This window comes from Schistocerca gregaria, chromosome X (genome assembly GCF_023897955.1).
Source record: "Schistocerca gregaria isolate iqSchGreg1 chromosome X, iqSchGreg1.2, whole genome shotgun sequence".
Classification (NCBI taxonomy): domain Eukaryota; kingdom Metazoa; phylum Arthropoda; class Insecta; order Orthoptera; family Acrididae; genus Schistocerca; species Schistocerca gregaria.
The window spans coordinates 420,666,853-420,738,941 of NC_064931.1; positions in this window are offsets into that span (position 1 = coordinate 420,666,853).

Consider the following 72,089-nt stretch of genomic DNA (forward strand, 5'->3'; position numbering starts at 1 on the left):
ACTGGACCCCAGTAAAAAGTAAAGAAATACACACACACACACACACACACACACACACACACACACACAAGCAAACATATATACACTCCTGGAAATGGAAAAAAGAACACATTGACACTGGTGTGTCAGACCCACCATACTTGCTCCGGACACTGCGAGAGGGCTGTACAAGCAATGATCACACGCACGGCACAGCGGACACACCAGAAACCGTGTTGTTGGCCGTCGAATGGCGCTAGCTGCGCAGCATTTGTGCACCGCCGCCGTCAGTGTCAGCCAGTTTGCCGTGGCATACGGAGCTCCATCGCAGTCTTTAACACTGGTAGCATGCCGCGACAGCGTGGACGTGAACCGTATGTGCAGTTGACGGACTTTGGGCGAGGGCGTATAGTGGGCATGCAGGAGGCCGGGTGGACGTACCGCCGAATTGCTCAACACGTGGGGCGTGAGGTCTCCACACTACAGCGATGTTGTCGCCAGTGGTCGGCGGAAGGTGCACGTGCCCGTCGACCTGGGACCGGACCGCAGCGACGCACGGATGCACGCCAAGGCCGTAGGATCCTAGCAGTGCCGTAGGGGACCGCACCGCCACTTCCCAGTAAATTAGGGACACTGTTGCTCCTGGGGTATCGGCGAGGACCATTCGCAACCGTCTCCATGAAGCTGGGCTACGGTCCCGCACACCGTTAGGCCGTCTTCCGCTCACGCCTCAACATCGTGCAGCCCGCCTCCAGTGGTGTCGCGACAGGCGTGAATGGAAGGACGAATGGAGACTTGTCGTCTTCAGCGATGAGAGTCGCTTCTGCATTGGTGCCAATGATGGTCGTATGCGTGTTTGGCGCCGTGCAGGTGAGCGCCACAATCAGGACTGCATACGACCGAGGCACACAGGGCCAACACCCGGCATCATGGTGTGGAGAGCGATCTGCTACACTGGCCGTACACCTCTGGTGATCGTCGAGGGGACACTGAATAGTGCACGGTACATCCAAACCGTCATCGAACCCATCGTTCTGCCATTCCTAGACCGGCAAGGGAACTTGCTGTCCCAACAGGACAATGCACGTCCGCATGTATCCCGTGCCACCCAACGTGCTCTAGAAGGTGTAAGTCAACTACCCTGGCCAGCAAGATCTCCGGATCTGTCCCACATTGAGCATGTTTGGGACTGGATGAAGCGTCGTCTCACGCGGTCTGTACGTCCAGCACGAACGCTGGTCCAACTGAGGCGCCAGGTGGAAATGGCATGGCAAGCCGTTCCACAGGACTACATCCAGCATCTCTACGATCGTCTCCATGGGAGAATAGCAGCCTGCACTGCTGCGAAAGGTGGATATACACTGTACTAGTGCCGACATTGTGCATGCTCTGTTGCCTGTGTCTATGTGCCTGTGGTTCTGCAAGTGTGATCATGTGATGTATCTGACCCCAGGAATGTGTCAATAAAGTTTCCCCTTCCTGGGACAATGAATTCAAGGTGTTCTTATTTCAATTTCCAGGAGTATATATATATATATATATATATATATATATATATATATATATATATATATATATATATGTGTGTGTGTGTGTGTGTGTGTGTGTAGCATAAGTAAGAATAATGTGGTAATGTGATCAATATTGTTAACTCTAATCATCTATACATATCCTGTAAACTGATTGTTTCCACATCATTTCGATAAAAGAATTGTTCAAGTGATCTATGAAGCATGTGACTAACTATCTGGCTAACTAACTAACTTAGTGACCAACAAAAATTGCTGGCATACTTCGTACGACATCGGAAGGATTCCTACTTCGTCGGTAACATATGCACAATAGTTTGTCTCACATTGTAATTAGTTTGCTGCGTAGCGTAATAATAATAAAGAAACTTTAATATCCCTTAGACTAACCCTTACAGTGTTTATGTTAAAAGTGGATTATAGTAATTAATATTTGATACAGAAAAAGTAATTGGTTTATGTCTAAATGTCGCGTGAAACCCGGAATCTACAATTCCTACGATAGGTACACTCTCACGCTTCGCACGATTCCTCAAGCTGTCCGCTTGCCTATCACCCCACCAGCGTACAGTTTATAAGCGATAACGATAGTAACTTTTTCACCTTACACTCAAGAGTTCCAATATACTTCGAAAAACACCAGAGAAATGCCATCTAAAACAAATGCAACCTTACAGTGCAGCCCACGCGTCTGTACAGATCCGAGTACAAAGATCTTTGGGTGAATCAGCAGACGATATCAAAGCTGTAACGGCGAAGATATATTCACAAAGACAATTACAGCCACCTACATCTACATCTCCATAGATACTCCGCAAGTCACCGTACGGTGCGTAGTGGAAAGTACCCCGTACCCCTGTTTGTCATTTCCTTTCCTCTTCCACTCGCAAATAGAGCGAGGGAAAAACGACTCTCTGTGTGCCTCCGTGTGAGCCCTAATTTATCGTATCTTATCTTTAAGGACATTACGGGCAAAGTATGTTGGCGGCATTAGAATTGTTCGGCAGTCAGCTTCAAATGCCCGTTCTCATCTCTCGTACTACCCGACTTTGTGTTGACAAGCTTGTACTGTCCTACCATAAACCATGCCGTTCCTACCACCACCACTGCACTTCACTAATTTCCACTAACTCTAACTCTACCCATCCATATCTCATTTTAGATTCTCTGACGTACTCACCTGGACGTTCCACACACTTACCCATAAATCAGGCGATAATGTTTCTTCTGATGACAGTATCCTCCTGAGTAGTCTCTGCTCCGAGATCCGGATGAGGGACAGTTTTACCTCTAGAATTCTTTATCGGACAGAATGACATCATCATTCGGCTATACATTAGAACTGCATGTCCCTGTGAAATATAACGGCTATAGTTTCTTCTTGTTTTCAGTCGTTCGCAGTACCAGCATGGCAGAGCCGTGCTGCTTAATGTAACAAGGCCTTATGAATCACTTAACAGATTGTTGCCCCTCCAGCTTCTGAAAAGCTGCTGCCTCTTTTGAGGTACCATATGTATCACTGGCGTCTATAGAGAGACCCATCCGATGTGGTTGCCTCTACGTTACAGCAGTAGAAGCACGCAACCCACCCCACCTCGAGAAGGTACTTGGTTTACAGTCGTAAACTGTGTACACAGGTACGAAAAAAGGAAGAAACGAGGCAACCTCTGACGTTTCTGGAGAACGAAAATCTCCCCTATAAAATTCAAAATGGATTAAGCAAACAGAGACCTTGCGACACTCAGCTCGCTCTGTTCCTCCATGAGACACACAGTGCTGCAGACGTTGACGCTCTGGTTGATGTCGTGTTCCTACACTTCAGGAAGGCAATTGACACTGTCCTGCACTGCCGTCCAGTGAAAAAAGTACACCCTTACCGAGTATTCGATCAGATTTGCTACTGGTCTCCAGACTTCCTTGCAGACAGAACTCAAGACATCTCTGTTAAGGGAATAAAATAGACAGATGTAAGGGTAATTTCTCCAAGGAAGTCTGATGGTATCGTTACCGTTTACAAAGTATGTAAATGATCAAGTATACTGCGTCGGAAGATCTTTAAGTCTGTTCGTAGGTGACGCGGCTGTCTATGAGAAGGAAGCAATGCGTAGGACAACAGTGATTTGCAGGAAGACTTGCAGAGGATTGATGAATATTGCAGGGACCGGCAGCTGTCCGTAAGCTTAAATAAATGTAAAATATTGCACATAAATTGCAAAAGGAACCCATTACTGCATCGATACACTACTGAAGACAAACTGCTGGACGCAGTGAATATCGAGGAGTACCATTCTGAAGCGACCTTAAGTGGAACGAACTAAGCTACACCATTAGCGTGTACAACGTGACTGGAAGCGTCCTCTTCTCTTTTTCACTAATGAAGACGTGGGGGGAAAAACGATGAATGCCACTTTATATCAAAATTTTGTTTACGATTCTGTTCCACACGCTGAAGTCTATATTGGCTGCTGGTATATTTGTTTTCTCGAAAAGTAGTGAATATCACCAGTTATAAACAAATTTAGAACCAAAGGACGAAGGAAAAATGATGACAATGATGAATGTTTTGTATGTGTTTAAATATCATTTAAATCAGTTTCATGTTCGTTCAAAATGGTTCAAATGGCTCTAAGCGCTATGCGACTTATGAGGTCATCAGTCGCCTAGAACTTAGAACTAATTAAACCTAACTAACATAAGGACATCAAACACATCCATGCCCGAGGCAGGATTCGAACCTGCGACCGTAGGGATCACTCGGCTCCAGACTGTAGCGCCCACAACCGCACGGTCACTCCGGCCGGCCGTTCATGCTCGTATTTAAAGGTTAGTAGTGCTGTATATCAGTGTAAAGTATTTCCATTGTTGTTTAGATGAACTATTAATTTAACCGTTTAAAATGGCAGTAGGTTCAAGACCCACACGGATTAAGTTTAGTATTCTTGAAAGGCTCACATTGACAAGACGTGCTATTTTGTTAATGGGAAGGTGTTATTATTTCGATTTCTACAATCCAAAGAAAAAGGCTGAAGTGTAGACGAGTAAAGGATGTTACTAAGAAGATGAGAAACCAACGCATGAAACGGAAAAATGTGAGTGTAGTAGATTAAAATGTTTCGAGAAAATTAATGAAAGTGAAAGTTAGACCATTATAAAGCATTTTAATGGGTTACCCGATAGGAATGCTCAGAATTTACATTTATCTTGGCTAATAAAAGCCCATTTCATCAAACAAAGACGGAGTCATAAGAATCAAGTCTAGTCTGATCTTCGTAATCATTCGTACACATACAAAGAACTTGTCAGCTATAAAGCCTTCACAGCACTTCATGGCATAATCCCACGACGTCCGCAAACTATTCAACAATTGACAATGTATGGCGTAGTACGTCCTGATGGAAGAGAGAAACACGATAAGAGGCCCCACTCTACAAGTAATGGAACACAATTAAAGGTCGATAAACATATTCAATCCCCCAAAGGTCGCCACTGTCATTACTCCTTGAAAAAAACATCCAAAATACATTTACCAGAAGAATACAGTTCAAGGAGACTACACTAAATGTATATGGACATTAATCCAAACGACCCCATTTCGTATGACAGCTAGTTACGCAAATTTAACAATGAGTATAACATTTCATTTGGTTATTCTAGGTCAGGCACTTGTAGTGAATGTTATTCAATAAAGACACAAGAGAAACAACTGCATGAAGAGCTGTCACTCGTAACGATCCCAGTTTAGTCAGCCAGAAAACAAACCTTTTAAAAAACCTATCCATAAGAAAGGAGCTCCACTTAAGAAAAGCACAAACTTTCTACGACAAAAAAAGAAAATGCCGAGATGTTCAATAAGTGACACTGAAGAACATATTGCTATGGACTTCCCAAAGAACTTTTCTGTTCCAAAAATATCAAGCAATATCGTGATCTACAAACGCCAGTTGACAATACATCTGTTTAATATCCATGTTCTGTCACGTGGTGATTCACTGTTTTACTGTTACGGTCAAGTCACTGCAAAGAAAGCATCGGATGAAGTAATATCCATGCTTCACCACTATATCATTAATATTCTTCCACCAAAAATGAAACAGCTACACATTTTCTGTGACTCTTGTCGTGAACAGAATAAAAATTAGACCGTTTTCCCTTAAATTCATTACTTTGTAACAACATGTCGCCGTTTAGAGATAATCACAGTGACATTCCCTGAAAGGATGCACACTTACTTGGAATGCTACAGACATACGGCCCTCATTCCACAGAAATGAATTACTGAAGTCCCTCAACACTGGAATAGCGTTATTAGAGATTGCAGAGTGAAACTTAACCCATTCAAAATAATTGAGTGTGACCAAACTCTTTTCAAAGAATGGGAAAAATTATTTTCTCTTAGAAATTTGTACAAGCCAAAATTATCTATACCTTATAGACTATTGAAAGAAGTTAAAACTGAAGTTGAGATGACGTGCCTTCTGTCTCTGATGTCAGGAAGCTACAATGGGTCTTAGGAATCTACAGTAATTACCATGAAGAGGAAGACAAATGAAGATAAAGTAGCTGATGGAGAATTCATGTTACCTGGCCCAGGCTAATCGGACTTCATACCAGTTCCACTGTTGAAATGGAAAGATCTTCAGGTAACTATTCAACTGTCCTCAAATATGTACTGGCATATTTCTATAAACTTAGTTCTTGTATTCTAAACATAATTTATACATATTTTTGAGAAAATTTCAAGACTTCTCTCCAGTGAGACATCGAAAAACTATTATAGGAATGTACCTCACTGAAGAAAAAGTGTTAAAAGTGTGAACTGGTTTAATTTCTTTTTGCAGTCTTGGGAAGTTAAATTTGAATATTGTATTACATCCTTAAGATATAAACCTCATTTATGTAAAATAATCAGCGCTATGAATATGAAACGTGTCAACAAAAATGAACATTCGACGTTTTTTCCGCTTCTAAATTTTCATCTATTTTAGAAAATTATTCATTGTTGTTATTATTACAGAGTACTTATTACAAACGAGTTAGTATTATGCCTAATGTGCATACTTCATGTTAACCACAACTGAATGTGAATTAATAAATAAATGTTAACAAAAATGGGCTTTCGAAACTTGAAAATTGTTTTTCTCTGTAATGGTAAAAAGCCGGCCGCTGTGGCTGAGCGGTTCCAGACGCTTCAGTCCGAAACCGCGCTGCTGTTACGGTGGCAGGTTCGAATCCTGCCTTGGGCATGAATGTGTGTGTCATGTCCGTATGTTAGGTAAGTTTTTAGTAGTTCTAAGTCTAGGGGACTGATTACCTCAGATGTTAAGTCCCATAGTGCTCAGAGCCATTTGAACCATTTCTTTTCTTGTAATGGTAAAAACTGACCCCTTCCCCTCCCCATGTCATCCCTTGTGGTAATGAAATTCTTGAGATAGCTCCTTGAGCTTTCTCCTATTCCAGCAAGTTTGATTCATCACTACCTGAAAGTCTCCAGCTGCGCAAATAATTCTGAGAAATAATTAAACCGACATTTTGGAGAATATGAAGTTAAAACACTGAAATGCTAGTGAAATATCGGCATTGAAAGTGCAACAGGTTTTCCTTTTCATTTATTCTGTTTTAAAATTTAATTTGTGTTATAAATTCACACACACACACACACACACACACACACACACACACACGCACAGAAACATACAACAGGAAACCGACGTCGAGAGGAGGAGGGAGCGCCAATTCGCCTGACTCAGTCAAACTCTCGCCGCATAGTTTTTTTGGAAAACACTTCGATGAGCAGAGAATGCACCAGTTCTAAGACTGGAAAAGGCGCGGATGAACTCCTCATTTCAGGAAGACTCAAACTCTGTGGTGGCTTAAGCAAGACACTTCAACGGAAATTTGAGAAACGGAGAACTTGCACAATGACGTTTATTAAGGAAGTGCTAAAAATCAAGGACAGTTTTGACTCCTTTAGCAAACAAGTAATGAACTGCGTGTCCATAAATTCCCTTCACAGAGTTCGTCTTCTGTTCTGGGAAGTAACCCGAGTCCAGAAAGTGGAGTAGGTGAGGAAGTATCTGATGAGGTGTCATACGGGAAACTAGGACCAGCGTCTGTAGCACGAAAAAACAGGTACACTATGTGATAAAAAGTATCCACACACCTCCAAAAACATAGTCAGTAGACGTCGTGAGGGAGCAGAATGGGCTGCTCCGCGGAGCTCACAGACTTCGAACGTGGTCAAGTGATTGGGTGTCACTTGTGTCACACGTCTGTACGCGAGGTTTCCACACTCCTAAACATCACTAGGTGTACTGTTTCTGATGTGACAGTGAAGTGGAAACATTAAGGGACACGTACAGCACAAAAGCGCACAGACCGACCTCGTCTGTTGACTGACACCGACCGCCAATAGCTGAAAAGGGTCGTAATGTGTAATAGGCAGACATCTATCCAGACCATAACACAGGAATTCCAAAGTGCATCAGTATCCACTGCAAGTACTATGACAGCTAGGTGGTAGGTGAGGAAACTTGGATTTCACGGTCGAGCGAGTGCTCATAAGCCACACATTACGCCGGTAAACACCAAACGGCGCACCGTTTGGTGTAAGGAGCGTAAACTTTGGAAGACTGAACAGTGGAAAAACATTGCGTGGAGTGACGAATCACTGTACACCATGTGGCGATCCGTTGCCAGGGTGTGGTTATGGCGAATGCCCGGTGAACGGGATCTGCCGGAGTGTGTAGTGCCGACAGTAAAATTCAGAGCCAGTGGTGTTATGGTGTGGTCGTGCTTTTCATGGAGGAAGCTTGCAACTAATGTTGTTTTGCGTGACACTATCACAGCAGAGGCCTACATTGATGTTTTAAGTAACTTCTCTCTTCCTACTGTTGAAGAGCGCTTTGGGGATGACAACGGCGTCTTTCAACACCATCGATACCCTGTTCATAATGCACGGCCTGTGGCGGAGTGGTTGCACGACAGTAGCATCCCTGTAATGGAATGGCGTGCACGGCGTCCTGACCTGAATCCTATAGAGCACTTTTGAGATGTTTTGTAACACCGACTTCGTGCCAGGCCGCACCGATCGACATCGATACTTCTCCTCAGTGCAGTACTCCGTGAAGAATGGGTTACCATTCCCCAAGAAACCTGATTGAAGCACCTGATTGCAGCACCTGGTTGAAAGTATGCCTAAGATAGTGGAAGCTGTCATCAAGACTAAGGGTGGCCAAAACCATGTTGAATTCATGCATTACCGATGGAGGGCGCCACGAACTTGTAAGTCATTTTCAGCCAGGTGTGCAGATACTTTTGATCACATAGTGTACATATCGCCATGTTCGTCCGTGTCCAGAACATTACAGGTGACACACAACGCTATGCCTGCTAGGTGAATCCCTTGAATATGTGACCACCATACTTGCTTCCAATTATCCGTAAGGTACCACGCAGACTGGACGTCAGTGGTAAGATATGGAACACACCGATCGCCAGAGGACACGCCAGTCGACGTGAGATGTATCCCTTGACAACATACGGTGAACTAAGCTGCTGAATAAAGCCAAAGACCGCTTTCGTGGGCGTCAAGCGCGTTAGAAGCATCGCAGTACGGACGTTCTAGAAAAAATGGCGGAAGTAAAAGAAGGGCGGCAGGATGTCGGAAATTTGTATAGGAACTAGAGAGAGAGAGAGAGAGAGATGCAAGGGTCTTCAGCAACAGTCTGGTAAGGCACGTAGGTGACCGTCGCCACAGTACCATTTGAGAGTTGACTAAATCGGCTATCTCTCTGTAAGGAACATCACCTGTGCGCTGAGGAAGGGTGAGGGTCTCGAACCCTATCTTGAGCAACAAGCCGTGGCAAACATATGTTCCCAATGCCACTAGCAAGTGTCTATGCCGCATGGGGATACGTGACGATAAATGTACATCTACACACCGTGACCGTCGCAGAAGATCGAGTGCTCGTAAACGGTGATCTAGGAGCATAGACGTAGTTGGAACAGTAGACACCCGCAGTTGAGGGCAATCGCGCTGAGCAGATCACTTGCGAAATCGAATCCTGAGCATCGGATAGTAGCAGCTACTCACAATGGAGCAGCGTTCTCTGCAGGAAGCACTGCACATATCCATCGCGCTCGACTTGAGGACACTAACGCAGCTAGCAGAATCTTCGCGTACATGGTAACCTATGCCAGTGACTCCGTAATCTCAGCACCGTTACGAAAAACGATAACGAGATTGTCTGCATATGCAGTTCAGCTGAATCCAACGTCACCGAGAGACGCGTTGACAGAGGGTGCTGAGCAACAGGTCCCCGACGAAAGCATACAACAGTGCAGAGAGGTGGCAGCCTTGACGCACCAAACGATGGATCAAGATGGAAGGAGTGAAATGTCCATTGCAAAGTACACAAAACGTAGCACCACGATGGAGACGCATCACGACGTCTACGGTAGTATGAGGGTAGTCCATATTGCGGAAAACGCCTGTCATGTAGTCTTGATCCAACAGCTCGAGGGCCTGGCTGAAGTCAAGAGCTGCGAAAAGTCCAGGCACACGAAGAAGCGAGAGCAAGTCCCGATAGCGACAGAGGGCAGCGTGGAGGAGGTGCTCCCACATCAGTGATGTTCCACGAGGCTTGTGGATGGGAAAGAGGAGACTGTCAAGGAATCCATCTGGGATCTGCACGAGGGGTGGCGTAAGGTACTGATATATTTCCGTCCGCACCAGCACCATTAGGGGACGAAATGTCCGCTAGAAGTCTCGAATGAGGTCGTCAGGGTCAGGCGACTTGTTTGTAGAAACCGGCTGGGTAGCATCATGGACTTCGTACTCTGTGACATCGGCAGGCAAATCCATCGTTGCATCAACTGGAAACGAGCCAAATGAGAGTTGGGAGATTGCTGTAAATATGGCAGGGTGGTGATATGGTGCAGAGCACAGCAGTACATAACGTTCATGGAGGGCATTCCGTATATCGCGTTAGGTATCTAATCGCCGCCCACCATCAGCCATAAGAACATTAATAAAAGTCCTCTGACATGGTACACTGAAGCGCCAAACAAACTTGTGTAAGCATGAGTATTCAAATGCAGAGATATCTAAACACGCAAAATACGGCGCTGCGTTCTGCACTGTCTATATAAAACAACAAGTGTGTGGCCCGTTATGGCTGCTGCAATGGCAAGTTATCAAGATTTAAGTGACTTTGAACGTGGTGCTATAGTCGACGCACGAGCGATGGGACACAGCATCTCTGAGGTAACGATGAAGTGGTGATTTTCCCCAACGACCATTTCACGAGTGTACCGTGAATATCAGGAATCCGGCAATACATCAAATCTCCGACATCGCTGCGGACGAAAAAAGATCCTGCAAGAACGGGACCAACGACGACTGAAGACAGTGGTTCAACGTGACAGAAGTACAACTCTTCCTCAGACTGCTGCAGATTTCAGTGCTGGACCACCAACAAGTATCAGCGTGCGAAACATTCCACGAAACATAATCGATATGGGCTTTCGGAGCCGAAGGCCCTCTTACCTGCCATGTCACGTTTGTCAGGAGAATACTGTTGTGTAACTTGAGTCGTTTCTGAAATGTCAGTTTGCATCACCACACCTTACGAATTTGAAAAGTATGCCTGGAACGCTGTTCTCCAGCATGAAAAACAACGTCCAAACCATTTTTTACTCCATTGTAGTTATGTCTAAATAAAAATAGTAATTATTGTGAGCTGCCTAAATGGATTAATTTTGCTTTTATCATGGGTGCCAGGTGTAAAGAAAATATTTGATTGCATCATCTAATAGACACTTCGCATTTTTGTGATGACTGCAGGGAATAAACATTGTTGGCAAAATATTATCATGAGAGCTGTGCTACAATTATTGTTATAAAATATGTAGTGCCAACAAATTAAAGTCCCCATTGATGGAAGTCGTCTGTGACGTAACATAACGCACTGCTTTGATGGTTTTTCCTCTGCTAATCACTTGTGTAACACACCTCCAACAATTTCGTTGTCGATATGAGCTGTACGTGATTCAAAAAAATTATGATTTGAGACATTTTGGTATGGTTTAAGTGCTTTAAATTCGCGTGCGTGCACTTTGGACATCGCGCTACATGGGGCTACTTCCTCTCGTCGCGGCTACGTCTGCTTATTCGTCAAATCACGCACTAGACAGGAAGGGCTCTGCAGTCCGCTCTTATAAGTGGTGCTAAGTGCGACAAAAATGAGTAGCTTTAACATTTTTAAATACTTGCAGCGCGCCTTGTCAGCTAAAATTTTGACAGGACATTCTTTCGGCGTAGTCTTCCTGTGTGTAAAATTTTAGGATAGGTTTCGTCATGTCGGATAGGACCATTCCCTTGTAAGCTTCTACGAAGCCCTGACATTCACATCAGCCTGTGAATTGCCTCTAAGATCTCATCCTGCAAACCCTCTAAATAAGTGACCTATTAGGCTACAGATAAATTTTTTATTGTATGCTTGAAAACATCTTACATGTACAGCAGTCCGAAGTTCTTTTGTCAGCTTAGTTTTCCAGTAATATGCCACTGACACCATGTCCAGTTGCTGTTAAGTCCTTATCAAGCAATGTACTTCTCGCTGAGCCAGATACTCTACTTTTCATAAACTGCAGGAGGACATTGCGCTCTGATTGAGTGACTGATTAGAATTCTGTATAAGAATCTCCTTTTACATGATTTACCCGCAATTCAGACTTAGCTGTTTGGCAAAGGATACATAGAACCACTTTGAGACTATTTCTCGATCGTTCAACTCCCGAATTGCTTGTGGAAAAAATGAACGCAGGAACCTTTCCGTGTGATCTCTGATTTATTTTATCTTCTCATGATAGTCATTTTCCTCTAGGTAGGTGAGAAACAGCCAAATATTTTGGCATTTAGATGAAAAAAATGTTAATTGAAATTTCGTGAAAAGATTTCTCTACAACGAAAACGACTTTGTATCTATGTTTGCCACCCCAAGTCGCTTATCATATCCGTGACACTCTTTCCTCTATGTCATGACAGCACAAAACGAGCTGCCTTTCTTTGAACTTTTTCGATGTCCTCCATCAATCCTATCCAGTAAAAACCCAATGCGTGGAGCAATACTCCAGAGGAGAACGGACAAGCGTAGCGTAGACAGCCACTCTAGTAGATTTTTTGACCTAAGTGTTCTGTCAATAAAAGGCAGTCTTCAGTCCATCATCCCCACATCATTTTCTGTGTCATGATACCGGTCACATCTAGAGGAACTCAAACTTTCTGTTGTTTAGGGTCAACTGCCATTTTTCGCACGATGAAAATCTCTTCTCTAAATCATTTGTGACTCGTTTGATTTTCTGATAATTTTACTAGTGGGTAAGCGTGATCACCAATCGCCAGTAATAAAAGAAGACTGCTAAGGCTGTTTTCTAAATAATTTATAAAAATTTAAAACAGTGGAGGGCTGTCACGTTTTATTGAGGAGCCCTAGATTGTCCCGCGAGTTACTACGAACTGTGTGATCGTTCTGACAAGAAACCACGAATGCAATCGCACAGCTGACACTCTACTCCATAGAGAAGGAGTATTATTAGAAGTCGATTGCGTGAAACGGAATCTTAAGTCTTCTAGAAATGTAGAAATATGAAATCAACTTAAGATCCCCTATCGATAGTATTCATTACTTGTGTGAGAAAAAAGCCAGTTGTGTTTCACAAGAACGGTATTTTCTAAATCCGAGCACCATATATATATGAACAGAACGTTTTCATAGAGATATTGTATGATATTGGACACACCGAATAAGCAAAAAAATGTTACTAAAAATTGATGCCAATGACATGAGCCGAAAATTCAATGGTCTACTTCTGTTTCCCTCCTTGTACATTTTTGTGACCTTTGCCACTTTCCAATACTTTGGTACGGATCTTTGCCGTCTCTGACAGAAACACAATATCGCTGACAACCGCACTGTTTTTATTTTTGACCCCAAATTTTTTTACGGCTTTATCCACCGTTTGCTCTTTGTACAGACTGAATACCGAGGACAGGTTACAACCTGGTCTAACTGCCTTCTCAACTACTGCTACCCTTTCATGTCTGTCGACGCTTATAGCAGCAGTCAGCAGTAAGAGAGTAAGAAAATGTAATAAAATGTGGCTCTATGAGAGATGACTGCTGTACTTACACAAAGCCAGAGATCATTATCAACACTTTCTACGATCGCATGAGTGAGTATTTTGGAAGATGAAGCCTTCCACATATACAAAGATATACATTTCACTCGGAATTTAATGTTTTCAGCTAAAAATACAGATAGCACTGGAGTATGCCAAACACTTACATATATTTGGCGAAATTTATTAATTAGAATTTTATCAATCACAATACATGTACATCATCAGAAGCTGCTCGAAAGTCGTCAGTTAACAAAAAAAAACTTAATGTCATTTCGGTGCAGTTTGAAATTCAGTACAGTTATGAAATTTATTTGTTCACTGTATACGGAATATTGATATACATGAATTTCTAATGCCGTTTACATAGAAGGTTATGTAAACAAAATGTATTTTCTAGATGAAAATGTTAACAATGGTTTTAAAGACAACAGACTTTATATGTGATAATAAGAAAATTCAAAGACACAGTCATTGTACAGAGTCATGTCTGTGGCGACAGCAACACCATGTTGAACGGAAGACATTCAGCTGCGGTGACCCTCTGACGTCATCACGTGGAAGGCATGAGGATAAGTGGGTGATCTCACACTTTCGTATACAATGTAAGACCACCCACGTATCTAATGCCCCCATGTGCGCTGCTCTCTTGAAGTGCACCCGTTGTTCATTGTTGTCGGTGAAAAGGAAGTCAGAAACTGTACACTACTTAGGAATTACACAAATTGATATCAGTTTTAAATATACTTGCTTATCTTTACCTGACAATATTGTCTACTTATATGTGCCTTTTGTGTATTTCAAACATTCTATTCTATTACACTCTTAGCACCGCATCAAGACTGCATTATACACATCTGTCGAAACAGAACAAAAATTGTAAATAGATGACCCACACAACATGCTAGAATTGTGTTATTATATTCACATTAAATAAATTAATAGTTTCTCTCATATTTGTATTGAGAACTCGTATTTCAACTCTTGTGTTTAATTTTTAATCGGGCTTTGAATTAAGAATAGATCAGGAAACTATGTTACTTAACAAATTACAGTGGAACTCTCTTCTTAAAAACTTATTCCTTCGAATTACGTCATCTGAAAGCATTTTCTATTCTAAACCTCTCCTAAATATTTTCACAAACTCAGCACTAGCAATGGAAAAATGAACAAGTTATCGAAACATCCGAGAGTGTAAGCTTGTACGAATTTTCACAATTCACTCTTTATGATGCAGTACACACTTCTTACTTCGTATCTTGTTTCAGTGATTTCAGTTTCTCTCTTCCTGGAGCACTCAACATAAAGTAATATATCTTATTGTTTACTGCTGGAATATATATATATATATATATATATATATATATATATATATATATATATATATATATATATATATATCCTTATTCCCTTTTTCAGTTTTTTTCGATAATTTTTGTGCCATAACATATTGTGCTGATTTATTTAACATGTTTTTTCACGTTTCTTGATTGCAAAAAAACAGAGGAATTGTATACCTACAGATTCTTTGATTCTTTATGACATTGTAACACCCCACCCGTCACTTACCTGGTTTTGGAGTGTGTTCACCCCATCTAATTAACTAACAGATGAACAGAGAGGGCAAAACTGCTTCAATATCGGATAACGCAAAGAAAGTAATAAGGCCCTGTGACTCCTGATTGAACTGCAGTGGTAGTGTTGACATTAATTGATTAAGAATTGATCACTTTTAATTAAAATGGGGTGCACATTGATGTTATATTCAGATATTGAACACAAAATGCAAATGTTGAACATAAAATTAATTAAGAAAGTGACTTGGGATTCAACTACTTGTTTGAAAAGAGATTCTGTCGATTAGCATAAATTGATTTTAACTCCCAACCTTTAATCATCACATTACATGACTCTCCTAACAGGCAGTGGTAATAAATTGCGTTTACATGGAGTAAAGCGCCATAAATCAAAATTAATTCCCATCAACTGACCCAGGTATAATGCGAAGTGCGAGAAGAATTCCACAAAAGATGGGCCATGAAACCCTCATGGAAACTTTGCCGACATGATCCAACAAATTAATCAGTAGCCTAACTCAAGCCGGAGCAGGTGCAATATCATTGAAGTCAGCGTGACGGGGCGTCGTCGTTCTGTGGACGTCGGGCGGTCTCGCGGTGCTGCTCAGTACATAGCTGAACCAAAACTTTCTATCTCCAAGCTGCTAAGTCCTAAACTGCAGAGATGCTCACTCTCTCTCAGGCAAGCTGAATAAAGAACGCCACATCCGCACTCTAGGCAAGCTCGGAATGGAAGGCCTTTACGGAGACTTCTGCCAGTCTGCTGTTCGCCTCGGTTTCCCATCCGGCAAAATCACTTATCCAAATTGCAGCGCCAGTCGCGCTAATTGTGCGTCACTTACCAGCGCTGACCAATGCCTGCTCTGGGAAGTGAACAAATTCCCACAAAATTTCACTTCCTCTCCACTTCTGCCATTTAGCTCCTCCCAGGCAACTCATCAAGGTTAGCATCTGCACAAAACACCAATTTTTCCGGAATTCTGCTTGAGGAGAGTACTTCAAATTCCTTGGCTCTACGTTCCCATTGGAGGCCGGCGTATTTCATTCTGTCGCTCTCCACCTGATTTACTTCAGATTCTTCAGCATGACGTTGCTATAGTCATGAAAACGCATTTTTTGGCCTCTGCTGACTGCTTCACCATAGCTTTTCGCGGCTTTCTCACATTTTTCACTGGAAACGGGACGACTGACATTTATCAACAGGCGTAAATGTTCTCTGTCTGCTTCCCGGTACACTTGGATGGGGTCAACCACCCCCTCACTGGCACTCATGTTAAGGCAGCTGCAGACCGCGCCCCGTTACCGCTTTCTCAGTGTTTCAGCCCCCCTAAGCTGCCTATTGTCGCTTCCTTTCGCCGCTCCCCAGCCACACGGGCCCCTGTCTGCGGTCAACTCTGAATACTTTCCTGGGATAAATTAGCCTCCACTAAATCGACGCGTTTCTACAAGGTTTTCATGTCTCGTGAATTACTTTAAAACTATCACCCACCATTAATTATTCCAATACCTCCATACAATACCCTCTACAAGATGCATTGTGCCTTGTCAGTCAGTTTTGTTCAGCCCTACTGTTCGCTCAACGTGAATTCACGTACGATGCATAGCTTTTGCCATCTTACAACATTAGTTACACGCTTCCAATGTGCGTTCACCGCGATGGCGCCAAACACGCATGCGACCATCATGATGCCGTAAACAGAACCTGGATTCATCGGAAAAAATGACGTTTTGCCATTTGCGCACCCAGGTTCGTCGTTGAGTACACCATCGCAGGCGCTCCTGTCTGTGATGCAGCGTCAAATGTAACCGCAGCGATGGTCTCCGAACTGATAGTCCATGCTGCTGAAAACGTCGTCGAACTGTTCGTGCAGATCGTTGTTGTCTTGCAAACGTTCCCATCTGTTGACTCAGGGATCGAGACGTGGCTGCACGATCCGTTACGGCCTGCGGATAAGATGCCTCGCATCTCGACTGCTAGTGATATGAGGCCGTTGGGATCCTGCACGGCGATCTGTGTTACACTCCTGAACCCACCGATTCCATATTATGCTAACAGACATTGGATCTCGACCAACGCGGACAGCAATGTCGCGATACGATTAACCACAATCGCGATAAGCTACAATCCGACCTTTATCAAAATCGGAAACGTGTTGCATGCATTTCTCCTCCTTACACGAGGCATCACACAACGTTTCACAAGGCAACGCCGGCAACTGATGTTTGTGTATGAGATGTATGAGAGGATGGAAATACACAGTGATCTGGCTGCAATTAATATCCCTACGGGTCTCTACAGGAAGTTACTTTCCATCGTTATAGCATATTGAATAATGATGTCATAATAAATCAGCGCCAATAATACAGGTTGCAGATTCTGAAGTCCAACTAAGGCTGCGCCAGAATTCCAGACCTCGGTTGTTGCCGTCATAGAGCTGCGCAGTTATGGTCTGGTCGCCATCGTAGATGGCCATCATGTATTCCAAGTCAGCCATATTGGATTATAACGTTTAGAGATTAAATTAGAACTTGTTCCGTAGATCATTAATACGACACTTCTTCATTATGTGGAACGTGTCATATGGTATTCAAATTATTGGCTTTTGACATCACAGAGCCAGGGGCAGTATTCCAGAAAAACCAACATGAGACTGCGACATTTCTGATATCCTACCAATTTACTCAAGACAACAACACTACTCCCACAGGAGTGGGGAAACACACTAGCCCAGTTGGGCCATGTTTTCATTTCCCATTATTTTTTAATTTTGCTACAAAATAAGTATTTTTCGCCATTCATAGGAACCGTAATTGGTGCTGTATCTATACGTTTTTGGAATTAAACTTCTTCTCTAAAATTCCAGCACGTTATTAAAATCTTATCTCTTGCCTAAAACTGTTTACGTTTTCCAGTAGTTTCTCTGAGTCGCGGACACAAAATCATTACCAGAATCTACTGTGACAAGCAACTTAGTGAAGTTAGTTTGTAAGGTAAGAATAGTCTTATTATTACATTGGTATCTTTAGACAGTTCTACGTGGAACCCCTCAACCATACTTATTCTATTGTCAACTTATATATTATTAATTTCCGTACTTCCCTAACGCCTCTTAACACTTCAGTACCTCTGCTAGTATTTTATAGACATTTTCGATTTTGTTGTCTATTTTACTGTCAGCATTCATAGCAGATGCTTCTATTTTATTGTTCCGATCCTTGATATGCTCCAATTTACTATTAAACTCCAATTTTTGCTGTCCCCTTAATCCAGAAAAACTTACTACATTTCCCTCTTAGTAATGTTTACGTTTTCATCACCATTACTTAACTACCTGAGTACATGCCTCAGCAAGATTTTCTATTGAAACATCACTTACCTGGGTCATTTCATGCTCTTCATTTTCGTCAATATCACCTGCTCTATCTTTCCTAATTCTCTTAGACTTTCTCAGTACAAACATACCCATCAATATCTAATTACTAATATTCACGCACCCTTTATAACTAATGAGAGTCACGACTCACTGTTGGTAAGTTTCTCCAGCAGGCGTATCTGGTAGAAGAATGTGAGACGCCGCGACCGCCCACTGAATTCCAGACGTCCGCACGCTCCTGCTGTGATTTGGACTGCCTTCTTGGCGCTCCCTGTGCGCTGCGAATCGTCCTCTGTATATGAGTATGCGGCTGGACTCGCCACGCCTGTTGTCGCCGTCTTCCGTCAAATGGCTCAAATCGTTCAGAGCACTGTGGGACTTAACGCCTGAGGTCATCAGTCCCCTAGACGTAGAATTACTTAAACCGAAAAAACCTAAGGACATCACACAGAGCCATGCCCAAGGCAGGATTCGAAGCTGCGGCCGTAGTAGCAGCGCGGTTCCGGTCTGAAGCGCCTGGAAGCGTTCGGCCACAGCCGTCTTCCGTCATCATTTTAGTATTTCATCGTGATGATTGTTCTTAACATTCCACTGACGAAATATTCGAAATCCTTGGACACAGACTTAATTTTCTGCAAAGCGACTTATTATTCCATCCAATGGTCATTTTTTTAAACCCCGCGACTCATACTATCACAACCTTCCATTGCTACCTGCAAGTCACATATTTTAACCGTTTCTAACTCTGAGATCATTTCCTGCTCTAAACCTAGTTCTCCAACAAACTGTGGAATTGTATTTCTTATTCTCAGCACAGGCATTCCAAATCATCTCTGTCATGTCATATTGCATGTTTCCATTGTGCGCTAAATCTTCATATTCCGTTCTCAGAATAACCGCGGCTATGTAGGCGATGTTCAATAAAACTGTTCTTTACTTGTCATCCTATACTGCAAGTAGACTTGCTTTTCTTTAATGGATTACGATTGTGAATCATCGTGTACGACTTCCTCCTACATATTTTGAGCAGTGCTTCAATGGTGTCGTGCGTCACAGCAGATGTAATAGCATTTGTGGATACAGGGCTGTGTGTGATGTCCTTAGGTTAGTTAGGTTTACGTAGTTGTAAGTTGTAGGAGACTGATGATCTCAGATATTAAATCCCATAGTACACAGAGAAATTTGAACCATTTAGTGGGTAGCAAATCTGCTTCAAATAATAGTCCGGGATGCCATTATGGTGCGTTCACTGATAGAAACCGTGAAGTAATTTACAGTTACTGAGTTTTACATACTTAATTTTATAGAAGAATGAAAACCATTAGCATGGTTGACAGACGTGCATCCTAACGCCGGATGACTTTCCTGTAAGGGGCGCCACAAGCACACAAGACAAAATAAATGTGATTACAGGAATCAAGGGGCAAATTTCTTAGGTTTGAGTCAGGTTATAGACAGAGAAGAAATTAAAGCACTGCAAAACCTATAATACGTGTAATAGTTTTCAGAAAAGTAAAACTGATTAAAACTGAAGAAAATGCAAGAAGGTGGGAATTTAAGGATATGGGAGCTGGATAAAATGAAAGAACCAGAGGTTGTACAGAGTTTCAGGGAGAGCATAAGGGAACAATTGAAAGGAATGGGTAGAGAAATACAGTAGAAGAAGAATGGGTAGCTTTGAGGGCTGAAATAGTGAAGGCAGCAGAGGATTAAGTACGTAAAAAGACGAGGGTAACAGAGGAGATACTGAATTTAATTGATGAAAGGAGGAAATACGAAAATGCAGCAAATGAAGCAGGCAAAAACGTATACAAACGTCCCAAAAATGAGATTGATAGGAAATGCAAAATGGCTAGGCAGGGATGGCTAGAGGACAAATGTAAGCATGTAGTGGCTTATCTAACGAGGGGCAAGATAGATACTGCCTACAGGAAAATTAAAGAGACCTTTGGAGAAAAGAGAACCACTTGCATGAATATCAAGAGCTCAGATGGAAACCCAGTTTTAAGCAAAGAAAGGAAAGTAGAAAGTTGGAAGGAGTATATAGAGAGACTATACAGGGGCGATGTTCTTAACGACAATATTGTGGAATTGGAAGAAGATGAATATGAAATGGGAGAATGATACTGCGTGACGAGTTTGACAGAGCACTGAAAAACCTGAGTGGAAACAAGGCCCAGGGAGTAGACAACATTCCATTAGAACTACTGACAGCCTTGGGAGAGCCAGTCCTGACAAAACTCTACCATCTGGTGAGCAAGATGTGTGAGACAGGCGAAATTCCCTCAGAATTCAAGAAGAATATAATAATTACAATCCCAAAGAAAGCTGGTGTTGACAGATTACCGAACTATCAGTTTATGAAATCACAGCTGCAAAACACTAACGCGAATTATTTACAGACGAATGGAAAAACAGGTAGAAACCGACCTCGGGGAAGATCAGTTTGGATTCCGTAGAAATGTTGGAACACGTGAGGCAATACTGACCCTACTACGTATCTTAGAAGAAAGATTAAGGAAAGGCAAACTTACGTTTCGAGAATTTGTAGACTTAGAGAAAGCTTTTGACAATGTTGACTGGAATACTCTCTTTCAAATTCTGAAGGTGGCAGGGGTAAAATACCTGGAGCGAAAGGCTATTTTCAATTTTTACAGAAAGCAGATGGAACATATAAGAGTCAAGGGACATGAAAGGGGAGCAGTGGTTCGGAATGGGGTGAAACAAGGTTGTAGCCTCTCCCCGATGCTATTCAATCTGTATATTGAACAAGCAGTAGAGGAAACAAAAGACATGTTCGGAATAGGTATTAAATTCCATGGAGAACGTTCGCCGATGACATAGTAATTCTGTCAGAGACAGCAAAGGACTTGGAAGAGCAATTGAACAGAATGGTCAGTGTCTTGAAAGGAGGGTATAAGATGAACATCAACAAAAGCAAAACGAGGGTAATGGAATGTAGTCAAATTAAGTCGGGTGATGCTGAGGGAATTAGATTAGAAAATGAGACGCTTAATGTAGTAAAGGAGTTTTGCTATTTGGAGAGAAAAATAACTGATGATGGTCGAAGTGGACAGGATATAAAATGTAGACTGGCAATGTCAAGGAAAGCGTTTCTGAAGAGGAGAAAATTGTTAACATCGAGTATTGATTTAAGTGTCAGGAATTTGTTTCTGAAAGTATTTGTATGGAGTGTAGCCATGTATGGAAGTGAAACATGGACGATAAATAGTTTAAACAAGAAGAGAGTAGAACCTTTCGAAATGTGGTGCTACAGAAGAATGCTGAAGATTGGATGGGTAGATCACATAACTACTTTTTGAGGAACGAAAATCTCCTCCATAAAATTCAAAATAGATTAAGCAAACAGAGATCTTGCGACACTCAGCTCGCTCTGTTCCTCCATGAGACCCACAGTGCTATAGACGTTGACGCTCTGGTTGATGTCGTGTTCCTAGACTTCAAGAAGGCAATTGACACTGTCCTGCACTGCCGTCCACTGAAAAAAATACACCCTTACCGAGTATTCTATCAGGTTTGCTACTGGTCTCCAGACTTCCTTGCAGATAGAACACAACACATCGCTGTTAATGGAACAAAATAGACAGATGTAAGGGCAATTTCCCAAGGAAGTCTGATGGTATCGGTACTGTTTACAAAGTATGTAAGTGATCAAGTAGACTGCGTCGGAAACTCTTTAAGACTGTTCACAGATGACGCGGATGTCAATGAGAAGGAAGCAATATCCAGGACAATAGCGATTAGCAGGAAGACCTGCAGAGAAATAATGAATATTGCAGGGATTGGCAGCTGACCCTGAGCTTAAATAAATGTAAAATATTGCACATAAATAGGAAAAGGAACCCACTACTGTATCGATACACTACTGATGACAAATTGCTGGAAGCAGTAAATATCAAGGAGTACCATTCTGAAGCGACCTTAAATGGAACGACCTAATGAAAGAAAAGCAAGTGCGACCCTGAGATTCGTAGAAATAATCTTAAGGGAATGTAATTCATCCACTAAAGAAGTGGCTTACAAGACACTTGCTCGTCCGATTCTTGACTATTGTTCATTAATCTGTACCCATTAGCGTGTAGAACGTGACTGGAAGCGTCCTCTTCTCTTTTTCACTAATGAAGACATAGGGGGAAAAACGAAGAATGCCACGTTTTATCAAAATTTTATTTACGCTTCTGTTACACACGCTGACGTCCATATTGGCTGCTGGTATATTTGTTTTCTCGAAAAGTAATGAATACCAGAAGTTATAAACAAATTTAGGGCTACAGGACGTGGGAAAAATGATGATTGTCACTGTGTTTTGCAAAGTAATAATGAATGTTTTGCATCTGTATGAATATTGTTAAAATCAGGTTCATGCTCGTATTTAAATGTTAGTCGTGCTTTGTATCAGTTTAAAGTATTTCCACTGTTGTTTAGATGAACTATTAATTTAACTGTTCAAAATTGCAGTAGGTTCAAGACCCACACGGACTAAGTTTAGTATTCTTGAAAGACTCATATTGACAAGACGTGCTATTATGTTAGTGCAAAGATGTTATTATTTCGATTTCTACAATGGATCCAAATGAAAATGTATCTCCAGAATGGAAAGTGAATCCAAAGAAAAGACAGAAATGTAGACTAGTATCGTATGCTGCTAAGAAAATTAGAAACCCACGCACGGAACGGGAAAACTATGAGTGTCATAGATCAAAATAATTCGACAAAATTAATGAAAGTGAAAAGTAGACCATTATAAGGCATTTTAATGGGTTACCCGATAGGAATGCTCAGAATTTACAATTATGTTGGCTAATAAAAGCCCATTTCATCAAAAAAAGACGGAGTCATAAGATTCGAGACAAGTCTGATCTTATCTTCTGGTAAACCTTCCGGGATGTAAGGTCGTGGTCCATGAAACTCTTCAGCTCCTAACGTTTCGTCCAGAGCTGCGCTGGACATCTTCAGAGGAGTGTTTCTCCTCCGGTGAGTCTTGCCGACTGACGGGTCGGACGTTCTTTTTTTCCTCTTTTGTTATTTTAATACCTAAACAATCAAGTAGGCTGTCAGCGGCATGCTACGCCGCTCTTCAGCCATATTGTTGACAATAACAGAACACAGATTGGAAAAACAGAATGAACATAGTGATGGGCAAAAAATAGTGGTCACAGATACACAAAAAACATGGAGTCGTTCATACTCGACGATAACGACACTGAAACACGTTGACATGGCGCACAGAACACTGATGAATCCGACGGCCCAAGTGAACGTAGAAGCGTGAAGGAGGACACTAAAAGCACAAAACGACGTCACACACTCGAGATACAGATGGCGATGATCTTCGGCGCGCGAAAGTCCACATAGCGTGTGTGAGTCCGGGGACCGGCCAAGAGGGCAAGAATGGTGAGTGGGGGAGAGGGGGGGAGGGGAGAACAGAGATGCCATTGGCTGAGGAAATGGGAGGAGGGGTAGAGGGACAGGGGAGGGGAAGCCCAGGGGAGGAGTGGGGAGAAAGGGAGGAGGGAGGGAGGGTGCCCAAAGGAACAGACAGAGGAAGAGGGAGGGAGGATCAAAGTTGGTAGGAGGGGTATATGGATGGGAGGAGGGCATCATCAGGGAGGGGGAGCTGGCGGAAGCCACCTTGGGAGAGGGTAAGGAGGGTGGAGAGATGGAGACCGGGTGGGACATGGGAATACAGGTGCGGCAGCAGGCGGGGGTTGGAGAGGATGGGCGAAACAAGTGGGTGAGGAGGATCGAGTTTGCGGGAGGTGTACAGGATCCATAACCTCTCAAGGAAAAGGAGGAGGTGGGGGAATGGTATTAGATCATACAGGATCCGCGTGGTGGAGGGGAGATGGATGCGATAGGCGACGCGGAGAGCATGGCGTTCAAGGATTTGGAGGGATTTATAAAAGGTAGGGGGGGTGGAGGTCGAGGCCGGATGGGCGTAACAAAGGATAGGGCGGATGAGGGATTTATAGGTGTGGAGTATGGTGGAGGGGTCCAGACCCCACGTACGGCCGGAAAGGAGCTTCAGGAGATGGAGTCGGGAGTGTGCCTTGGCTTGGATTTTCCGGAGATTGGGGGTTCAGGAGAGTCGACGGTCGAGGTTGACCCTGAGGTACTTAAGGGTGGGGGTGAGGACGATAGGACGGCCATAGATGGTGAGATAGAAATCAAGGAGGCGGAAGGAAGGGGTGGTTTTGCCTACAATGATCGCCTTGGTTTTGGAGGGATTAACCTTGAGCTACCACTGGTTGCACCAAGCAGTGAACCGGTCAAGATGGGATTGGAGAAGGTGTTGGGAGCGCTGCAGAGTGGGGGCAAGGGCAAGGAAGGCGGTGTCATCGGCAAACTGGAGAAGGTGGATGGGGGTGATGGCGGCGGCATGTCCGCCGTATATAAAAGGTACAGAAGGGGAGAGAGGACGGAGCCTTGGGGCACACCGGAGGAGGGAAAAAAGATGTAGGAATCCGTGTTATGGATGGTGACGTAGGAAGGACGGTGGGAGAGAAAGGAGTCGATCAAACGGACGTAATTAATGGGAGGGGCGAAGGTTTGGAGCTTGAACAGGAGACCAGAATGCCATAGGCGGTCATAAGCACGTTCAAGGACCAGGGAGAGGAAGATTGCAGAGCGACGGGAATTAAGCTGTTCGGAAAGGAGATGAGTAAGGTGAAGGAGAAGGTCGTCAGAAGAGAAGGATGGCCGAAAGCCACACTGGGTAATGGGAAGGAGGCCGTGCTGGCGGAGTTGCTACTGGATGCGGCGGGTGAGGACAGATTCCAGGACGTTGCTGAAGACCGAGGTAAGGTTGATGGGACGGTAGAAGGAGACGGTGGACAGCAGTTTACCAGGTTTAAGGAAAATTAGGATATGGGAGGTTTTCCACTGGTCGGGGTAGTAACCGGTGGACAGGATTACGTTGTAGAGCTTCATGAAGGTGATGGTAGGTGACACGATCATGACCAGGAGCGGTGTTGCGTTTCGTGCGGAGTGTAGCAATGAGATCCTGTGTAGTGATAGGGGCATTGAGTTCCGCGTGTGCAATGTTGTCCAAGTACTGGAAACCAGGTGCAAGTGGAGGGACAGAGGTATCAGTTCGATCACGGACATCCGGGAAGACAGAGTAATCGAATTGGGTATCCTCAGGGATGGAAAAGACATCGGAGAGGTAAGAGGCAAAGTGATTGGCCTTACTAAGGGTGTCAGGGAACGGGTGATAATCATGGAGAAGAGGGTAGTAGGGGGAGGCTTTAGTTCCGGTAAGGCGACGGAAGGCTGACCAGAACTTGGATGAGTTTATAGGCAGGGTTGCATTTAAACAGATGCATGTCTGTCGTCAGTCCCGGCATTTCTTAGCTATGAGCAAATTTTGAATGTGTCGCTGGAGTTGCCAGTGGTGTCGGAGTGTGTCCGGGTCACGTGTGTGGAGGAAGGCATGGTAGAGATGGCGGGATTCACGGAGGAGGAGGACAGCCTGTGGGGGTGAGGTAGGACGGTGGGGGTGGATGACGACAGGAGGGATGTGGGCCTCTACGGCCTCAGACAAGGTCTGCTGGAGAAAGGAGGCGGCATGGGTTACATCATCAGGGTGGTAGTAGATGAAGGGGTAGGTATCAACCTGGGTAGAAAGGGTATCCCGGTAGGAATTCCAATAGGCACGGGAATAGTCATGGACATACTTTGGGGGTGGGTCATTACAAGGGTCGGGGCAGGGCCGACAACCGTCTGAAACGGTGAGGAGGACAGGGAGATGGTCGCTACCAATAGGCTCCAGGACATTCACCGTTATGCGGCCAAGGAGATTAGGGGAGGAAAGGATAACATCGGGAGTGGAGTTAGATTCAGGATGGGTATGCTGGGGGATGGTAAAGAGGTCGCCTTGAAGGGAGGAGAGGAACTGATAACACCGCCGTAACTGGGCGGCGGAAAGACTATGGATGTTGAGGTCGGCGGCGATCACGTAGGAGGAGAAGGTACGGTCAATGTGGGAGAAGAAGTCGAAGGGAATAGGGACGTTAAGGCGGACGTAGATGGTGGCGCAGGTGACGGTAAGGCCAGGCAAGAAGAGACTAAGGATCATGTGTTCGGTGGGGTCAGGAAGGAGAGGTTGGAGCCGAACTGGCATCTGGTGGTGGTGACCAATGGCAACTCCGCCACGCGCTATCGGGAGGGGATTACCGGAGCAGTGAAGGAAGTAGGGCAACGTGTGGACGGTGTGGTGGGGTTGGAGGAAACTTTCATTGAGGAGGAAGGTATCCACGCAGTGGGTGGCAAGGGTGTGCAGGAAGAGGTTCTTGTTGGCAGGAAGGGAGCAGATGTTGAAAAGGATACGATGCTGTTGCGCCATGACAGGGATTTAGACAAGGGTGTCAAGATCGGAAAAGGTGAAATGGGCCTGGTTGTTGGAGTAGGTGGCATACATTTTCAAGTGTAAAATAGAAAGGGCAGCGAGGGAGAACTGTTGGAGGGTGTGAGGGCGCTGGAAAGGGTGGACGTTTTGTAAGACAATGGTAAGGAACCTGATGATGTCCTCAGCAGTGGGTGGGGGGGACGAAGGGAATTGCCAGGAGGGGTGGGGGCGTCCAGAGGATGGACAGGTACAGTGAGTTCAGGAGTGGTTGGAGGGGGTCGGGCTTTAAACTTTTGGGAGTAGGTGGGATGGAGGAGATTGCAGGTATTGCAGGAGGGAGGGGATTGGAGGTTAGGGCTCTGCTGGAGGAAGAGCGCTTGTCTACAGTGCGGGCAGGTGGGGGCCTCGCGGCACTCGGCTGTTGGGTGTGCATTATAGTGCAGACACCTCTGGCAGCGCAGGGATTGAGGAGGGGAACGGGAGGGGTCTACCTTATAGCGCTGGTTGAAGAAGAGGGCACCCTCCTTCAGGAGACGGTCAATGGAGGGGGCGTCCTCGGAGAAAACCCGCATAAGGCGGGTGGGGCCGGCTACATCTACATGTACATCTACAAGACTACTCTGCAATTCACATTTAAGTGCTTGGCAGAGGGTTCATCGAACCACAATCATACTATCTCTCTACTATTCCACTCCCGAACAGCGAGCGGGAAAAACGAACACCTAAACCTTTCTGTACGAGCTCTGATTTCTCTTATTTTATTTTGATGATCATTCCTACCTATGTAGGTTGGGCTCAACAAAATATTTTCGCATTCGGAAGAGAAAGTTGGTGACTGAAATTTCGTAAAAAGGTCTCGCCGCGACGAAAAACGTCTATGCTGTAATGACTTCCATCCCAACTCGTGTATCATATCTGCCACACTCTCCCCCCTATAACGCGGTAATACAAAACGAGCTGCCCTTTTTTGCACCCTTTCGATGTCCTCCGTCAATTCCACCTGGTAAGGATCGCACACCGCGCAGCAGTATTCTAACAGAGGACGAACGAGTGTAGTGTAAGCTGTCTCTTTAGTGGACTTGTTGCATCTTCTAAGTGTCCTGCCAATGAAACGCAACCTTTGGCTCGCCTTCCCGACAATATTATCTATGTGGTCCTTCCAACTGAAGTTGTTCGTAATTTTAACACCCAGGTACTTAGTTGAATTGACAGCCTTGGAGAATTGTACTATTTATCGAGTAATCGAATTCCAACGGATTTCTTTTGGAACTCATTTGGATCATCTCACACTTTTCGTTATTTAGCGTCAACTGCCACCTGACACACCATGAGTTGAAAATGCGGCGGACCGCCTCACCTCCAGCATGGGATGCGCCTTCTGCTCTGCCAACACCTCCTCCTCCGTGATCAACGGACTGAGCCGAGTGGTCACGGCAGTGAGGGTCGGCGGGCAACGTGGGGTTTGATGTTGGCGGGTTGGAGATGGAGAACGAGCAGGGGTGAGGGAAGCATTGGGGCCAAAACGGGTGATGGGGAGGCAGGACAGGATGTCAGTATGGAGGATAGCGCTGGGGGAGGAAATGAGAACGGAATCCCGTCTGGGAGTGAGTAGAGAGATGGGAGCACCAGGGAAGTGTTTGCGGAGGAGGAGGGAGAGATTGCGGGCCTCAAGAAGGGAAGGATAGGCATGGGAGAGGAGGTATTTGTATAAAGAGGGAGGGAGGTGGAGGAGCAGGCGGAGGGAGCAGGGCCAGGCGGGGAGACATCCATAGCATCCTGGGGATGGGAATGAGGACGGGGCGGGTCCTTTTTGGGAACGGAGGAGGTGGTGGTGCCACTAGGGCCCTTAACGGCGGCAGAAGGGTGGGTGGTGATATGAGGGACAGGAGCTATAGGGAGGTGGTGGGAAGGGGCAGGTCCCGGCGTGGACGCAGCAGTCGGCGCCGGAGATGGTGACGGTGAAGGCGACAGCGACTGTGGCGGCGGTGATGGCGTAGGTGATGGGGACAGTGGGGCATGGGCAGTGGCCCGACTGGCCACCACCCTAGCTGGAGTGGCAGTGGCAGGCCGGGGGGTGGGGGGAAAGGTTCAGAGGGAGAGGAGCGGGAGGAAGAAGCAGGAGAGGGGGCGACAAAAAGCGAGGGCGAAGGGAGAGTAAGAAGAGGAGGGATGGAAAGAGAGGGGTGTGACTGAGCACACCATGTAATGGTGGTGGTGGCGGCAGAGGGGGAAGTGTAAACTATTTGTGTGGTGGTAGTGGTCGTAGTGGTGGTGGGGGCTGACATGACGGCGTCGGACGTCTGAGAGCGACTTATATATCGTAGAAAGTAGGGGTGGCCAGAGTTACACGTGATTTGCACGCCGGACTATCTAGACGCCGAATTAAAACATCTGAAGCACGCTTTTGAGAAAAATGGCTACTCAAAGAAAGAAGTAAGCAGAATTCTGCACCCAAACAACAGAAAGCCTAAGGACTAGCCCGAAAAACGATGGAAGAATACAGTCTCTCTCCCTTTTATAAAGAAAGTAACGGATAAGATTGGAAAGATTTTAAGTAAACATAGTATTAGACCTGGTTATAGACCAACGAAGAAAATTTGTCATGTTCTCCGGTCTGTAAAAGATAAACGCGCTCCTCTATCAGCCAGTGACGTATATAAAATTCCGCGTACATGTGGTAAAGTTTATATTGGAACAACAAAGAGAAGAGTAAATACACGGTTAAAAGAACACAGAAGTCTTTGCCGATTAGGCAAAACAGACAAATCGGCTGTAGCAGAACACGCTTTTCAGTCAGGAAATCATCAAGTGAAGTTTTCCGAAACATAAATTTTATCTACGACGACGAACTATTACCCACGGCTTTGTAGAGAAGCAATTGAAATATATAAACATAGGGATAATTTTAATCGGAAAGAATACACCATGAAACTTAGTGATATTTGGACAGTAGCACTACAGAATTGCTAGACAGTTTTAGCTGTAACGAGATTACGATCGATAGTTAAGTTTTATCTCTGACAAAGATTATCTCTGCATATCACGTGGAACTCTGACCACGCCCACTTTCTACGATATATAAGTCGCTGTCAAACGTCCGACCCGTCAGTCGACAAGACTCACCGTAGGAGAAACACAGCTCTGAAGATGTCCAGCGTAGCTCTGGACGAAACGTTAGGAGCTGAAGAGTTTCATTGACCACGACCTTATATCCCTGAAGGTTTACCAGAAGGTATGTCCATCCGGTCGTGATAGCCTTCATACTAAAGTCTGATCTTCATAATCATTCGTACACATACAAAGTTCGGGTAAAAAGAGGTGAATTATTACATGAAGAACGTGTCTGCTATAAAGCCCTCACAGCACTTCATGGCATAATCGCACGACGTCCGCAAACTATTCAACAATTGACCATGTATGGAGTGGTACCTCCTGATGGAAGAGAGAAACACGATAAGAGGCACCACTCTACAAGTAATGGAACACAATTAAAGGTCGATAAACATATTCAGTCCCCCAAAGGTCGCCACTGTCATTACTCCTTGAAAAAAACATCCAAAATACATTTACCAGAAGAATGTAGTTCAAGGAGACTACACAAAATGTATATGGACGTTAATCCAAATGACCCCATTTCGTATGATAGCTACTCCCGCATTTTTAACAATGAGTATAACACTTCATTTGGTTATTCTAGTTCATAGACTTGTAGTGAATGTGATTCAATAAAGGCTGAAACTGCATGAAGACCGTCTCTCGTAACAGAAGCTTACGATCCCGGTTTAGTCAGGTAGAAAACAAACCTTTTAAAAAACCTATCGATAAGAAAGGAGCTTCACCTAACAAGAGCACAAACTTTCTAAGGCAAAAAAAGAAAATGCCGACAAAGATATTCAATAAGTCACACTAAAGAACATATTGCTATTGACTGCCCAAAGAACTTATCTGTTCCAAAAATATCAAGCAATATTGTGAACTACAAACTCCAGTTGACAATACATCTGTTTAATATCCATGTTCTGTCATGTGGTGATTCACTGTTTTACTGTTACGGCCAAGTCACTGCAAAGAAAGCATCGGAAGAAGTAATATCCATGCTTCACCGCTATATCTTTAATATTCTTACACCTAAAATGAAACAGCTACACATTTTATGTGACTCTTGCGTTGGACAGAATAAAAATTACACCGTTTTCCGTTACATTCATTATTTTGTAACAACATGCCGCCGTTTAGAGAAAATCGCAATGACATTCCCTAAAAGGGGGCACACTTACTTGGAATGCGAAAAACATACGGCCCTAATTCCACAGAAATGAATTACTGAAGTCCCTCAACACTGGCATAGCGCTATTAGAGATTGCAGAGTGAAGCTTAACCCATTCAAAATTATTGAGTGTGACGAAACTCTTTTCAAAGAATGGGAAAAATTATTTTCTCTTAGAAATTTGTATAAGCCAGAATTATCTAAACCGAATAGACTATTGAAAGAAGTTAAAACTGAAGTTGAGATGCCGCACCTTCTCTCTCTGAGGTCAGGAAGCTATAATGGGTCTTACGAAACTACAGTAATGACCATGAAGAGGAAGACAACAGAAGATAAAGTAGCTGATGGAGAATTCATGTTACCTGGCACAGCCTAATCGGACTTCATACCAGTTCTACTGTTGAAATGGAAAGATCTTCAGGAATATCTGTTGACATATTTCTATAAACTTAGTTCTTCTATTCTAAACATAATTGATACGTTTTTTTCAGGAAACTTCAAGGTTTCTCTCCAGTGAGGCATCGAAAAACTATTATAAGTATGTACCTCACTGAAGAAAAAGTGTTAAAAGTGTCAACAAGTTTCATTTCTTTTTACAGTCTTAGGAGCTTAAATTTGAATATTGTATTACTTCCTTAAGATATAAACCTCATTAACATAAAATAATTAGCGCAATGAATATGAAACATGTCAACAAAAATTAACATTAATCCTTTTTCCGCTTCTTATTGCAAACGAGTCGTTACTATGCCTAATATGCATACTTCATGTTAACCACGACTGAATGTGAATTAATAAATAAATGTTAACAAAAATGGGGTTTCGAAGTTTGAAAATTGTTTTCTCTGTAATGGTAAAAAGCCGGCCGATGTGAGCGAGCGGTTCGAGGCGCTTAAGTCAGAAACCGCGCAGCTGCTACGGTCGCAGGTTCGAATCCTGCCTCGGGCATGGATGTGTGTGATGTCCTTAGGTTAGTTAGGTTTAAGTGGTTCTAAGTTTAGGGGACTGATTACCTCAGATGTTAAGTCTCATAGTGCTTAGAGCCATACGAGAGGAATACGTGACGATAAAAAGACATCTACGTACCGTCTCCGATGCAGAAGATCGACTGCTCGTAAACGGTGATCTAGGAGCATAGCTCGTCGTTGGAACAGTAGTCGCCCGCAGTTGAGGGCAATCGCGCTCAGTGGATCACTTGCGAAATCGAGTCCTGAGCGTGGGATAGTAGCAGCTACACGCAATGGAGCAGCGTTCCTTGCAGGAAGCACTGCACGTATAGCCAGCGCGCTCGACTTGAGGACACTAACGCAGCTAGCAGAAGCTTCGCGTAGATGGTATCCTACGCCAGTGACTCCGTAATCTCAGCACCGTCACAAAAAAGGATGACGATATCGTCTGCATATGCAGTTCAGCTAAATACAACGTCACCGAGAGACGCGTTGACAGAGGCTGGAGAGCAACAGCTCCCCGGCGAAAGCATACAATAGTGCAGAGAGGTGGAAGCCTTGACGCACCAAACGATGGATAAAGATGGAAGGAGTGAGAAGTCCATTGTAAAGTACACAAGACGTGCTCCACGACCTCTACGGTAGTATAAGGGTAGCCCATATTGCGGAAAACGCCTCCCATGTAATCCTGATCGACAAGATTGAAGGCCTCGCTGAAGTCAAGAGCTGCGAAAAGTCCCGGCACATGTAGAAGCGTGAGCAAGTCCCGATAGCGATAGAGGGCAGCGTGGATGTTATTGGCACCTCCTCAAAAAGTTTAATCAAAGCAAACCACACACCGGGTCGTCCATTTAAGCAGGGTAAACGTCTTCGTGTCTCTGATCAGTAATGTCAGAAGGAGTTTTCAGTGCTGGGCCACCAACAAGTGTCAGCGTGCCAAACATTCAAAGAAACATAATGGATATGGGCTTGCGGATCCGATGGCCCACTTATGTACCCTTGATGATTGCACGACATAAAGCCTTACTCCTAGCCTGGGGCCGTCAACACCGACAATGGAGTGTTGATGCGTAGAAACCTGTTGACTGGACGGATGAGTCGCGTTTCTAATTGTATCGAGCAGATATACGTGTACGGGTATGGAGACAATCTCGTGGTTCCATGCATCCTGCATGTCAGCAAGGGACTCTTAAAGGTGATGGAGGCTCTACGGTGTGGGGCCTGTGCAGTTGGAGTGATATGGGACCACTGATATGCCTAGATATGACTCGGACAGGTGGCACGTAAGTAAGCATCCTGCCTGATCACCTACATTTATTCATGCCCATTATGCATTCCGACGGACTTGGGCAATTCCAGCAGGACAATGCGACACCCCACACGTCCCGAGTTGCTACGGAGGGGTTCTAGGAACTCTCTTCTGAGTTTAAACACTACCGCTGGCCACCAGATTTGCCAGACATGAACATTATTCAGCACACTGGGATTCCTTGCAACATGCTGTTCAGAAGAGATGTCTAACCCCTCGTACTCTTAGGGATTTACTGACAGCCCTGCATGATTCATGGTATCATTTCCCTCCAACACTACTTCAGACATTAGTCGGATCCTAGCCGCGTCGTGTTGCGGTACTTCTGCGCGCCCTACACGATATTAGACAGGTGTGTATTTACAGTGACATTTGCTCGTTGTACGGACAATCTGAACCCACAATTCACGGACTCAGCGGACATACTTCCTGCTTCCTCTAACGTTATCACTATCATACCACATTATTTGAACGAATCTACAAGAAATTAACTAATAAATTAAACATATGTACGTCTTCAAGTGAGTAGGTGGTTTCGATTGCATGCCATATTCTTCATATTTCATTTCTGGGACGCTGGAAACATTAACTGGGTGTCGTGGTGTCTGTTTACGGTAGTACCGTCAACGTAGAGTACGTGCCCATCGTGTTGCGCATTTGTGGACTATTACTGCTGTGGTAGGAGTGTACATTTCTCCAGGCCGCCAGCTGCCAGGTGAATTTGTCAAATTTCAACATAAAAAACTTTCAGTGTGAATTAGTAGCAAAAATTTTGACATTGTATTCGTTTCAGCGTATCATAGCAGTATAAAACATCTCACGCATCTCGTGGTCGTGCGGTAGCGTTCTCGCTTCCCACGCCCGGGTTCCCGGGTTCGATTCCCGGCGGGGTCGGGGATTTTCTCTGCCTCGTGATGGCTGGGTGTTGTGTGATGTCCTTAGGTTAGTTAGGTTTAAGTAGTTCTAAGTTCTAGGGGACTGATGACCATAGCTGTTAAGTCCGATAGTGCTCAGAGCCATCTCAGGGCTGGTTTCGACATGTCGAATTTGACAGTTCCCTTGTTAGTGCTTGTCTAGAAGTTAACTGTCACTCTTTTCATCTGAGGGTTCCATGATAAGAGAAATAAGATAACATTATGAGAAACATGGGAACACATAAGCAAAGTGCAGTAGAAGTAACCACAGTATAATAGATCGTAGAAAAGAAAAGCGGATGCGTACGGTCGATTCAATGCCACCATACAGGCAGTCATATAGGGAATATAAACAAATGATAAAGGAACTGTGTTAACTGAGAGAGGCAGTACGAATAAATGAACAAATAGATACAAGGAATTACCGTGGTAGTTGCAGAGAAATGCAGGAATTACGAACCGTGAAGTGTGCAACGTGCAATTTGTGGGCATACACAATGATGTCTCCAAGAAAGATAAATCAATAGCATGTTACAATTGTACAGAATAGAAGTAAAGACACATAATAATGTTCGACCTGGACTATGCAAGGACAAAAGTCTCGCATCGCCACGTGGACGGAATGACCATTGACAGATCAGGTTCATAATGGCTCTGAACACTATGGGACTTAACTGCTGTAGTCATCAGTCCCCTAAAACGTAGAAGTACTTAAACCTAACTAACCTAAGTACAACACACACATCGCAGACCGAGGCAGGATTCGAACCTGCGACCGTAGTGGTCGCGCTATTCCAGACTGAAGCGCCTAGAACCGCTGAGCCACACCGGCCGGCAAAGATTAGTTTAATAATCAACTATATTGGAGCATGTATTCTAATGATCATGTCGTTATCAGACATACTGTGCTGCTGGCCCTAAAAAACAAAAATTTGCACGACACGATTACACAGATGAGGCAGTGTTAATTGAAGGAGTGGCCAATTGTACTTTCAGTCGGAACCTCGTTACTTCTTGGGGATGGAAAATGTGTTACCAAGGTGCCTGCGTGTAGCGTTATGTACCTGAAAGTGAGCGAAAGTTTTCTAAACATTTGCGAAGTGTGTAACTCAGGCGGAACTTGGGTACCATCCCAGTATTCACCTTGTAAGTCGTAGGAAACTCCCTAAAAACTACATATAGGCTGGCCCGCAAACAGATCCCCTTCGTTGGTCTGCCGGTCAGATACGATCTGGGGCCATTACGCCTCCCGTTCCCGAAAGAGGCGCTTTAATACGCGTGGCTACCTGGGCGAGAGTGCTGGCAGTAGATTCTGAGAACAAAAATGAGTTTGACTAAGTCTACACACAACGTAATGCTGAGAATATTTTGTGGACTGTGACGCACAAATCAGTCTTATATACAAGAAATGCTGCATGGCTACCCGGGTGAGAGTTATGGCAATCCAAAAAATACACTCCTGGAAATGGAAAAAAGAACACATTGACACCGGTGTGTCAGACCCACCATACTTGCTCCGGACACTGCGAGAGGGCTGTAAAAGCAATGATCACACGCACGGCACAGCGGACACACCAGGAACCGCGGTGTTGGCCGGCGAATGGCGCTACCTGCGCAGCATTTGTGCACCGCCGCCGTCGGTGTCAGCCAGTTTGCCGTGGCATACGGAGCTCCATCGCAGTCTTTAACACTGGTAGCATGCCGCGACAGCGTGGACGTGAACGATATGTGCAGTTGACGGACTTTGGGCGAGGGCGTATAGTGGGCATGTGGGAGGCCGGGTGGACGTACCGCCGAATTGCTCAACACGTGGGGCGTGAGGTCTCCACAGTACATCGATGTTGTCGCCAGTGGTCGGCGGAAGGTGCACGTGCCCGTCGACCTGGGACCGGACCGCAGCGACGCACGGATGCACGCCAAGACCGTAGGATCCTACGCAGTGCCATACGGGACCGCAATGCCACTTCCCAGCAAATTAGGGACACTGTTGCTCCTGGGGTATCGGCGAGGACCATTCGCAACCGTCTCCATGAAGCTGGGCTACGGTCCCGCACACCGTTAGGCCGTCTTCCGCTCACGCCCCAACATCGTGCAGCCCGCCTCCAGTGGTGTCGCGACAGGCGTGAATGGAGGGACGAATGGAGACGTGTCGTCTTCAGCGATAAGAGTCGCTTCTGCCTTGGTGCCAATGATGGTCGTATGCGTGTTTGGCGCCGTGCAGGTGAGCGCCACAATCAGGAATGCATTCGACCGAGGCACACAGGGCCAACACCCGGCATCATGGTGTGTGGAGCGATCTCCTACACTGGCCGTACACCTCTGGTGATCGTCGAGGGGACACTGAATAGTGCACGGTACATCCAAACCGTCATCGAACCCATCGTTCTACCATTCCTAGACCGGCAAGGGAACTTGCTGTTCCAACAGGACAATGCACGTCCGCATGTATTCCGTGCCACCCAACGTGCTCTAGAAGGTGTAAGTCAACTACCCTGGCCAGCAAGATCTCCGGATCTGTCCCCCATTGAGCATGTTTGGGACTGGATGAAGCGTCGTCTCACGCGGTCTGCACGTCCAGCACGAACGCTGGTCCAACTGAGGCGCCAGGTGGAAATGGCATGGCAAGCCGTTCCACAGGACTACATCCAGCATCTCTACGATCGTCTCCATGGGAGTATAGCAGCCTGCATTGCTGCGAAAGGTGGATATACACTGTACTAGTGCCGACATTGTGCATGCTCTCTTGCCTGTGTCTATGTGGCTGTGGTTCTGTCAGTGTGATCATGTGATGTATCTGACCCTAGGAATGTGTCAACAAAGTTTCCCCTTCCTGGGACAATGAATTCACGGTGTTCTTATTTCAATTTCCAGGAGTGTAGAAATAAGAATTTATAGCATAGAAAGCTAAGTGACAAAACTGAAAAGAAAGAGTGAATGGTTCAAATGGCTCTGAGCATGTGGCACTTAACTTCTGAGGTCATCAGTGCCCTAGAACTTAAAACTACTTAAACCTAACTAACCTAAGAACATCCCACACATCCGTGCCCGAGGCAGGATTCGAACCTGCCACCGTAGCGGTCTTGCAGTTCCGGACTAAGCGCCTCGAACCGCACGGCCACCGCGACTGGCGATCCCTGTCCAACACAAAGCTTTACCTCACGGCATTTCAAGTAAGTTACTAGTGAATAAGCAATATTTAACATCTCTCGTAGTTCGTTAAGTAGTCGGAAGTAATACATGAATTAAACATTGCCATGATGTCCCATACTGTGCTGGAGACTTCTTTATTACACAGTCGTAACTGACTATGCAAATGAGAGTTTTTGGATCAGATACTGTCTGATAAAGTATGTGTGAAAGTAGCGCCTAAATTGCAAGACAAGCGAGTAAACACAAGCAGACTGCACAGATAAGAGCTGCGATAAAGCAAAGCATGCAGTGGTTGCAGTCAGGGAGATGCAGATAGTTTTCAACAAAGGAGACGCTGTGCGGGAAGGAAAGTGAAGCTTCTGTTAGGTCCAAGGCAGGAGGAAATATTGTACTTTAAAATCGAAGCAACGGTTTTATGCAAATCTGCAGTTTCAAACAAACAAATAACTAAAATTTTTGAAAAATTTTGTTCCTTATTCAAGAGAAAGGGCTTGATGAATTAATCAAGTCAATAACGTGTTGATCCACCTCTGTGCGTTGTGCAAGCATTTATTTGGTTTGGCATTCATTGATAGTTTTGTTGGATGTACTCCTGAGAAATATCGTGCCAAATCCTATCCAACTGGTGCGTTAGGTAGTCAAAATCCCTAGCTAGTTGGAGAGCCCTGCCTATAATACTCCAAAGGTTTTCTCACTTGCTGACAGATCCGGTAACCTTGCTGGTCAAGACTAGGTATGACAATCATAAAGACAAGCAGAAGAAACTCTCACTGTGTGAGAGCGAGCATTATCTAGCTGAAATGTAAGCCCACAATGACTTCATATGTAAAATAACAAAACGGAGTGTACAATATTGTCGACGTACCACTTGCCGTAAGGGTGCTGCTGATATAAAATATTTGGCTCCTGCTATAAAATGAAATGGAACCCTGGACTATCTCTCCTGGTTGTTGGGCCATATGCTGGGTGACAGTCATTTTGATATCCCTCCGCTGACCGGAGGCATCTCCAGACGCGTCTTCGCTGATCTTAAATGCCCAGTTACGAGCGGGACTAATCACTGACTACAATTCTACTCTAGTCAATGAATTCCAGGCTGAATATACCCAACGTCACTGCAAACGGGCTTGATGGTGCACAGAGGTCAAGCGGAGCCCTGAGTTCACTTCCCTTTTTGTGAGCCTTCCCTTAATACGTCTTGTTGTCATTCAGGCACCAGTTGCACGTCAGATCCATGACAGAGATGAATCTGGGGATCTGAGTGCATCTCAGACGACTGTTGAGTCAATACCTTCCGTCTTCTCTCTAGGTCAACCACGCTCTTCTTGACACTGTGTTCAGCCATTGTTCACCCGTTCCTGACAGAATCTTCGAATAGTGGCATCGCTCCAATTCTAATGTCGAGTGATCTGCCTATTACTCCAACCGGAAAATGAGAGACGTCGGTACAGACACATCCTCAAGAGATTCAATATGCTGCCGCGACTGGTATCTCCCTTACTTCAGAACGCAGAACAGCTCAACCTTCGACAACAGCACTGTCTTAGCTAAGACCTGACTGCGACATAACAGATAGGTTAGTCACAAGTGTGTATTAAATTTAATAGTCAGTTGTACAGGGTGGTTGTAATTAACCTGGCGGTGCTCCGACTGCTGCAGTGCAGGATTTACACACCACAGGCGGCTTGCGCTCGCCAAGTATACAGAAAAAAATATTTCCACATTCTTCCACCTGGTGAAAATATGTCGCTGTAGGCAGTCAAATTCTGATAGATGCAGGAAAATGGGAGGGACGTTCAAAGGCATGACAAGCGTGGTTGTGGCACATGTTTTAGGATGTTGTTACAAGCTACAACAACTGTACAAAATGGTCTCCCAACTCGGCAATATGGAGCATCCGTAACACAGCATGGTTAACAGTTTCTCACAGTGTATCCGGTGTACTCAGAGTGATATGTCATCGTCTGCAATCCTTCTAATCAGGAAGAGTCCGAATACATCACTGATAGACACCATCTCTCTGATATTCACACAACCCGAAGTCACATGGATTAAGGGCGTGGAATCTGGAAGACCACACATCTTGAAATCGCGTTCGTTACTGCTGTAGGTTTCTCGAAGCGAAATGTAGTGTCGCTCTACCTTGCATGTAAATAGTATTGTGGAGGCAGTTGCGTTCTTGCAAAGCTGGAAACAGTTGATTGCGGATGTTCTACTAACTGAAGTCCAGAGCAAAACAAGAGTAGCTCCCAAGTCCACAGAAAACATTCAGAGTAATACCTTTAAGTGAGAAAGAAAACGATATGACATTTTTGGTGAAATGAAGAGGGAGAAAGCGCTTATATACAAGCAGTGTCAAATCAGGTTTCGTTCCGTAAAATAAGAACATGAATTGTACAAACTGAAGAAAGATATATACGAAGTATCAAATATGAGCCAATATGTAACTTGCAAAAGTGTGAAACAGTAACTATTCTAAAGATTTAGAACTGCTCGTAACATGGAGGTCTAGGAGACGGAGCGCTTTGATTTACAAGTGAGATGAACACTGCTCATTTCCATGTTTTCCGCCATAATTAAGAGATTCAGGAAATTATACGGCAAAGGAAGCCGCAAAATTACAAAGTTTACCTCAACTCAACGCGTAGAGGGGACATTTTTAAAAGGTAATACTATACAGAAATTCGTAGCTGACGTGAAGGCAAAGCCTAAAATGCCATGTATAAAGCGAATCAGTCAGATTTCGTGCAAACTACACCTAATCATTTCGAGCGAAATTCATTGCGTTTGTTTGGTTCTTCGGCTGGATATAATGAGAGCTGTGTCTTTCGGACGATGCCGAAAAGACTTATAATATAATACGTATTCCAACTGGAAATAACACAGTGATTCAGCCTCACGACGAAACAATTTTTCGTCAATCTAAAGCATTTTTTTTAGAAAACTGTCACATAATATGATTTCCGTTAGCTCTTTGCCATGTCACGTTTGTCAGGAGAATACTATTGTGTAACTTGAGTCGTCTCTGCAATGTCAGTTTACATCACCACACCTTTCGAATTTGATCAGTATGTCTGGAACGCTGTTCTCCAGTATGCAAAACAACGCCCAAACCATTTTTTACTCCATTGTAGTTATGTCTAAATAAAAATAGTAATTATTGTGAGCTGCCTGAATGCATTAATTTTGTTTTCATCATGGGTGCCAGGTGTAAAGAAAATGTTTGATTGCGTCATCCAATAGACACTTCGCATTTTTGTGATGACTGCAGGGAATAAACATTGTTAGCAAAATATTATCATGAGAGCTGTGCTAAAGTTATTGTTATAAAATATGTAGTGCCAACAAATTAAAGTCCCCATTAATGGAAGTCGCCTGTAACGTAACATAACGCACTGCCTCGATGGAAATCAGGAATGCAATCGCACAGCTGACACTCTACTCCATGGAGAAAGAGTTTTATCAGAAGACGATTGCGTGAAACGGAGTCAAAAGTCTTTTACAAATGTAGAAATATGAAATCAACTTAAGATCCCCTATTTATATTATTCTTTACTTGTGTGAGTAAAGAGCAGTTGTGTTTCACAAGAACGGTCTTTTCTAAATCAGAGCTGCATACGTATGAACAGATCTTTTTCTTAGAGATATTTTATAATGTTGGACACACTGAATAAGCATCTTAAAGAAGGAGCCTCCTAGAAGATTGTGAGCCTAAAGACTGGAGACAGGCACAATCTGGCGTAGGCTGGAAACGGTGAAAGATTGCACCGGCTAATCCTTCCAATACCAGATCAAGTTAAAGTCCAAACCCAAATTGACATCAAGATGCAACGGCCTTTATCAAGACCATCCCTTGTGACGATCTCCATAAATATTGAGGGATTCTCTAGTCATTAGAGTGTTTTATTAGCAGACATGTGCTATAAGCATAAATGCGACGTATTGTTGGTGCAGGAATCACAAGTATGGGAGTGCGATTTTCATCAGACCCGGGTTTAACGTAGCATCAGCCGCAATGACAGAAATAAATAACATTGAAGTACTCACCATTCGCGCCCAGAAGTTCTCTGTGACGTCTGTGTACAAACCACCAGATGTGGACTTTGTTTTCCATGAACCAAACAATTTTACATATGACCATATTAATTTTGTCATGGGCGATTTCAACTGCCATGGTGAAGCATGGAGATATAATGAGACTGATGAGAATGATGTACAGCTTGAATCCTGGGCTGACACTAATGACCTACAACTCATTCATGACCCAAAACAGCCAGCATCGCTCAACAGCAGAAGATGGAGAAGGGGATATAATCCTGACAACATCTTTGTGAGTAGGAAGTTGGCAGCGCAGTGCATGAAGCTTGTTGACGAACCTATCCCAAGTGGCAGAAATTTAAAGAGCAATTGGACGAAGAGATTGAGAAAATCCCTCCTCGACCAGATGAGTATGGTAGATTTATCGATCTTGTGAAAGGGATCTCAAGGAAAAACATCCCAAGGGGTTGCGGTACCCAGTACATCTAGGGTCTGACCGGCAGCAGCAAGGTCTTACTTGACAGGTACCAAAAGCTGTTCACTCAGGACCTCTTGAGCGAAGATATGATGGAGGCTGGGAGGAACTAATGCAGGCTATTGCTGAGGATAAGAGATCACGGTGGTGCAAACTAATCGAGAATCTTGACATGAAAGAAAAGAGCAGACGTGCATAGAAGTTACTGAAAAACTTAAGTAGGGACCCGACTGACCACCAGCAGAAGAACAACGGGGTAACAGCAAATCAGATTGCTAGCCAACTTCTGAAGAATGGGAAAACCAAAGGGAAAAGAGAAAGGGAAAGAGTTATACCCCAAGAACAAAAAGATTACGGACTCCTCAATGCTTCATTCACAGCAACCGAACTGGAAGACGCCATTCAGAGTATGAAACTGAATAAGGCCGCTGGAACTGATGACCTTAGAACAAAGCAGATAAAACAGTTTGGACCCAAAGCTCGAAACTGGTTACTACAAATGATGGAGACCTGTATTAAAGAGCTAAATATTCCAAAACTATGGCGGTAGGCGAGAGTGGTGGCTTTACTAAAACCTGGCAAGGGGAAAAGGACCCCAAAAGTTACAGACCAGTGTCACTTCTATGCCATCTCTATAAGATACTGGAGCGGATGATTCTCAACCGGGTAGCAGAAACGATAGGTGGAAAGCTCATAACAGAACAAGCCTGTTTCAGACCAGGAAGATCTTGTTCTGCGCAAGTACTTAATCTGACGCAACATCTAGAAGATGATTTTGAAAAAAAAATTAAGAACTGGAGCAGCTTTCATAGATCTTACTGCTGCATACGACACGGTAAACCACAGAAAGCTATTGCGCAAATTATATCACCTCACAGAGGACTGTAGGTTGACTATGGTTATTGGTAGTCTTCTGCAGAATCGCAGATTTTACGTCTCCCTAAATGGTAAGAACAGTAGATGGCTACTGCAGAAGAATGCCTTAGCACAAGGAAGTGTACTTTCTCCCATCCTTTATAATGTGTACACTAATGACCAACCTATACCTCAAGATGCAAGACTGTTCGTATAAGCTGATGACACAGCCGTGGTGGTCCAGGGGTCCAATTTTGATGCCACATCTGGAAATCTCTCTAGAGCGCTTGAAGAACTGGCTCACTACTACGACGCCAATCACCTCAAGCCAAACCCTGAAAAAACCCAAGTATGTGCTTTCCATCTGCGCAATAGAGATGCTGGAGTTGAGCTCAACGTTACATGGCAAGGTAAGAAGCCAAAGCACTCTCCAACACCTAAATACCTTGGGGTTGTACTTGACAGAACGCTTTCCTTCAAGCAGCATTGCCAAAACACGAAGGCTAAAGTCTGCTCCAGGAATAACATTATCCGCAAGCTGAAAAACTATGAATGGGGAGCTCAACCATCAGTACTGAGAACATCAGCACTTGCTCTGTGTGTTTCTGCAGCAGACTATGCAGCGCCAGTATGGGAAGCATCTGCACATGCTAAACAGGTTGATGTAAGTGTAAATGAGACAATGCGAATTGTTACAGGCTGTCTCAGACCCACACCAACAGGTAATTTGTACCTTCTTGCTGGTATTGCCCCATCCAAGAGCAGAAGGCAGTGGCAGAAGACGCTGAGGGAACAAAGAAAGACAGATTCTCGTCGCCCACTGAATGGGCACGTCACACAGGCTCGGAGGCTTAAGTCTAGAAATAGCTTTCTTGCAAGAACCAAGATCCTTGACGGTTCACAGGAAGATAATAGGGTCCGTAAATAGGAGAATGAACAAGCCACACTGTAGATAATACCAAAAGAGCAAATGGCACCTGGAAACAAACTTCCTTACTCAGTGTGGAGAACACTAAATAGGCTGAGGGCTGGTGTACCCAGATGCAAAACTAATCTGTGCAAGTGGGGACTGCTGACTAACGATGACGACGTTCTTTGCGGATGCGGAGAGGTACAAGACGAGGCACATATGCTCATGTGCCGACTACTGCCGCAGACCTGCAGTTTTAGTGACCTGCTACAAAGCCGTAGCGGTGGCTAACTATTGGAAAATAAAAATTTGATCTGGACACGCAAAAGTAAAGTAAAGTAAAGCACCAAAATGTTACTAAAAATTGATCCCAATGACATGCGCCGAAAATTCAGTGGACTGCTTCTGTTTCCCATCTTGTATATTTTTGTGACCTGTGCCATTTTCCAATCCTTAGGAACGGATCTTTGCCGTCTCTGACAGAAATACAATATCGCTGACAACCGCAAAGTTTTTATTTTCTCTCCGCGAACTTTAATTAGACTCCAAATATTTCTACGGCTTTATTCACAGTTTGCTCTATGTACTGACTGAATACCGATGACAGTTTAAAACCTGATCTAACTGCCTTCTCAACTACCGCTACCCTTTCATGTGTGTCGACGCTTATAGCAGCAATCAGCACTAAGAGAGTAAGAAAATGTAATAAAATGTGGCTCTGTGAGAGATGACTGCTGTACTTACACTAAGCCAGAGATCATTATCAACACTTTGTGCCATCGCATGTGTATGCACTTTGGAAGATAAGTACACTACCACTAATATGAGGCCTTCGACACATACAAAGATATACATCTCACTCTGAATTTAATGTTTTCAGCTATAAATACAGATAGTATTGGAGTATGCCAAACACTTACATATATTTGGCGAAATTTATTAATGAGAATTTTATCAATCACAATAAATGTAAATCATCAGAAGGTGCTCGAAAGTCGTGAGCTAAGAAAAAAAGGCTTGATGTCATTTCGGTACAGTATGAATTTCAGTACAGTTATGGAATTTATTTGTTCACTATATACTGAATATTGATATACATGAATCTCTAATGCCGTTTATATATAAGGTTATGTAAACAAAATGTATTTTCTAGATGAAAGTGTTAACAATGGTTTCAAACATATGTATCAGACTTCATATGTGATAATAAGAAAATGCAAAGAGACAGTCATTGTACAGAGTCATGTCTGTGGCGACAGCAACACCATGTTGAACGGAAGACATTCAGCTGCGGTGACCCTCTGACGTCATCACGTGGAAGGCATGAGGATAAGTGGGTGATCTCACACTTTCGTATACAATGTAAGACCACCCACGTATCTAATGCCCCCATGTGCGCTGCTCTCTTGAAGTGCACCCGTTGCTCATTGTTGTCGGTGAAAAGGAAGTCAGAAACTGTACACTACTTAGGAATTACAGAAATTGATATCAGTTTTGAATATACTTTCTTATCTTTACCTGAAAATATTGTCTACTTATATGTGCCTGTTGTGTATTTCAAACTTCCCATTCTATTACACACTTAGCACCGCATCAAGACTGCATTATACACATCTGTCGAAACAGAACAAAAATGGTAAATAGATGACCCACACAACATGCTAGAATTGTGTTATTATATTCACATTAACTAAATTAATTGTTTCTCTCATATTTGTATTAAGAAATCGTATTTTATCTCTTGTGTCTAATTCTAATCGGACTTTAACCTTAGAATAGTTCAGGAAACTATGATACTTAACAAATTACAGTGGAACTCTCTTCTTACAAACTTATTCCTTCGAGTTACGTAATCTGAAAGCATTTTCTATTCTACATCGCTCCTAAAGATTTTCACAAACTCAGCACAAGGACTGGAAAAATGAACAAGTTATCGTAACATCCGAGTTTGTATTTTTATAGTGAGAAAAGGTATTACAAATCAAATTCAACCACTAAAACAACTTCTTTCGCAATCTTTAATATTTCAAACGTCCTTCTAGTTACTTTTATCTTTTCCGACACAAATTGCTTAGCACATCATCCAACACATCATCTAATCGATGCAGACTGGTATTTTCTCGCTCTAACGATTTCCTTACATTCGCTTTCTGTGAAGATAATACCATTATCAAATAGCAATTCAGTTATTATTGTTTTTATTGTCATATCCAATATTGTTAAGATCAGAATGACATCGAAAACTTGTATGAATTTTCACAATTTACTTTTTATGTTGCAGTACTTACTTCTTACTTCGTGTCTTGTTTCAGTAATATCAGTTTCTCTCTTCCTGGAGCACTCAACATAAAGTAATATATCTTATTGTTTACTGCTGGAATAAATATATATAAATCATTATAAATATATATAAATCCTTATTCCCTTTTTCAGTTTTCTTCGATAATTTTTGTGCCTTCACATATTGTGCTCATGTATTTATCATGTTTTTTCACGTTTCTTGATTGTAAAAAAAAAAAAAAAAAAACAGAGGAATTGTATACCTACAGATTCTTTGATTCTTTATCACATTTTAACACCCCACCCGTCACTTATCTGGTTTCTGTGTGTGTTCACCCCATCTAATTGACTAACAGATCAACAGAGAGTGCAAAACTGCTGCAATATCAGATAACGCAAAGAAAGTAATAAGGCCCTGTGACGCCTGATTGAACTGCGGTGGCAGTGTTGACATTAACTTATTCAGAATTGATCACTTCTAACTAAAATGGGGTGCACATTGATGTTATATTCAGCTATTGAACACCAGATGCAAATGTTGAACATAAAATTAATTAAGAAAGTGACTTGGAATTTCAACTACTTGATTGAAAACACATGCAGTCGATTAGCACAAATTTATTTTAACTCCGGACCTTCAATCATCACATTACATGATTCTCCTAACAGGCAGTGGTAATATATTGCGTTTATGTGGAGTAAGGTGCGGTAAATCAATATTAATTCCTATTGACTAACCCAGGCGTAATGCGAAGTGCGAGAAGAATTCCACAATACACGGCCCATGAAACCCTTATGGAAACTTTGCCGACGTTATCCAACAAACTAATCAGTGGCCTAACTGAAGCCAGAGCGGGTGCAATATCACTGAATTCAGTGTGCCGGGGCGTCGTCTTTGTGTGGACATTGGCCGGCCTCGTGGTGCTGCAAGGCTCCGCTCGTCTATTCACTCCTAGCTATCTTGCTTAGTACATAGCTGAACCAAAACTTTCTATCTCCAAGCTCAATCGTTCTGTTTGCTGAGTCCTAAACTGCAGAGATGCTCACTCTCTCTCAGGCAAGCTGAGTAAAGAACGCCACGTCCGCAGTCTAGGCAAGCTGGGATACGAGGCTGTTGGGATCCTGCACGGCGTTCCGTGTTACACTCCTGAACCCACCGATTCCATATTCTGCTAACAGACATTGGATCTCGACCAACGCTGGCAGCAATGTCTCGATACGATTAACCACAATCGCGATAAGCTACAATCCGACCTTTATCAAAATCGGAAACGTGTTGTATGCATTTCTCCTCCTTACACGAGGCATCACACAACGTTTCACAAGTCAACGCCGGTCAACTGCTGTTTCTGTATGAGATGCATGAGAGGATGGAACTACACAGTGATCTGGCTGCAATTACAATCCCTACGGGTCTCTACAGGAAGTTACTTTCCTTCGTCAGTCCTGAGACTGGTTTTATGCAGCTCTTTATGCTACTCTATCCTGTGCAAGATTCTTCATCTCCCAGTACCTACTGCAACCTACATCCTTCTGAATCTGCTTAGTGTAGTCATCTCTTGGACTCCCTCTAAGATTTTTACCCTCCACGCTGCCCTCCAATACTAAATTGGTGATCCCTTGATGCCTCAGAACATGTCCTACCAACCGATCCCTTCTTCTGGTCAAGTTGTGCTACAAACTTCTCTTCTCCACAATCCTATTCAATAACTCCTCATTAGTTACGTGATCTACCCATCTAATCTTCAGCATTCTTCTGTAGCACCACATTTCGAAAGCTTCTATTCTCTTCTTGTCCAAACTATTTATCGTCCATGTTTCACTTCCATACATGGCTACACTCCATACAAATACTTTCAGAAATGACTTCCTGACACTTAGATCTATACTCGATGTTACCAAATTTCTCTTCTTCAGAAACGCTTTCCTTGCCATGGCCAGTCTACTTTTTATATCCTCTCTACTTCGACCATCATCAGTTATTTTGCTCCCCAAATAGCAAAACTCCTTTACTACTTTAAGTGTCTCATTTCCTAATCTAATTCCCTCAGCATCACCCGATTTCATTTGACTACATTCCATTATCCTCGTTTTGCTTTTGTTGATGTTCATCTTATATCCTCCTTTCAAGACACTGTCCATTCCGTTCAACTGCTCTTCCAAGTCCTTTGCTGTCTCTGACAGAATTACAATGTCATCGGCGAACCTCAAATTTTTTATTTATTCTCCATGAATTTTAATATTTTAATACCTTCTCCAAATTTTTCTTTTGTTTCCTTTACTGCTTGCTCAATATACAGATTGAATAACATCGCGGAGAGGCTACAAACCTGTCTCACTCCTTTCCCAACCACTGCTTCTCTTTCATGTCCTTCGACTCTTATAACTGCCATCTGGTTTCCGTACAAATTGTAAATAGCCTTTCGCTCCCTGTATTTTACCCCTGCTACCTTCAGAATTTGAAAGAGAGTATTCCAGTCAACATTGTCAAAAGCTTTCTCTAAGTCTACAAATGCTAGAAACGTAGGTTTTCCCTTCCTTAATCTAGCTTCTAAGATAAGTCGTAGGGACAGTATTGCCTCACGTGTTCCAACATTTCTACGGATTCCAAACTGATATTCCCCGAGGTCGGCTTCTACTAGTTTTTCCATTCGTCTGTAAACAATTTGCGTTAGTATTTAGCAGCTGTGACTTATTAAACTGATAGTTCGATAATTTTCACAGCTTTCAATACCTGCTTTCTTTGGGATTGGAATTATTATATTCTTCTTGAAGTCTGAGGGTATTTCGCCTGTCTCATACATCTTGTTGAGCAGATGGTAGAGTTTTGTCAGGACTGGCTCTCCCAAGGCCGTCAGTAGTTCCAATGGAATATTGTCTACTCCAGGGGCCTTGTTTTGACTCAGGTCTTTCAGTGCTCTGTCAAACTCATCACGCAGTATCGTATCTCCCATTTCATCTTCCTCTACATCCTCTTCCATTTCTATAATATTGTCCGCAAATACATCGCCCTTGTATAGACCCTCTATATTCTTCTTCCACCTTTCTGCTTTCCCTTCTTTGCTTGGAATTGGGATTCCATCTGAGCTCTTGATATTCATAGAAGTGGCTCTCTTATCTCCAAATGTCTCTTTAATTTTCCTGTAGGCAGTATCTATCTGACCCCTACTGAGATAAGCCTCTACATCCTTATATTTGTCCTCTAGCCATCCCTGCTTAGCCATTTTGCACTTCCTGTCGATCTCATTTTTGAGACGTCTGTATTCCTTTTTGCCTGCTTCATTTACTGCATTTTTATATTTTCTCCTTTCATCAATTAAACTCAATATTTCTTCTGTTACCCAAGGATTTCTACTAGCCCTCGTCTTTTTACCTACATGATCCTCTGCTGCCTTCATTACTTCATCCCTCAAAGCTACCCATTCTTCTTCTACTGTATTTCTTTCCCCCATTCCTGTCAATTACTCCCTTATGCTCTCCCTGAAACTCAGTACAACCTCTGGTTCTTTCAGTTTATCCAGGTCCCATTTCCTTAAATTACCAACTTTTTGTACTTTCTTCAGTTTTAATCTACAGTTCATAACCAATAGATTGTGGTCAGAGGCCACATCTGCCCCTTGAAATGTCTTACAGTTTAAAGCCTGGTTCCTAAATCTCTGTCTTACCATTATATAATCTATCTGAAATCTGTCAGTATCTCCAGGCTTCTGCCATGTATACAGCCTTCTTTTATGATTCTTGAACCAAGTGTTAGCTATGATTAAGTTGTGCTCTGTGCAAAATTCTACCAGGCGGCTTCCTCTTTCATTTCTTTGCCCCAGTCCATATTCACCTACTACGTTTCCTTCTCTCGCTTTTCCTACTACCGAATTCCAGTCACCCATGACTATTAAATTTTCGTCACCCTTCACTATCAGAATAATTTCGTTTATTTGATCATACATTTCTTCAATTTCTTCGTCATCTGCAGAGCTTGTTGGCATATAAACTTGTACTACTGTAGTAGGTGTGGGCTTCGTATCTATCTTGGCCACAATAATGCGGTCACTATGCTCTTTGTAGTAGCTTACCAGCATTCCTAGTTTCCTATTCATTATTAAACCTACTCATGCATTACCCCTATTCGATTTTGTGTTTATAACCCTGTATTCACCTGACCAGAAGTCTTGTTCCTCCTGCCACCGAACTTCACTAATTCCCACTGTATCTAACTGTAACCTATCCATTTCCCTCTTTAAATTTTCTAACCTACCTGCCCGATTAAGTGATCTGACATTCCTCGCTCCGATCCGTAGAACGCCAGTTTTCTTTCTCCTGATAACGACATCCTCTTGAGTAGTCCCCGCCCGGAGATCTCAATGGGGGACTATTTTACCTCCGGTATATTTTACCCAAGAGTACGCCATCATCATTTAATCATACAGTAAAGCTGCATGCCCTCGGGAAAAATTACGGCCGTAATTTCCCCTTGCTTTCAGCCGTTCGCAGTACCAGCACATCAAGGCCGTTTTGGTTATTGTTATAAGGCCAGATCAGTCAATCATCCAGACTGTTGCCCCTGAAACTACTGAAAAGGCTGCTGCCCCTCTTCAGGAACCACACGTTTGTCTGGCCTCTCAACAGATACCCCTCCGTTGTGGTTGCACCTACGGTACGGCTATCTGTATCGCTGAGGCACGCAAGCCACCCCATTAACGGCAAGGTCCATGGTTCATGGGGGGAGGTCTTTCGTTATAGCATCTCGAATAATATTGTCATAATAAATCAGTGCCAATAATACAGGTTGCAGATTCTGAAGTCCAACTAAGGCTGCGCCAGAATCCCAGACCTCGGTTGTTGCCGTCATAGAGCTGCGCACTTATGGTCTGGTCGCTATCGTAGATGGCCATCATGTATTCCAAGTCAGCCATATTGGATTATAACGTTTAGAGATTAGATTAGATTAGATTTGAACTTGTTCCATAGACCATTAATACGACACTTCTTAATTACGTGGAACGTGTCATATGGTATTCAAATTATTGGCTTTTGACATTACAGAGCCAGGGTCAGTATTCCAGAAAAACAAACATGAGACTGCGACATCTTGGCTTTCCCACCAATTTATTCAGGGCAACAACCCTACATCCACAGGAGTGGGGAAACACACTAGCCCAGTTGGGCCATGTTTTAATTTCCCTCAATTTTTTTAATTTTACTATAAAATAAGTATTTATCGACATTCATACGTATAGTAATTGGTCCTGTCAGACGGGGGAAATTCCCGCCAAAATCTGAATCTTCGCCTTTTGCTACACAGGGCCCCACGCCCATTTTCTGAAGGTGTCGAGGAGGAAAATTTCGCGACTTCTCGGTTATGTTATTTATGACGTCAGTAAACCAGAACCTGCAAAACATATCCGCTAACGTACAGTACATATTATTACGTTTCCAAATAGTACACTTTGGCATACTAACCATTTACTACGCTCACGTGCCATACAAGAATTATTAAAACACCACATCAGTAGATAATTCGTTTTTAAATATATATAAATTACTAAAATTACACTCTTCATATGATTTAATAAAATCATGTTATTATATTATTAAGTCATTGTTTATGTTATAGCTGAGCATACTTCTCTTCTTCTTAGTGATGTGTGTCTATGATTACGTCACCGTACATCACTGTTTGCTTCAACCCTCGGCCATCTGCGGCAGCACATGCACTGGGCCATTGACCTAGAGCACCCCGGCTGCTCCTCATCACGGACTGACTCTGTAGAAGCGCTTAGTCACTCCATTCATTCATCTCAAGGTGTCTAGTAGCTTCCTCTTGTGTACTTAAAAACAATGAACAAAGTATACATTCTTTGCAGTTACTGGTGCAGTATATTTGTCGTGCTCTTCACATGACCTATTACAGTATTACGAGGTTTCTACTACTTTACTTTATAATCGTAAATCTCTGCAACATTTCATTCATTAACAATACTTTGTCTTGCCTCTACTGTTTATTGTCGACAAACTAGATAGAATTTCCATCTACATTTGTATGGCTACACAGCAAATCGCAATTTAGTTCTTAGGAGAGGGTTCGCTGAGCCACCTCCACACTAATTCTCTATTACTCCACTCTCGAACGGCACTGTAAGAAAGCGTACACCTACATTTTGCCGTGCGATCTCTGACTTTCCTTATTTCATTATGATTATCGTTTCTCCTTATGCAGGTCAGTGTCAACCACATATTTCCACATTCGGAGCATGAATTTGGTGTTCGAAATTTCGTGAGAAGATCCCGCCAGAAAGTAAAAACGCTTGTGCTTTAATTGTTATCGCACCAAATTCTGTGATGTCAGTTACACTCTTTCCCCTACTTCTCTATAATAAAAAACGTGCTTCCTTTCTTTGTACTTTCTCTATGCACCCCGCTAATCTCATCTGGTAAGGAGCCCACACCACGCAGAACTACTGCTGAACAGGACGGATAATCGTAGTGTAGGCAATCTCTTTAGTAGATTTGTTGCATCTTCTAAGCGTTCTGCTTCTAAGACGTAGTCTTGGGTTCGCTTTTCGCACAACATTTTCTATGTGTTTTTCCAGTGCTTTCCAGTACATGGTATTCGTCTTTCTCAAAGCCTAACGGATTTATTTTACTCACCTGGTTTTCTTTTAACAGCTACTTCAGTATATAATCTTTTACTGACTGGGACATAAAATGGGACACTTCTATTGCATTCGGCCTACATGTCATATATGGACCTTAAAAAATTTCGTAAAAATTCTTTACCTTGTCAATAATCTTGAATGATCTCCGGTGTTCTACACGTTAGTTCTCTAATCATCATTTTGAAATGTTGTCAATTACTTTAAGTAGTTGCTATCCTGTGCTTCTTCGAGAGAGCTAACGATATTTACAAACTTCATTTTATTCTTTTTGACACCAGCCTGGTTTACTAACAGATTTGTGCCTATGTAAGACCAATACGTGTAACTGGTACCACCATCGCACTAATTTGCAATACAGTGTCTCGAATTCTCACCTCTAATAATGCTTGTTTCTACCATTTCATTCTTATGTGGCAACACTGGTACTTACCCTTTATTTATTATTTGCTAGTAAAATACTTATACTGTGGCACATAAATGCTGCCTGCGTCAGTGACTACCACTGACTCAATACCATTAACCGCAAGTTGATAAACTTCTTTAATCTAAGTGTCTGTTTCTTCAAAAAGAGCTTGCCTTGCATCTTCAACATCATTTTTTATTACCTGTGTAATTGCAATTGGGTTTGAAATGCTAAAGTTTGTGATCGTACCTTGAATGATGTCCCCTTGGACATACTCTCTTCCCTCTTTTCAGCGATTTCGCTGTCATCTCTGTCGACTACCATGAAAATTTGAACCACCTCGGATCCAACCTGCTAGTCCTCGTCTGGGAAAAACGTTACATTTCGTTTTCGTTTGTGGGCCTAGAGTTTACATTGTCATTATTTCCGTCTGGTAAAACTCTATTAAATTGTTTGATAAAAGGTTAGTGTGTAATTATCCCTTAGCAGCAAAACTATGAAAGAATAATGGTCTTCACTCACAATTTGTCCACTGTTATTATTTGGTGTATCATACTTTTTATTGTTGAATTCAAATTCTTGTCCACATTTTCAGCAACAGTATCAGTGTTCATCTTATTAAAATCACGAATATTATGCTGAATACTCTCTATTTTCTCAAGGACCTTCTTTGGCTGATTGACGACTAAGGTATTAACAGTCGCATTGGTGACAAGTACACTGACTACGAGCAATCTTATTATTTATTTCAGAGACTGCCCTTTTACATTTCTCAGTCTCATCTATGAAATTAGTTTGTAAGTTAGTAATGGACTTTATATTTTCATTTTTCAGACGTGAAGATCCTCACTCATTGCCACTTATTTATTATTAATTTTAGTACTTTCCTAAATATAGTAAACCTACTTACTCTAACAGCGTACCTACAGTGACATAATTATGACTTCACTATCCTCGCTTTCAGATTTACAATCACGGAAATTACCTACCGATGCAGTGGTGTAGCATCCTGTCCCACTGCTTTCGATAGCATCTTATTCAGTTTACATTCAGCGTAAATGGTATCTGATGTAAAATGAATCCCACAAGGTAATCTGCTACCAACATGACACTAATTTCCAATAGTATATTTTGAATTCACGCTTTTAATAACACTTGTTTTTTTACTATTTTACTCTTTCTTTCAACAGAACATACGACCTTAAAACCTTGTGATGGCAACACTTTTGTTTTCCTTTCGTTTATTATTTGCTTGTAAAGTTCTTCTGGTATTGCACATAATTCACTATGTGCGTCAGTGACTTGTACTACCCGAACACCGTTAATCTGAACACTCCCTCAAAACAGATATTCTGCATTACACTGAGGCTCAGTTTCTTCAAAAAGTGCTTCCTCTGCATTTTCAGTATCATCTTTTATTAACCGTTTAATTGCAATCCGTCGGCGAACACTTCAGTTCGTAATTGAACCTCACACGAAGTGCACTTCAGTTTTTCCCCTCAGAACTACTTCTTTCGGCAAATCTTTTTACCGTACTATCTGTCTTCGTTCGGTAATATATCAAAGATAAAGACTTTATGGTGTCATTTTACTTTAGCAGCAAAACTACGAGAAATACTTATTTTCAAACAGCGGTCTTCAGTGACTATATTTCCGCTATTATTATTTACTGTTTCTATACTTTTTTTGGAATTAAACTTCTTCTCTAAATTTCCAGCACGTTATTAAAATCTTGTCTCTTCGGAATACTGTTTACGTTTTCCAGTACTTTCTGTGAGTTGCTGACAACTAAATCATTACCAGAATCTACTGCGACAAGTAACATAGACTGACCATGAGATATCTTATTATTTATTTCAGAGACTGCCCTTTTACTTTTCTCAGTCTCCTTAGTGAAGTTAGTTTGTAAGGTATTAATAATCTCATTATTTTCATTGGTATCTTTAGACTGTTCTACGTGGAACCCCTCAACCATACTCATCCTATTGTCAACTTATATATTATTAATTTTCGTTCTTCCCTAACGCCTCTTAACACTTCAGTTCCTCGGCTAGTATTTTATATACAGTTTCGATTTTGTTGTCTATTTTACTGTTAGTATTCATAGCATATGCTTCTATTTTATTGTTCCGACCCTTGATATGCTCCAATTTCCTATTAAAATCCTATTTTTGCTGTCTCCTTAATCCAGAAAAACTTACTACATTTCCTTCTTAGTAATGTTTACGTTTTTATTTTCATTAGTTTCATCACCATTACTCACTATCTGAGTATATGCATCAGCAAGATTTTCTATTGAAACTACACTCACTTGTGCCATTTCATGCTCTTAATTTTCATAAAATTCACCTGCTCTGACTTTTCTAATTGTCCTAGACTTTCTCAGTATAAATATACCCATCAATATCTAATTACTAAATTTCACGCACCCTTTATAACTAATGAGAGTCACGACTCACTGTTGGTAAGTTTCTCCAGCAGGCGTAACTGGTAGAAGAATGTGCGACGCCGCGACCGCCCGCTGAACTCCAGACGTCTGCATGCTCCTGCTGTGATTTGGACTGCCTTCTGGGCGCTCCCTGTGTGCTGCGAATCGTACTGTGTATATAAGTATGAGGAGGGACTCGCCACACGTGTTTTCGTCGTCTTCCGTCAAATGGTGCAAATGGCTCCGAGCACTATGGGACTTAACATCTGAGGTCATCAGTCCCCTAGACGTAGGACTACTTAAACCGAAATAACCTAAGGACGCAGCCATCACATGCAGCCATGACCGAAGCAGGAACATGCGACAGTAGCAGCAGTTCGGTTCCGGACCGAAGCGCCTAGAACCGCTCGGCCACAGCCGTCTTACGTTATCTTGGCAGTGTTTCATTGTGATGATTGTTCTTAACATTCCACTGATGAAATATTCGTAATCCTCGGACACAGACTTAATTTTCTGCAACGCGACTTATCATTCCTTCCAATGGTCATTTTTCTAAACTCCGCGACGCAAACTATCACAGCCTTCCATTGCTGCCTGCAAGTCACATATTTTAACCGTTTCTAACTCTGAGATCATTTCTTGCTCTAAACCTAGTTCTGCCATAGGGATGCCATATTTCATGTTTCCATTGTGCACTAAATCTTCATATTGCGTTCTCAGAATAACCGCGGCTCTGTAGGAGGTGACATAGAAGATGTTCAGTAAAACTGTTTTTTACTGCAAGGAGACTGGCTGTTCTTTCGTGGATTACGATTGTGAATCAGCGTGTACGACTTCCTCCTACATATTCTGAGCAGTAATCTAATTGGTGTCGTGCATCAGCAGATAAAATAGCGTTTGTAAATCCAGAAATTTAATTTTGTAGCTATGATTCAACGTATGGATAGTAGGCTGGCCACTGTGGCCCAGCGGTTCTCAGCGCTTCAGTCTGGAACAGCGCGACCGCTGCCTCGGGCATGGCTGTGTGTGATGTCGCTAGGTTAGTTAATTTTACGTAGTTGTTCGTTCTAGGAGACTGATGACATCAGATATTAAATCCCATAGTGCTCAGAGCCATTTGAACCATTTCATAGGTTATAGTCAGGTTACAGACAGACAGTACTGAATGAAATTAAAGTAGTACAAGACTATAATACTTGTAACCGTTTGCAGAAAAGTGAAACTGATTAAAACTGAAGAAACTGGGAAAAGGTGGGAATTTAAGGAGATGGGAGCGGGATAAACTGACTAAACCAGAGGTTGTACTGAGTTTCTGGGAGAGCACGAGGGAACAATTGAAAGGAATGGGGGAAAGAAATACAGTAGAAGAAGAATGGGTAGCTTTGAAGGCTGAAATAGTGAAGGCAGCAGAGGATCAAGTAGGTAAAAAGACGAGGGCTAGTAGAAATCCTTGGGTAACAGAGGAGATACTGAATTCAATTGATGAAAGGAGAAAATACAAAAATGCAGTAAATGAAGCAGACAAAAAGAAATATAAACGTCTCAAAAATGAGTTCCACAGGAAGTGCAAAATAGCTAAGCAGGGATGGCTAGAGGACAAATGTAAGGATGTAGAGGCTTATGTCACGAGGGGTAAGATAGATACTCCCTACAGGATAATTAAAGAGACATTTGGAGATAAGAGAACCACTTGTATGAACATCAAGAGCTCAGATGGAAACCCAGTTCTAAGCAAAGAAGGGAAAGCAGAATGGTTGAAGGGGTACATAGAGGGTCTATATAGGGGCGATGTTCTTGAGGACAATATTGTGGAATTGGAAGAAGATGAATATGAAATGGGAGATATGATACTGCGTTAAGAGTTTGACAGAGCACTGAAAGACCAAAGTCGAAACAAGGCTCCGAGAGTAGACAAAATTCCATTAGAACTACTGAGAGCCTTGGGAGAGTCAGTCTTGACAAAACTCTACCATCTGGCAAGCAAACTGTATGAGACAGGCGAAATTCTCTCAGACTTCAAGAAGAATATAACAAACTATCGGTTTAATAAGTCACAGCTGCAAACTTCTAACGAGAATTCTTTACAGACGAATGGAAAAACTGGTAGAAACCGACCTCTGGGAAGATCAGTTTGGATTCCGTATAAATGTTGGAACACGTGATGCAATACTGACCCAACGACTTATCTTAGAAGAAATATTAATGAAAGGCAAACCCATGTTTCTAGCATTTGTAGATTTAGAGACAGATTTTGACAATGTTGACTGGAATACTCTCTTTCAAATTCTGCGGGTGGCAGGGGTAAAATACAGGGAGCGAAAGGTTATTTACAATTTGTACAGAAAGTAGATGGAACTTATAAGAGTCGAGGGACATGAAAGGGGAGCGCTGGTTGATAAGGGAGTGAGACAGGATTGTAGCCTCTCCCCGATGCTATTCAATTTGTATATTGAGCTAGCAGGAAAGGAAACAAAAGACAAGTTCGGAGTATGTATTAAGATCCATGGAGAAGAAAGAAAAACTTTGAGGTTCACCGATGATATTGTAATTCTGTCAGAGACAGCAAAGGACTTGGAAGAGCAATTGAACGGAATGGACAGTGTCTTGAAACGAGGGTATAAGATGAACATTAACAAAAGCAAAACGAGGGTAATGGAATGTAGTCGAATTAAGCCGGGTGATACTGATGGAATTAGATTAGGAAGTGAGACGCCTAAAGTAGTAAAGGAGTTTTGCTATATGGGGGCAAAGTAACTGACCATGGTCGAAGTAGAGAGGATATAAAATGTAGACTAGCAATGGCAAGGAAAGCGTTTCTGAAGAAGAGAAATTTGTTAGCATCGAGTATTGATTTAAGTGTCAGGAAGTTGTTTCTGAAAGTATTTGAATGGAGTGTAGCCATGTTTGGAAGTGAGACATGGACGATAATTAGTTTAGACAAGAAGAGAATAGAAGCTTTCGAAATGTGGTGATACAGAATAATGCTGAAGATTAGTTGTTTAGATCACATAAGTAATGAAGAGCAATTGAATATAATTGGGGAGAAGAGGAGTTTGTGGCACAACGTGACTAGAGGAAGGGATCGGTTGTTAGGATATGTTCTGAGGCATCAAGGGATCACCAATTTAGTACTGGAGGGCAGCGTGGAGCTTCATCAAACCAGTCTCACGACGGAAGGCCACAACAACAACAACAACATCTAAACATAGCACGAAATTTTGGATTAAACGGTTCAGTTCAAGAAGCAAGAGAATATAGCGAAAATGTCATTCCACAAAACTTTGAGCACCTAGAAGTAGCGCAGTAAGTTCTTCACTGAAATTAATACAACAAAAAAATTCTAAGAGACAAAAACGCTCGTGTGTTTGACGGAATTTCAGACAGAATTCTGAAAAGTTTTTCCAACTTAATAAGTGATGTAGTTAGTGATATATCAGTGAATTACTGGGAAAATTTTCCAGACAGGTTAAATTACGAAGTTATTAAACGATTTTATAAGGAAGGTGACAAGACTTACTTAAAAAATTATCGGCAAGTTTCCTTACCGACTTCTTTTTCCATGATATTCCAAAAAGCAAGACTACTCAAGAGTAGTCGCATACTGAAATGGAAACAGTTTAATTACCCTATCACAGTTTGGACACCAGAAAGGTTGCTCAACTGATAACGCTATTTACACATTTACTCATCAAATAGTGCAAGCTTTGAATATCAATTAGAGCCAGTTGGTATCTCTCCTACGTCTTCGGTTTAATAGGTCATGATACTCTCCTAGAAAACACAAATTTTATGAAATTGATGGCTTTTCACACAGCTGGTATGAATCAGATTTGATGATGAGAATGAAAAACATTGTGCTGCATAATTCAGACAATGTCGGAAAGGTAGAATAGTTTAGTGACTCGGTTAGAATCGCAAAGGATGTCCTATAGGGTTCAATTTTGAGTCCACTCCTATTCCTTATATATATCTACATCTACATCTACATGACTACTCTGCAATTCACATTTAAGTGCTTGGCAGAGGGTTCATCGAACTACAATCATACTATCTCTCTACTATTCCACTCCCGAACAGCGAGCGGGAAAAACGAACACCTAAACCTTTCTGTTCGAGCTCTGATTTCTCTTATTTTATTTTGATGATCATTCCTACCTATGTAGGTTGGGCTCAACAAAATATTTTCGCATTCGGAAGAGAAAGTTGGTGACTGAAATTTCGTAAAAAGGTCTCGCCGCGACGAAAAACGTCTATGCTGTAATGACTTCCATCCCAACTCGTGTATCATATCTGCCACACTCTCTCCCCTATAACGCGATAATACAAAACGAGCTGCCCTTTTTTGCACCATTTCGATATCCTCCGTCAATCCCACCTGGTAAGGATCCCACACCGCGCAGCAATATTCTAACAGAGGACGAACGAGTGTAGTGTAAGCTGTCTCTTTAGTGGACTTGTTGCATCTTCTAAGTGTCCTGCCAATGAAACGAAACCTTTGGCTCGCCTTCCCGACAATATTATCTATGTGGTCCTTCCAACTGAAGTTGTTCGTAATTTTAACACCCAGGTACTTAGTTGAATTGACAGCCTTGAGAATTGTACTATTTATCGAGTAATCGAATAATCTTTCACTTAACATTCAGCAAGCAAAATTTGTACTTTTCCAGACGATGTCATTGTTACTATGAATCACACTAGACAGAAAGGAACAGAAGAGATAGTAAATGATATTTTGCAAAGAATTATTAAATGGTACTCTGAAAATGGCCCTCTGTAAATTTTGAAAAGAACACACTACATTCAGTTCTCTACAACAAACAGAATAATACCAACAGCTGATGCAGAACATGTGCGGGAGTCATTAAGTAGGACAAAATATTCAGAATATTTGAGTGCACATATTGATGAAAATTTGAACTGGAAGAAGCATATTACTGAGCTTAGTTTGCCGGCCGCGGTGGTCTCGCGGTTCTAGGCGCGCAGTCCGGAACCGTGCGACTGCTACGGTCGCAGGTTCGAATCCTGCCTCGGGCATGGATGTGTGTGTTGTCCTTAGGTTAGTTAGGTTTAAATAGTTCTAAGTTCTAGGGGACTAATGACCACAGCAGTTGAGTCCCATAGTGCTCAGAGCCATTTGAACCATTTGAGCTTAGTTTAGCTGCTTTTGCTCTTCGTATAATTGCTATCCTTGGAAACAGACGTATGAACCACCTGACATATTTTGCATATTTCCACTCAGTAATGTTGTAAGGAATACGTTTCTAGCGTAACTCATCATTTAGAAAGAAAATACTGATTGCACAAAATCGATCCGTAAGAATAATATGTGGTGTTCAGCCACTGCCCCCATGTTGATGCCTCCTCAAGAAGGTAGGCAGTTTAACTGGGCTGACACAATACATATTTTAGCTGATGAAATTCGTTATAAGTAATCCCTCACAATTTGAATAGAATAGTAATGTACATAGCTACAACACTAGACGGAAGAATGATATTTATTACCCACTGTTAAAGCTGTCAGTGGTTCTGAAATAGTTCAGTATACAGCAATAAAAATTTTTCATCTTTTGCCGAATGACATAAAATGTCTGACAGTAAGAGAAGCAAATTCTAAATCTAATTTAACATCATTATTTTCAGCCATAATGGCTATGAAACTTCCTGGCAGATGGCAGATTGAAACTATGTTCCCGATCGAGACTCGAACTCGGGACCTTTGCCTTTCTCGGTCAAGTGCTCTATCATCTTTTTTTTAATCTCATTTTGTTGGCTTTCGTTCGTTGCATCTGCTGGGGGCGGACGTCGTAAGACATCCGTTTAAGTTCATTGTTGATCTTTTAACTCCGTTTTTTTTTATTACAGAGGGCAGCTAACCTTCTGACCGAACACGCTGAGCTATCGTGCCTACACCATCTGAGCTACCGAAGCACGACTCACGCCCTGTCCTCACAGCTTTACTTCTACCAGTATCTCGTCTCCTATATTCCAAACTTTACAGAAGCTCTCCTGCGAACCTTACGAGAGATACTGGCAGAAGTACAGCTGTGAGGATCCGGCGTGAGTCGTGCTTCTGTGGCTCAGATGGTGTCGGCACGATAGCTCATCGTGTTCGGTCAGAGGGTTAGCTGCCCTCTGTAATAAAAAAAAACTGAGTTAATCGATCAACAACGAACTTAAACGGATGTCTTACAACGTCCGCCCCGAACAGATACAACGAACGAGAGCGAACAAAATGAGATTAAAAAAAATTAAAAGATGGTAGAGCACTTGCCCGCGACAGGCGAAGGTCCAGAGTTCGAGACTAGGTCGGGCACACAGTTTTAATCTGCCAGGAAGTTTCATATCAGCGCACACTCCGCTGCAGAGTGAAAATCTCGTTCTGGAAACATAATGGCTATGTTTGTGAAACGTGACTGTGAGGGATAATTATTTATTTCAAGTTTCTGCAGCCAGTCATTTTTTATTTTATGCTTAATCTAAGATAATGCAATGCGTTTTGAACATGTTCTGTTCATCTTCAAGCGTTTATACATACATACATAGAGAAATAGTACTTAAAAATAAACAGTCTTAAACTAGATTAATCTAGAACACTTTGTCCATTTTTTTGTAGCTGCTGGTGTGGCATCTGGTGGAAAGGAGGGGAACAGTGTATATGTAGAAATCGAAATCAGTGCTGTCTTCTGCTGGTTTTCTTCTTTGTTGTTGACTATGTATATCACAGCAATTTCAGAAAAAAATGGACAAAGTGTTCTAAATTAGTCTAGTTTAAGACTGTTTATTTTTAAGTATCATTTCTCTATGTATGTATGTATGTATAAACGCTTGCAGATGAACAGAACATGTTCGAAACTCGTTGCACTATGTTAGATTAAGCATAAAATTAAAAGTGACTGGTAGCAGAAACTTGAAACAAATAATTTAACATCATTTTTCTTGGATAACTCCTTCTATTCCACTGATGTATTTCTACTTAAAAACTGGAATCCAGTGAAAAACGAAAGAAATGCATATATATATATATATATATATATATATATATATAAAGTGTAGCATTAGTGTGATCATTAGTGTTAACTCTAGTCATAGATACATATTCTGTAAATTGAGTGATTCCACATCATTTCGATAACAGAATCATTCAAATTATCTATGAAGCATGTAACTAACTATCTGACTAACTAACTTCGTGCCTAACAAAAATTGCTACAATTCTTCGTACGACATCGGAGGAATGCCTACTTCGTCGGTAACCTATGCACTATTGTTTGTCTCACATTGTAATTTGTTTGCTGCGTAGTGTAATAATAATAAAGGAACTTTAATATTCCTTAGACTAACCCTTACAGTTTTTATCTTAAAAGTGGATTATAATAATTAATATTTGATACAGAAGAAAGTAATGGTTCTGTGTCTAAATGTCACGTGAACCCCGGAATCTACTATTCCTAGATGGGTACTCTCTCACGCTTCGCACGATTCCTCAAGCCACCTAGCTGTCTGATGGCCAATCACCCCAGCATACAGTGTATAAACGATAACGATAGCAACTTTTTTACCTTACACTCAGAATTCCAATATACTTCGAAAAACAACAGGTAAATGTCATCTAAGACAAATGCAACCTTACAGTGCAGCACACGCGTCTGTACAGATCCGAGTACAGAGATCTTTGGGTGAATCAGCAGACGATATCAAAGCTGTAACGGCGAAGATATATCCAGAAAGAAAATTACAGCCACCTACATCTACACCTACATAGATACTCCGCAAACCACCGTACGGTGCGTAGCGGAAAGTACCCTGTACCCCTGTTTGCCATTTCCCCTCCTCTTCCACTCGCAAATACAGCGAGAGAAAAGTGACTCTCTGTATGCCTCCGTGTGAGCCCTAATTTATCGTATCTTATCTTCAAGGACGTTACGGGCAACGTATGTTGGCGGCCGTAGAACTGTTCGGCAGTCAGCTTCAAATGCCCCTTCTCATCTCTCGTACTACCCGATTTTGTGTTCACAAGCTTGTACTGTCCTACCATAAGTAATGTTCTTCCCACCACTACCACTGCACGTTACTAATCTGCAATAACTCTAACTTCTACCTATCCATCTCTCTTTTTAGATTCTCTGAAGAATGCACCTAGACGGTCCACACACTGATCCGTAAATCAGGCGATTATCTTTCTTCTGATAAGAGTATCCTCCGGGGTAGTCTCTGCTCCGAGGTCCGAATGAGTGACACTTTCACCTGCAGAATTCTTTACCCAACAAAATGACATCATCATTCGGCTATACACTAGAACCGCATGTTCTTATGAAATATATCGGCTATAGTTTCCTCTTGCTTTCACTCTTTCGTAGTACCAACATAGCAGAGCCATGCTGCCTACTGTTACATGACCTTATGAATCACTTATTCAGATTGTTGCCCCTCCAGCTTCTGAAAAAGCTGCTGCCTCTTTTGAGGTACCATATGTGTTATTGGCGTGTATAGAGAGACCAATCTGATGTGGTTGCCTCTACATTTCGGCAGTTGAAGTACGCAACCCACCCCACCTCGAGAAGGTACTTGATTAGTGGGAGAATCATTAAAATAACAATCTTGATGCTTGTTATAAGACCTAGTGAGACATTGTGCAATCATCATTATGGTCTATACCCGTAAACTGTATATGCAGTTAGAAAAAGCAAAAAACACGTTTTTGGAGAACGTAAATCTCCTCTATAAAATTCAAAATGGATAAAACAAACAGAAATCATACGACTCTCAGCTCGCTCTGTTCCTCCATGAGACCCACAGCGCTGTAGACGTTGACGCTCTGGTAGATGTCGTGTTCCTAGACTTCAGGAAGGCAATTGACACTGTCGCGCACTGCCGTCCACTGAAAAAATACACCCTTACCGAGTATTCTATCAGGTTTGCTACTGGTCTCCAGACTTCCTTGCAGATAGTACTTAACATATCGCTGTTGATGGTACAAAATAGACAGATGTAAGGGTAATTTCTCGAAGGAAGTCTGATGGTATCGTTACTGTTTACAAAGTATGTAAATGATCAAGAATACTGCGTCGGAAGCTCATTAAGTCTGTTCGCAGATGACGCGGCTGTCTATGAGAAGGAAGCAATGCTAGGACAACAGCGATTTGCAGGACGACTTGCAGAGGATTGATGAATATTGCAGGGACTGGCAGCTGTTCCTAAGCTTAAATAAATGTAAAATATTGCACATAAATTGCAAAAGAAACCCACTATTGTATAGATACACTACTGATGACAAACTGCTGGAAGCAGTGAATATCGAGGAGTACCATTCTGAAGCGACCTTAAGCGGAACGAACTAAGCTACACCATTAGCGTGTACAACGTGACTGGAAGCGTCCTCTTCTCTCTTTCACTAATGAAAACAGGGGGGGGGGGGGACGATGAATGCCACTTTTTATCAAAATTTTTTTTACGCTTCTGTTCCCCACGCTGAAGTCCATATTGGCTGCTGGTATATTTGTTTTCTCGAAAAGTAATGAATATCAGAAGTTATAAACAAATTTAGAACCAAAAGACGAAGGAAAAATGATGATTGTCATGGTGATTTGCAAAGTAATGATGAATGTTTTGTATGTGTTTAAATATCATTTAAATCAGGTTAATGTTCGTTCAAAATGGTTCAAATGGATCTGAGCACTATGCGACTTATGAGGTCATCAGTCGCCTAGAACTTAGAACTAATTAATCCTAACTAACCTAAGGACATCACACACATCCATGCGCGAGGCAGGATTCGAACCTGCGACCGTAGGGATCGCTCGGCTCCAGACTATAACGCCCAGAAACGCACGGTCACTCCGGCCGGCCGTTCATGCTCGTATTTAAATGTTAGTAGTGCTGTATATCAGTTTAAAGTATTTCTATTGTTGTTTAGATGAACTATTAATTTAACCGTTTAAAACGGCAGTAGGTTCAAGACCCACACGGATTAAGTTTAGTATTCTTGAAGGGCTCATATTGACAAGACGTGCTATTTTGTTAGTTCGAAGGTGTTACTATTTCGATTTCTATAATGGATCGAAATGAAAATGTTGCTCCAGAGTGTAAAGTTAATCCAAAGAAAAAGGCAGAAGTGTAGACGAGTAAAGGTTGCTACTAAGAAGATGAGAAACCCACGTATGAAACGGGACAAACATGACTGTAGTAGATTAAAATGTTTCGAGAAAATTAATGAAAGTGAAAGTTAGACCATTATAAAGCATTTTAATGGGTTACCCGATCGGAATGCTCAGAATTTACATTTATCTTGGCTAATAAAGGCCCATTTCATCAAACAAAGATGGAGTCATAAGAATCAAGTCGAGCCTGATCTTCATAATCATTCGTACACATACAAAGTTCGGGTGGAAAGAGATGAATTATTACTCGAAGTGTATGCTATAAATCCCTCACAGCACTTCATGGCATAATCGCACGACGTCCGTAAACTATTCAACAATTGACAATGTATGGGGTGGTACGTCGTGATGGAAGAGAGAAACACGGTAAGAGGCCCCACACTACAAGTAGTGGAACACAATTAAACGTCAATAAACATATTCCGTCCCTCAAAGGTCGCCACTGTCATTACTCCTTGAAAAAAACATACAAAATATATTTACCAGAAGAATGCAGTTCAAGGAGACTACACAAAATGTATATGGACATTAATCCAAACGACTCCATTTCGTATGATAGCTACTGCTGCATTTTTAACAATATGTATAACATTTCATTTGGTTATTCTAGGTCATACACTTGTAGTGAATGTGATTCAATAAAGGCTGAAACCGCATGAAGAACCGTCACTCGTAACAGACGCTAACGACCCCAGTTTAGTCAGAGAAAACAAAACTTTTAAAAAACCTATCCATAAGAAAGGAACTCCACCTAAGAAGAGCACAAACTTTCTACGACAAAATAAGAAAATACCGACAAAGATATTCAATAAGTGACACTGAAGAACATATTGCTATGGACTTCCCAAAGAACTTATCTGTTCCAAAAATATCAAGCAATATTGTGAACTACAAGCGCCATTTGACAATACATCTGTTTAATATCCACGTTCTGCCATCTGGTGATTCACTGTTTTACTGTTACGATCAAATAACTGCAAAGAAATGAACGGATGAAGTAATATCCATGCTTCACCACTATATCTTTAATATTCTGTCACCTACAACGAAACAGCTACACAATTTCTGTGACTCTTGTGGTAGACAGATTAAAAATTACACCTTTCTCCGTTGCATTCATTACTTTTCAACAACATGTAGCCGTTTGGAGAAAATCAGAATTACCTTCCCTGAAAGGGGGCACACTTACTTGGGAATGCGAAAGACATACGGCCCTCATTCGACAGAAATGAATTACTGAAGTTCCTCAAGACTGGAATATCGTTTTTAGAGATTGCGTAGTGAAGCATAACCCATTCAAAGTTATTGAGTGCGACCAAACTCTTTTCAACGACTGGAAAAAAAATTTTCTCATAGAAATTTGTACAAGCCAGTATTATCTATACCTTATAGTCTGTTGAAAGAAGTTAAAACTGAAGTTGAGATGCCGTGTCTTCTGTCTCTGAGGTCAGGAAGCTACAATGGGTCTTATGAAACTACAGTAATGACCATGAAGAGGAAGACAAAAGAAGATAAAGTAGCTGATGGAGAATTCATGTTACCTGGCACAGGCTACTCGGACATCATACCAGTTCCACTGTTCAAAAGGGAAAATCTTCAGGTAACTGTTCAACTGTCCTCAAATATGTACTGGCATATTTCTAGAAATTTAGTTCTTCTATTCTAAAAATAACTTTTACATATTTTTTCAGGAAATTTCAGGCCGACCGGAGTGGCCGAGCGGTTCTACACGCTTCAGTCTGGAACCGCGCGACCGCTAGGGCCGCAGGATCGAATCCTGCCTCGGGCATGAATGTATGTGTTGTCCTTAGTTTAGTTAGGTTCAAGTAGTTCTAAGTTCTAGGGGACTGATGACCTCAGATTGAGCTTTCTCCTATTCCAGCAAGTTTGAATCATCACGACCTGAACGCCTCCAGCTGCGCAAGTAGTTCTGAGAAATAATTAAATGAATATTTTGAACAATCTGAAGTTAAAATCCTGAAATGCGAATGAAATATCGGCATTGAAAGTGCAGTAGGTTTTCCTTTTCTTTTATTCTCTTTTAAAATTTATTATATATATATATATATACCTCTGACGATAACAGAAAACCGACGTCGAGAGGAGGAGGGCGCGCCATTTCGCCTGACTCAGTCAGACTCTCGCCGCATAGTATGAGCAGAGAATGTACCAGGTCTTCATTTTATGAAGACTCAAGTTCTGTGGTAGTTTAAGCAAGACAATTCAACGGAAATTTGAGAAACGAAAACTGCACAATGACGTTCATTAAGGATGTGCTAAAACTCAAGGGCAGTTTTATCGCCTTTAGCAAACAGGTAATGAACTGCGTGTCCATAAATTCCCTTCACAGAGTTCGTCTTCGGTTCTGGGAAGTAACCCGGGTCCAGAAAGAGCAGCAGGTGAGGAAGTATCTAATGAGGTGTCATGCGGAAAAGTAGGGCCATCGTCTGTAGCACGAAAAACGGGTACACTATGTGGTAAAAAGTATCCAGACACCTCCAAAAAAATAGTCAGTAGACGTCGTTGAGAGATCAGAATGGGGTGCTCCGCGAAACTCACAGGCTTCGAACGTGGTCAAGTGATTGTGTGTCACTTATGTCACATATCTGTATGCGAGGTTTCCACACTCCTAAACATCACTAGGTGCACTGTTTCCGATGTGACAGTGAAGTGGAAACGTGAAGGGACACGTACAGCACAAAATCTCACAGACCGAACTCGTCTGTTGACTGACACCGACCGCCAATAGCTGAAGAGGGTCGTAATGTGTAATAGGTAGACATCTATCCAAACCATAACACAGGAATTCCAAAGTGCATCAGGATCCACTGCAAGTACTATGACAGCTAGGTGGGAGGTGAGGAAACTTGGATTTCATGGTCGAGCGGCTGCTCATAAGCCACACATCATCACCGTTTGGTGTAGGGAGCGTAAACATGGGACGACTGAACAGTGGAAAAACATTGTGTGGAGCGACGAATCACAGTACACCATCTGGCGATCCGATGCCAGGGTGTGGTTATGGCGAATGCCCGGTGAACATCATCTGCTGACAGTAAAATTCAGAGGCAGTGGTGTTATGGTGGGGTCGTGCTTTTCATGGAGGGAGCACCCAATGTTGTTTTGCGTGGCACTATCACAGCACAGGCCTACATTGATGTTTCAAGCACATTCTTGCTTCCCACTGTTCAAGAGCACTTCGGGGATGGGAACTGCATCTTTCAACAGGATCGATCACCTGTTCATAATGCACAGCCTGTGGCGGAGTGGTTGCACGACAACTGCATCACTGTAATGGACTAGCGTGCACGGAGTCCTGATGTGAATCCTATAGAACAATTTTGGGATGCTTTTTAACACCGACTTCGTGCCAGGTCTCACCGACCGATATCTATACTTCTCCTCAGTGCAGCACTCAGTGAGAAACGGGCTGCCATTCCTCAAGAAACCTCGCAGCGCCTGATTGAACGAATGCCTGAGAGAGTGGAAGTTGTCATCAAGGCTAAGGGTGGCCAAAACCACAGTTGAGGGCAATCGCGCTCAGCAGATCACTTGCGAAATCCAGTCCTGAGCATCGGATAGTAGCAGTTACACGCAACGGAGCAGCGTTCTCTGCAGGAAGCACTGCACGTATAGCCATTGCACTAAATTTGAGGACACTAACGCAGCTAGTTGAAGCTTCGCGTAGATGGTAACCTATGCCAGTGACTTAGTGATCTCAACACCGTTACGAAAACGATGACGAGACCGTTTGCATATTCAGTGCAACTGAATACATCGTCACTGAGGAACAGGTGATGACAGAGGCTGCAGAGTAACAGCTCCCCGGCAAAAGCATACAACAGTGCACAGAAGTGGCAGCCAAACGATGGACCAAGACGGAAGGAGTGAGACGTCCACTGTAAAGTACACAAGACGTGCTCCACGATGGAGACGCATCACGACGTCTACGATAGTATAAGGGTAGCCCATATTGCGGAAACCGCTTCCATGTAGTCGTGATCGACTAGATCGAAGGCCTCGCTGAAGTCAAGAGCTGCGAAACGTCCAGACACATGACGAAGCGTGAGCAAGTCCCGTTAGCGACAGAGGGCAGCGTGGATGATATCGCACCTCCCAAAAAAGTTTTATCAAAGGAAACCACACACAGTGTCGTCCATTTAAGCAGGGTAAACGTCTTCGCGTCGCTGTTCAGTAACGTCAGAAGGAGGTGCACCCACATCAGTGACGTTCCACGAGGCTTGTGGATGGGAAAGAGGAGACTGTCAAGGAAGCCATCTAGGATCTGCCCGAAGGGCGGCGTAAGGTCCTCATATATTTTCATCCACACCAGCAACATTAGGGGACGAAATGCCGCCAAAACTCTAGCAGGAGGCCGTCAGGGTCAGGCGACTTGTTTGTAGAAACCGGCTGGGTAGCACCAAACCCATTGTTGCATCAACTGGAAACGAGCCAAATGAGAGTTGGGAGATTGCTGTAAATATGGCAGGGTGGTGATATGGTGCAAAGCACAGCAGTACATAACGTTCATGGAGGGCATTCCCTATATCGCGTTAGGTATCTAATCGCCGCCCACCATTAGCCATAAGAACATCAATAAAAGTCCTCTGACATGGTACACTGAAGCGCCAAAGTAACTTGTGTAAGCATGAGTATTCAAATGCAGAGATATCTAAACACGCAAAATACAGCGCTGCGTTCTGCACTGTCTATATAAAACAACAAGTGTGTGGCCCGTTATGGCTGCTGCAATGGCAAGTTATCAAGATTTAAGTGACTTTGAACGTGGTGCTATAGTCGACGCACGAGCGATGGGACACAGCATCTCCGAGGTAACGATGAAGTGGGGATTTTCCCCAACGACCATTTCACGAGTGTACCGTGAATATCAGTAATCTGGCAATACATCAAATCTTACGACATCGCTGCGGACGAAAAAAGATCCGGCAAGAACGGGACCTACAGCGACTGAAGACAATTGTTGAACGTGACATAAGTACAACTCTTCCTCACATTGCTGCAGCTTTCAGTGAAGGGCCGCCAACAAGTGTCAGCGTGCCAAACATTCCACAAAACATAATCAATATGGGCTTTCGGAGCCGAAGGCCACTTACGTGCCCTTGATGACTGCACGACATAAAGCCTTACTCCTAGCCTGGGGCCATCAACACCGACATCGGACTGTTGATGAGTAAAAACCTGTTGCCTGGACGGATGAATCACGTTTCCAACTGTATCGAGCGGATATACGTGTACGGGTGTGGAGACTACCTCGTGGTTCCACGGATCGTGCATGTCAGCAGGGGACTCTTCAATGTGATGGAGGCTCTACGGTGTGGGACCTGTGCAGTTGGAGTGTTATGGGACCACTGATATGTCTAGATATGACTCGGACAGGTGGCACGTAAGTAAGCATCCTGCCTGATCACCTGTATTTACTCATGTCCATTGTGCATTAGGCCGGACTTGGGCAATTCTAGCAGGACAATGCGACACCACACACGTCCCGAACTGCTACGGAGGCGCTGTAGGAAAACTCTTCTGAGTTTAAACACTACCGCTGGCCACCAGACTTGCCAGACATGAACACTAGTCAGCACAATGGGATGCCTTGCAATATGCTGTTCAGAATAGGTCTCCAACCCCTTGTACTCTTACGGATTTATGGACAGACCTGCATGATTCATCGTATCAGTTCACTCCATCACCACTTCAGACATTAGTCGGTACTTCTGACCCTACACGATATTAGGCAGGTGTGTATTTACAGTGACACTTGCTCGTTGTAGGAACCATCTGAACCACAATTCACGGACTGAGCTGACATACTTCCTGTTTCCTCTAATTTATTCTCAATCATTCCACATTATTTGAACGAATCTCCAAGAAATTAACTAATAAATCAAACATATGTACGTCTTCAAGAGAGTAGGTGATTTCGATTGACGCTGAAAACACTAACTGGGTTCCACCTTACTCTGACACTCTGGAACCTGCACAAAGACAGATACTATTAGCAAGAATGTACGAAGAGATTACAAAGAAAATTATTTCAGTTTTATTTGCTTTTTTAACACTTGGCGATACCGCAAAGGAACTGATTATTTTTATGGACATTAAATGTATTGCAAATTTGAGCAAGTAGTAACTATGAACAGTTGTGTTGGAGGAATTATGGACAGAAACTGAAGTTCGCTATAAAAATTACTATCACATTGGGCCGTGGTGTCTGTTTACCGAAGTGCCATCAACGTAGGGTACGTGCCCATCATGTTCCGCATGTATTCATTTATGCT